This window comes from Homarus americanus, unplaced genomic scaffold (assembly GCF_018991925.1).
Source record: "Homarus americanus isolate GMGI-L3 unplaced genomic scaffold, GMGI_Hamer_2.0 scaffold24277, whole genome shotgun sequence".
Lineage (NCBI taxonomy): Eukaryota > Metazoa > Arthropoda > Malacostraca > Decapoda > Nephropidae > Homarus > Homarus americanus.
This window is the reverse complement of record NW_024750697.1, coordinates 431,916-504,004: the sequence shown is the minus strand read 5'-3', so window position 1 is coordinate 504,004 and position 72,089 is coordinate 431,916. Positions and strand designations below refer to the sequence as shown.

The 72,089-nt window shown below is 39.0% G+C and overlaps 2 protein-coding genes across 15 annotated transcripts in view; one reads left to right on the top strand and one right to left on the bottom strand.

Annotated features, from left to right (window-relative positions):
- LOC121854140 (sodium channel protein para-like) overlaps nt 1–17,173 on the top strand; it is a 168,912-nt gene extending 151,739 nt beyond the window's left edge. For all 14 annotated transcript variants that reach the window (XM_042348544.1, XM_042348543.1, XM_042348542.1 and 11 more), the window contains 3 exons: nt 1–61; nt 6,010–6,280; nt 9,668–17,173. The exon at nt 1–61 is cut by the window's left edge and continues 47 nt beyond it. In XM_042348544.1, the coding sequence (XP_042204478.1) occupies nt 1–61; nt 6,010–6,280; nt 9,668–10,755 (1,420 nt within the window). In that variant the 3' untranslated portion in view covers nt 10,756–17,173. The remainder of the gene's footprint in view (nt 62–6,009; nt 6,281–9,667) is intronic.
- Nucleotides 17,174–35,466: 18,293 nt separating this feature from the next.
- Nucleotides 35,467–71,472, bottom strand: LOC121854145 (glycylpeptide N-tetradecanoyltransferase 2-like). Its single transcript, XM_042348572.1, has 9 exons — nt 71,460–71,472; nt 71,053–71,183; nt 65,155–65,216; nt 61,001–61,147; nt 60,712–60,832; nt 59,699–60,047; nt 47,377–47,522; nt 45,121–45,258; nt 35,467–41,830 (listed from the first exon to the last, which is right to left on the bottom strand). Exons 1-9 carry the CDS (start codon nt 71,470–71,472, stop codon nt 41,810–41,812), a joined length of 1,128 nt encoding a protein of 375 aa, XP_042204506.1. The 3' UTR covers nt 35,467–41,809.
- Between the last annotated feature and the right edge of the window lie 617 nt (nt 71,473–72,089).

Here is a 72,089-nt window from a genome sequence, read left to right as displayed (position 1 = left end):
CTACAATGCCATGAAGAAAATGGGAAGCAAGAAACCGCTGAAGGCCATCCCACGGCCACAGGTAGAGTGTTTCAGGCCCTCATCACCCCCCCCCCCCTGTTCATTTACACTCATCTCTCACTTTTACATTATAGTTTGTGACATTCATCCGTTTTATTGTTCAGACGTATGAAGATAGTATTCTTTTTCATATTTATTTAGCTCTCTTGCTGGAGCTTTATACTTTAGACTTATACAAATATATTCCTAGAATAGACTTTAATAGTGATATACTGTACATATAATCCTAATATATACTGTAGAATCACTTTGGAATGGAACACACACACACACACACACACACACACACACACACACACACACACACACACACACACACACACACACACACACACACACACACACACACACACACACACACACACGATAATGAAACTCGGACGTGACCAAATATTTTGTTTATTTCATGACGACACTTTGGCAACAGTCTGTCCCCGTCACCAGACAAACTCTGAAACAATCAACTCATTAAGTAATAAGAACTCAGTTATGTACAACTATGTTCTTGAGCCATGTATAGTTTTGTTGTATCCCTGATGATGGTGATAGAGAGATGTTATGTCAAGTGCTGGTCTCATTATAAATAACTTTGAAACAATGAATTATTTAATCTACACAGTGAAAATATACTTATGAATTAACCGGCCCAGTGTAGAACGTACCTGTACCATATTCATATGAGGGGAATCCCACTACATGAAATATTTCCAAAGAATTGACAACATATTACCAGTTCTGTTTTAATACGTGTTTTCACAATATTATATTTGGATTTAGGTTCAGGAAGGTAAATTATAATTTAGATATTTTTATAGTAGTCCTAAACGCACAGTCTACGTAGTATATTATAATGTACTTCATAGACGGCATTTCTATTTCCACCATATAATTGTTTCCAATTCACTCCATGGCCCACTCACCGCACCTCCATCATCATCCCCAACTAATGAAAACATTTCAATGGTATTTTCAGGCTTCTTGTATGTTGCTCAGTGTGAATTACTGTGTGCCTCCTCCAGCCCGCCCAAGACAAGAGTTCGCATAAACGCTTACTCAACTTACTTCCTTTTTACAATATGCCCCGAAGCAAGTGGTGTTCCCCGTCCTCCCCTTCCTTCCATATGGAATGTACTCTCCCGGTGTCTTCCAAGTAATCCCAATTTCCTACCCTATTACCAAAGTGAAATATTACCATCACAATCTCCCAATTTGAAGTTTTCCTCCCCTTCCGATTTCCTTGGTCATCTCCTCGGCCCCTCCTAGCGTCACCACCACTACAACGGTCTCTCAACTCAATTTCCCCCGGAAAAAATCAGCCCGCCCCTCACCAGAGGTCGTGGTCGGTGCTGTATAAAGAAACGCTTTGTCCGCACCTCTTAACCTCGGCCCAAAACCTCGCAACCATGCTCTACCCAGCCTGCTTATACCATTACCAGTGTCAGGAATCTTTTAGCACGCCCTATAAACCACATATGTCTTTTATCAAGCTCCACAGTTCTTGAATATCTTACTATGTTCACTACATTACATGGATATTTCGTTATGCTACACACACACACTTCCATATTTCTTATAATTCTTACCTCACTATTTGGGTACAGTATTGTATGCACTCAACACAGTACTTGGTACAGTATTGTATGCACTCAACACAGTACTTGGTACAGTATTGTATGCACTCAACACAGTACTTGGTACAGTATTGTATGCACTCAACACAGTACTTGGTACAGTATTGTATACACTCCACACAGTACTTGGTACAATATTGTATACACTCAACACAGTACTTGGTACAGTATTGTATGCACTCAACACAGTACTTGGTACAGTATTGTATACACTCCACACAGTACTTGGTACAATATTGTATACACTCAACACAGTACTTGGTACAGTATTGTATGCACTCAACACAGTACTTGGTACAGTATTGTATGCACTCAACACAGTACTTGGTACAGTATTGTATACACTCCACACAGTACTTGGTACAATATTGTATACACTCAACACAGTACTTGGTACAATATTGTATACACTCAACACAGTACCTGGTACAGTATTGTATACACTCCACACAGTACCTGGTACAATATTGTATACACTCAACACAGTACCTGGTACAGTATTGTATACACTCCACACAGTACCTGGTACAATATTGTATACACTCAACACAGTACCTGGTACAGTATTGTATACACTCAACACAGTACTTGGTACAGTATTGTATGCACTCAACACAGTACTTGGTACAGTATTGTATGCACTCAACACAGTACTTGGTACAGTATTGTATACACTCCACACAGTACTTGGTACAATATTGTATACACTCAACACAGTACTTGGTACAGTATTGTATACACTGAACACAGTACTTGGTACAGTATTGTATACACTCCACACAGTACCTGGTACAATATTGTATACACTCCACACAGTACTTGGTACAATATTGTATACACTCAACACAGTACTTGGTACAATATTGTATACACTCAACACAGTACCTGGTACAGTATTGTATGCACTCAACACAGTACTTGGTACAGTATTGTATACACTCAACACAGTACCTGGTACAGTATTGTATACACTCCACACAGTACTTGGTACAATATTGTATACACTCAACACAGTACCTGGTACAGTATTGTATGCACTCAACACAGTACCTGGTACAGTATTGTATGCACTCAACACAGTACTTGGTACAGTATTGTATACACTCAACACAGTACTTGGTACAATATTGTATACACTCAACACAGTACCTGGTACAATATTGTATACACTCCACACAGTACCTGGTACAATATTGTATACACTCAACACAGTACCTGGTACAGTATTGTATACACTCCACACAGTACTTGGTACAATATTGTATACACTCAACACAGTACCTGGTACAGTATTGTATGCACTCAACACAGTACTTGGTACAGTATTGTATGCACTCAACACAGTACTTGGTACAGTATTGTATACACTCCACACAGTACTTGGTACAATATTGTATACACTCAACACAGTACCTGGTACAGTATTGTATGCACTCAACACAGTACTTGGTACAGTATTGTATGCACTCAACACAGTACTTGGTACAGTATTGTATGCACTCAACACAGTACTTGGTACAGTATTGTATACACTCCACACAGTACTTGGTACAATATTGTATACACTCAACACAGTACCTGGTACAGTATTGTATGCACTCAACACAGTACTTGGTACAGTATTGTATGCACTCAACACAGTACTTGGTACAGTATTGTATGCACTCAACACAGTACTTGGTACAGTATTGTATACACTCAACACAGTACTTGGTACAGTATTGTATACACTCCACACAGTACCTGGTACAATATTGTATACACTCAACACAGTACTTGGATCTCTTCATGGTAAAGACATTAGTTTTATCTTTTATCACAGTAAGCAAAATACTTGACTCTCTAACCTTGCTCACGTTATACAGATATAATTGCAAACTAGCAATTATTTCTTTGTCGGTTTCTGTCTTCTTTTTGTGTGTGTATTCAAACTGGTCTGTATATAATGTAGGGGCTGGCAAGTAGACCACTATAAAGATATACATGAATAGCATCATTATTAACTTAACCAAACGTGTCCTCTTTCAGCTATATAGTTTAATCGCGTTATAAATATCGAGCCAATTTTACCTAATATAAACAAATTCCATTAAGTTATAGTAGCAAACTTACAGCTCTCCCTAGTTGGTGAGGTTTCGGTTGTGTTTTGAATCTTAATGAGGCTATTCCCAGTTTAATTTTCTCGTGACACACACACAATATATATATATATATATATATATATATATATATATATATATATATATATATATATATATATATATATATATATATATATATATATTGCAAGAAGTGGAAGGTCTGCTGATAATGGCATGAGCTCAAGAAGTTCCCGTATTCACTACCAGTAGTCACCAGTAGTCTGCAGTTCACTCTGGTGCAAACATTAAGAATCATGCGGATATTTTTTCAGCTTCATTCGACTACACGGACAGGTTGCATGTATCTCTTTACCAGGCTGCAAGTCACACTGAACTCACATAAGGTGACTACTAAACAACCTTATCCCTAAGTATAATATTCAATTAAATCTAAGATTAACGATGTTTATAGCCTAATATACCTACTGTAGATGGTTGATACAAAGATCATATGAAGTTAAATTAAAAATATTAAATGTTTGATCAACGATCAAGAGTACACAGTCTAATTATGCATATTTCATTAGAAGTCTAAGGGAACATGCAACAGTGCATGAATTTTATAACAAATAGTTCAGAATATTTAACAAATATCATTGGAGCAGCAATATGGTAACACGTATTCCAGATTTGAACATAAGGTTCCTTATTATGTGTTCAATTGTCATTGTTTAATTTTGTTATAATAATTTATGTTAAACCGACTTATCATAATATGAGGCATGTACAGTGTTTGTTGGGTATGACACGCAGTACTTAGGATACTCTATAATACTTCACAAATAAAGTTAATCCCTGTCACAAGACTTATTGTATGATGCTAATCGAATGGTCACTTTCTCAATTATTTAACTGTACTAATTATTTCTCGTGGTAGAAATATTGCCAAGGTTTAACAAATCACCTGAATTAAAAAACCACAATAATCGATATTTGAAAGATTTTTGATACCGTTAACAAAATGGCAGGAGAGGATCGGGCCAGTGTAAGCGAGTGAGTTATCATTGGGTACAGAGGTTAGGAGGTGAGGACGCAAGGAGTGTGGTGTGTATTCGACCTTCATATTGGTGAGGCGGGTTCACACCTCGATACTTCCTTTCTGTTGAACTATCTAGTTGATCTCTGATCTCAATATTTACGGCTTCTCCTAATATGTCAAAGTATGAACCAAACCCCAACCCTTCCCAAACAAAGTCGCTGAGTTTAATCCCAAGGCTTGTCTGTATTGTAATTCATCGTTTCCCTATTTTTTTATTCATTTTCATTCCTATTGCTTCTTACCTCTCTCTCCCTCTCTCTCTTCCAAGTTTATTTGATTTCATTATTCCTCATCATCTGCTTTTCCTTGAATTACTGAAATTATAACTTTCACAACTTTTAAATCCTAATTCTTATTGGCTGAATATTTGAATCTTATTGTTTCATAAGTAGTGTGTGTGTGTGTATGTGTGTGTCCAGGGAGAGACATACATTGTATCTTTGCATTATTATTTCTCCTGACATACCGGACTCACACATGCCATAATAAGGCTCAAATATCAGTCGGTAAATAACAGTGACTAAGACAGTATTACTTAAGCAATGTAATATAACAGTGGTGAATATTATTATATTTAACACCTAACGAAAAAAAAAATCCTCCTATAAATCTTCTTCATTAACGTACTAGATATGCATGAAATAGCCGCCGGTCCAACCCGTAATTAATTCCCCTTTCATTTGCCTTATGTAAACCTTGGCATTCTGTATTATTATGAGGGCATAGTATTAATACCTGAATACATGTACTTCACTAGATGTGAGAGTTCCTCATTGCCCAGTGGGATATACAGTATATTTTCCCTTACATTATTCCCAAGCCTCAAACACAATATACATTATCCTTAACTTTTCAATAATCATCAAACTCTTTTTCTTTTTCCTTAACTGAACTAAAGAAATGCCGCTTTAACCCTGTTTCCTTGTATATTTTTTGTTTTATTATTCATCCATTATTTTGTTTGTGATCCTGCGAATCAATTCAGCAACTACTTTCCTTTTAATGCTTATTGTTATTCTCGGCAAAACGCATTATTATCTCCTCATGCCTGTGATTGAACTCAGTAGATTCACTTCTTCACGTGTGTCATTGAGCTCAGCAGTCATCCCCCCTCCCCGTTCTCTTGTCTCTTGTATAGTTCCGCCCACAAGCCGTGGTGTTCGAGATAGTGACTAACAAGAAGTTCGACATGATCATCATGATTTTCATCGGTATGAACATGCTCACCATGACAATGGATCACTATCGAATGTCAGAAGAGTGGAAAACAGTGTTGAACTACATGAATCTCATCTTTATCTGTATCTTCACGTCGGAGTGTGTGCTCAAGGTTTTCGCACTCAGATGGCACTACTTCAAGGAGCCTTGGAACCTCTTCGACTTTGTGGTGGTCATCATGTCTATTCTGGGTAAGATATGTCATACCCATCACACATGTCACTGTATAACTTGTTTTTTCTGTTTTCCAGTATTAACATTATCTGTGTCCTCCATATGGGTCTCGTTCAAGAACTGGTGGATGACCTCCGAGGATGGTGTAGGAATTAACCAGTTGGCTACTCCTCCCTGCTAACATCACGTCAAAAGAATATTAGTTCACTTCCATAACTGTACACTAATCATTCGTTGATGCCATATAGGTATTGTATGTAGAACACTTAGTGACTTTTCAAACTTTAGATGGACTTAAACAGAGATACAGTAGTCGTGTGTCACTCTGGAGCCATCAACTTCACTTGTGTATCTGCCTACTGAGATTTACTGAATAGACAAAGTTCTCCGTCAAATTTTCTTTACAATTACAATCAATTTGTTGATGTTGATGTTAATGTGTTGGTGCTATAATGTATTACCGCGCTTCAACAACTAGGGTCTTGAAGCACGTATTCTAGGTAAGTAAATACACTACAGTTCATCAACAACCGAATATTAAGAGAGATGATTCCTTCTGAATGTCGAGATGGAAAAACGGAGTTGAACAGTTGAAATTGCGGGAAAGTACTTGGAATATGCAAGCAGAAGCTGTGATCAATTTACTTTATTAAACCCCCTGTTTAGTGAACAAGACACGCGTATAGTCCTTCTCTTAGTTGCATTGCTATAATACCATCTACAACTCGAGGGTCATAGAAATAATGACTTTAGTGACTGGCTAGTTTGTTTATTGCTCCATCACAGTTATATATATATATATATATATATATATATATATATATATATATATATATATATATATATATATATATATATATATATATATATATATATATATATATATATATATATATTTATATTTATATAAACAAACCGTCAATTATTTTTCTATTGTAAGTTGACAACTCGCAATTTCTATTTTTTTCTACATCATTCAGAATTGTTCCCCTGCATAAAGTGTAGCACAGTATATATAGCAAAGATATTACTTAATGTTATAACAATCTTATTGCCCTTTTAAGTTTGACTAAGGTCAGGGATTGAGAAGATTTTATTTAGACAATATATATTATGTGGCGGCTAATTTCTTCAGGATGAATAACTGCACCAACGTATGGATAAACAGCTACATTTATATGGTAACGTTTCAACAAATCTCTTGTCATCATCAAACCTTACTTTTACTTTTACTTTTATCTCTTCGCCACTGATCGGCTCTTTAACCGCTTGGGCGATCGGCCACGTCTTTGTTAAGCACTGTTGGCAAGTACTGGGCATGCACCGGCTCCTGAATATATCGGAACCTGCTCCAGTGTTGGTCAAGTCTGGCCTTGATTGAGCTCACACGCGGTGCCGTCACAACACTCTCCGGCAGATTGATCCAAGAGTTCACAATTCTCACTCCAAAAAAAATTTCCCTCAGTTTTCTGGACTTGTGGCTTCTTCAACCTTGAGCTGTAACCCCTTGTGGGGCGGACGTTCGTAAACTCCAGATATGTACATTCGATTGAAGAGTGCCCCCTAAGATGTTTATAAACTTCGATTAGGTCTCCCCTAGCCCGTCTGTAGTATAAGTTAGGTAGTTGCAGGCATTCTAATCTCTCTGGATAAGTGAGGTTCCATAGAGCAGGCACCAGTCTGGTGGCCCTCCTTTGGACATTTTCAATCAATTGACAGTCTCTAGCATACCTCGGGGACCAGACGGGGTGATAATACATAAAACAAAACAAATACAATTAATAGAATAAGATAAATAAATCACTAATTACATTGAGAGAACAGTTATTAATTATTAACCTTTACTGTAATTTAACCATTCAGAGTAACACCACTAGAAGTATCGAAAGCTTAAATCCTACAAAGATAAGCACATATGTTACAACAACCAAGAACAAAACATACCCGTTAAAAACAAAGTAATGAAGGCATGAGTGCGTAGTACTGGCTGTACTCGGTGGGTGAGGAGCGACTCTGCTGTGACGTGTCATATCGTCGGGGCAAGTGAGGAGGTTGGTTGGTGATATGGAGAGAAGAGAGTTTCATCTTTTATCTTTAGTTTGATTCTCTAGACAATTCTTACAAGTGTCAATGGTAAATCCCAAAATGTTCAAGTCAAAAGTGATCCACCGATTTACGTGTGATTCGACTTTTACGGTACAGAATATGTTTTAAAAGTACAAATTCATTGAGTCGCTGAAGAATATTCTGATGATATTCGTTTGAGATTAATGGAACATGAGTGATTTTGCTATTTTTTTTTTTTTCCTGAAACAAAAAAGATCAAAGAGACCATAAAATTGAAACATAATTTATCAAACATCTTTTAGGAACAATTGCAACTTGCTATTCGAAAGTTGCCGTTGTTATGGTGGGACTGAGGACGCTTTAGGTGCTTTACTCATACGTCCAAAACAAGAGAGTCATCTTAACCAGTAGATGTTATTATATATATTTGAACCGGGAATATGTTTGAACGTTCCTTTACGCCGTTCCTCAATCCTTCCGTTAATGCACACAAACTTATTTGGACAAGAACTTCAGACTTATTATGGATATTTCACGATTTTTTTTTTTCGTAGAGTCTTTACAAGTCATCAGATTGAAATTATTATTGTGACAATCATCTTAAAAACTATTACCTAATTACCTTGCAACTTGATAAAAAGTTTTGTCATCCATTATTGAATGTGACTGAAGATTGAAATAGTAAGGATGATGCTAGTTGGTGGACACATGTGTTTAATGTAAGCCAGTGCATAGCTCCCCAAGCTCAGTGCCATTCAAACACAATTACTATTATGTCAGTTACATCATTGCACGTTCCTGTGGTTTGAATGATCTTATTTTGCTTCCTTTGTCATAAAGAAAACATTGTTCAAGTTATTGCTGGTGGTGCTGCATCACATAAGCTGTGGCTGGTGGTGCTGCATTACATAAGCTGTGGCTGGTGGTGCTGCATCACATAAGCTGTGGCTGGTGGTGCTGCATCACATAAGCTGTGGCTGGTGGTGCTGCATCACATAAGCTGTGGCTGGTGGTGCTGCATCACATAAGCTGTGGCTGGTGGTGCTGCATCACATAAACTGTGGCTGGTGGTGCTGCATCACATAAGCTGTGGCTGGTGGTGCTGCATTACATAAGCTGTGGCTGGTGGTGCTGCATCACATAAGTACTAATTTGTTTTGGTGTAATAGAAACAGCAACATGGAAAATATTGCGAGAGTCCATCATAATTTCCAAAATTGGAAATATAAGTGAAAACACAAACATACTCACCAGGTACTACGTTAGAGTATTATGCTAAGGTATACATAAAAAGCATCCCTGGTATTATTGGATGAGTAACGTGCTATCTTCCACAGGCTTGGTGCTGAAGGACATCATCGAAAAGTACTTCGTATCGCCAACATTGCTTCGTGTGGTTCGAGTGGCGAAGGTGGGCAGAGTCCTGCGTCTGGTGAAAGGCGCCAAAGGCATCAGAACACTCCTCTTCGCCCTTGCCATGTCCCTCCCTGCTCTCTTCAATATCTGCCTCTTGCTTTTCCTCGTTATGTTCATCTTTGCAATCTTCGGTATGTCTTTCTTCATGAATGTAAAACACACTGGCGGTCTGGACTCCGTGTACAACTTCGAGACATGCTTCAAGTCTTTCATCTTGCTGTTTCAAATGATGACGTCTGCCGGGTGGGATAGTGTGCTTTCTGGCATTGTTAATGAAAAAGAGTGTAAACCACCAGATCCCGAGATCGGCTACCCTGGCAACTGTGGCAGCCAGGCTATTGGCATCGCTTATCTTCTAGGCTATCTTGTCATCAGCTTCCTCATCGTCATCAACATGTACATCGCTGTCATCTTAGAAAATTACTCCCAAGCAACGGAAGACGTGGAAGAGGGTTTAACTGACGACGATTACGACATGTACTACGAGATATGGCAACAGTTTGACCCTAAAGGAACACAGTACATTGAATTCCACACGCTGTCTGACTTTCTGGATGTACTAGAGGCGCCTCTTCAGATTCACAAGCCAAATAAGTACAAAATTGTGTCAATGGACATTCCGATTTGTAAAGGAGACCTTGTGTATTGCGTGGATGTTCTGGATGCGCTCACCAAGGATTTCTTCGCGCGCAAGGGTAACCCAGTGGAGGAATCAGCAGACATAGGTGAAGTAGCTCCTGCTCCTGATAGGCCAGGGTATGAACCTGTGTCATCCACGCTATGGCGTCAACGAGAAGAGTATTGTGCGCGACTCATCCAGCAGGCGTGGCGCAAACACCGTCAGCACAAGGATCAGTCATCTCTTTCCGGTGCCGAGTCCCAGGAAGAACTGAAGCAAGCAGACACTGCCGTCTTGGTGGAGAGTGATGGTTACGTCACAAAAAACGGCCATAAGGTGGTGATTCACTCGCGATCACCATCAGTGACGTCACGGTCCACTGACGTGTGACTAACGAAGGCGAGTAAATGAAGTTGTTGCTGCTTTTTAACTACACGGGCCGGTTGTTAATTAACACATGGCTCTGTTAACTCCCACATGGCTCTGGTATCAAGTACCACAGGAGCCGGTCGTTAACAAGCAAATAACGTCGTCAGTGTGGGGCTGCTGTCGCTACCACCGGCTTTGGTTGGGCCACTCCTGCTCGGGAACACCGCACTCTTAATGCCTTGTTGTTTAAGTTTACAGTCCAACTGTCCTCAGCTTCCCGACCCACGAGTGCCGCGCCCTCTGTGCAGAGATTATTGGCCTAAGTGATTCACCATATGTTTATTTTTGTATTTCATTTTCTAAATGGTTACTGGGCCATTGCTTACCCGACTTGGTACTGACGCTCGGCTCAAGTGAGGCTGGGTGCGCCTGGTCCTCATAACTTTCACTTGTTAGTTGGCGTGGAGGTGATGTGGAGCCTGATGACACTGCTGCCCCCACCCGCCCATAGCCGCCCACCCGCCCATGGCCGCCCACACACGCCCACGCTCACAGTATTGTTAACACCCGGTGTATGAAGCACCGACAACACCTCTTCCCTTCCCAGAGGACGGCCTAGGCGAGACTGCGTGCCAAGCCATAAACAGACAACGGCTGCCGTAGACGCCTCAGTAATCGCACTGTGGCACAGGGTGCAGCAGGAGTAAGCGGGCTACGCTAAGGCAGCGACCATGGCAGCCCAGGCGGGCGGAGTGCAGTGTCGCAGGTAATATGGAGAGGAACCCTTGTTATGTGCATATCCCACCAACAACAATACGAGTTCTCAACAAGTATTAAAGGAAACTTCTAACTGCATAATTATTACCCTCACATAAACTGTGTGTGATACACAAATGCCTTTACCCGAGTGCAAGCTGTGCATAATGCAAGTAGCGAAGTGCACAATAAGGTAGAACTTGTATTGTTAGCCTTCGTGTTTGCGGACAGCGCGCCACCCGGCCCCTGTGCCGCTCCACCTTGTCTCCGCAGGCAACCCTTCCCAAAGATTAGCTAACACCTTACCTTTACTTCCTTTCATCCATTCCTCCTTCTCGTCGCTGTTCACCCTGTCAATCGATTCCCTCATTTCTTGATCTTGCTTGCCCTTTTTGTTTTACTGGTCACAAATCCTTTTTCCTTGCTATCTATCACATAATTATATACTTTCAGTTTTCTATGCTACACTCTTCTCTTATTCCCTCTCATCCTTCAAGCCTCGCCTCCGGCTGGGCCGGGGGGGCGCGCATCCCCCTGTTATTGCCGCAGAACTTTCCACTAACTCTTAACTGTAGGATGTATTCATTCGTTACACTCTTTTATAAGCTTTAATACTCTTACTTGATATGTGAAATTACAGTGAGCTAGGGAAAAGCCAGGCCGGAGCCGAGCATGTGTCTCTACCTTTTGCGTGGAACCACCATTCCATTCACACTGATGCTCCTGTCCAACCTAACCATGCATAGGCTGGCTCAGTATGCTTCACAGTGGCTGTTTGTTCTGTACTAAACATTAGCTACCTAATCGTTAGGTTCTTGTGTTTTTCTCCTGTGGCATTACAAAAATCCGTTGGTCATGTCGAGGTCCATACACTGTGGCATCCACTATATTACCCTGATGCCAACCCTTCCCTTTGGCGTTATCTGCCCGTTGAGGCACCGTCCTTGCCTCTTAGCATCACCTCCCTACCCCCAACTCCACTTCTGCGGCTGATTCTCAATAAAGTCTCTCCCTGGCCACCTGACCTGCCTTTGACACAAAATGTACTCGGAAATTACCACAAGGCGCCGTATCAGGCCTGCCAAAGTTCATTAGTGTAATTGCTCATTTCCCATTTATTCCTGAGACACATATTGGCCCGTCCTTCCCCACACTAATGGGATGTCTCACCACCACAACCAAGTGTCTCCTGGGATGTGGCCTTACTAACTACCATCCTACATTTCTATGCCTAAAAAATCAGTTACATCATTAGTTATTCGGTAACATATCTTTTACCAGTATAATAATCACTATAAATCGGTTTTATTTTCTCAGTTTATTTAATTTTATCTTTATATATTTTGATTTTGTGGAACGAAGGTCTAGATGGCGATGTAGGCAATGCTAGGAGTGTTCATCTCCCTCTTCCCCAAGCGGAGAGGACCTCCCAAGACGCCACCTCCATCACACACTAACCTCAAACTTCCATCCCAATCTTTTAGTAATTCTCGTCAACTAATAATTCCTTGTGTATTAATCCTCGGTATAAGTTATGTCATTTGCTGATATCATTGTAAACTTACTCACACACTATCGTCATTGATCTTACAAACACCAGTGATCTTTCTGTGCTTCGCTGTGAACAACAGCCACACTTTTTCCTTCCATCAGATTTTTCTTTCTCATCCTTTCAGCTACTTGACTATTGCAGCCCTTCCTTTACATCATCTCTGCCACACCCAACCTCCCATTCTTGTCACCTTCCTGTCCTTAATCATTCTTTGCCGCATGCTAACCATTAATGCTTCCTCTCTTCTTATCCTATTCAGCCAGCCTCGTCCCTCCCTTACAACCCTACTCTTCCGCTTCCAATAACTTACCCCAGTCCTCTTCATGACTTCGGTTTAGGCCCTGCCACCTCACCTCCCCACCCCTCCCTTCCCTTCCCTTACCCCCCTTCCCCCTCTCCTGCCTTCGCTTCCCCTCCCCCTCTCTTCCCCTCCCTTCCCCTCTCCACACTCCCTGGCTAATGCAGGTCTCCTTGTCTTGACTTAGCCAACCCCACCCCACTACCCCGCCCTCCCCTAGCGCCCCAATTTTCGGGGCGCAGGACACAGCTCAGCTCAACACTGGTCCCGTTGACTGGAGCTCTACCAAGCTTCAGGTCACAGTAAATATCGTTGCCGCGTTGTTTGCCCCTTGAGACTGGGTTGTCTGAGTCTTGATGGCCTTAACTATCTAGTGTAATCGGTATGGATCTTTTCTTGCACAATATTCTGTGTCAACACGCCATTATTTATGAAATAATTACTTATGAGTACATGACAGAAATAGATATTGAATGATTATTCTGTGCATAATGAATAATAAAAAAATATATTATATGTATGATCATAAGAAAAGGAAACTAAGATATAAGAAATGCCATTTGCATGAGAAACTAGTGAACACGAACAGGAGGTGAGGATATAGTGAATGATGCGGGGACGTTAGTGCGGCGGGGGAACTAGTACCCAGGAGCGCGGGTGAGCCTCAGTCCGAAACGTCCTCTTCCCCATTGGTGACGTCACACGACCCTGCCGCCGCCCGCCCGCCCGCCCGCCCGCCCGCCGTGCCGCGCCCACCGCCGCTGCCGACGGCCACCCGCCTCCTTCACAGAGCACCAAAGCAGCAGCTCAGCACCAGCCGGTTGTCGATCATGTGGTGGGTGTCAGGCTCCCTGTCGCTCAATGCCTACCTCTCTTGTGTTGAAAATCGTTATTATTCTGTATCTAGATCTCTCGCAGAGTTTATTTCATTGGTCCAAAACTCTGTTACACTTCATAACCATGTAGCATAGGAATATTGTTGAAAATTTTGCAATGGGACTTTTATCTGAGTGATCGGAAATTAAAATGGAATTCTCTCCTCCCATAGTAATACTCCAGGCTTGACTGTGCTGGCACGAGGGGGCACGGTGCCATCGGGGCAGCCAATCAGCGAGCGACTCTATTTCCCTCCAGGGCGACGCGCCGCCCCTTGTTCGTAGCTAGGTGATGGTAGGGCAGAGGAGGCCCACCGCCCGGGCTGCACAACTCACTTTTGTCCACCGCAACACCGCTCCGTCCCCACCGGCACCCTGCCCTCTCCACCATACAACAACGGCTTGTAACTGCAGACACTAACTTTTAAGAGACAGTGCTGTGAAACTCCTTCAGATTTGTACACTTCTTAGTTTGTAAGGTGGAGTGCCCCACCGGAGGCGACGCCAGTACCGCACCGCTCTCTACACTACAATGCTACGCTGCTGCCGGTGGAACACTCACTACCACCCGGTTTGACCTTCTCTTGGTTTGGATCATCCTCTTGTGATACCAATTCTGTAATATTCAAATTGTTATATTCTTAATAAGCAGATTTGTTTTGTATTCAGATGTCTGCGATGAAATGTATTGGTTTAATGCTACTCCCCTTTTTGTAAGTTTGAACCCACGGAAAGCAAGGGAAGGCGCGCCAGAGATGGAGGCAACAACCCCAACTGCACCAGTCTTCCCCGGGTGCCCTTGGGGTGTCACCATCTCTGCTTTGCACCTCAATCTGATCTAAGCACATGTTGCCTTTCTTCCATCCTTCCACTCAACGCTCTAAAAGTTTAATAATCGTAAAAATCACCTTCACTCCAGTTTCCCTTACTTCCCGTAAATACCAACAGACAACGACCAGGCGATATGTTGCAGCTTAATCTTGTGGTTTGCGGAGATGAATTGAAGTAGCTCTTCTCTAAACAAACAACAGACCTGTCTCCCTAATAAAAAAATAAAAAATTAAATTACACCAACAACACCGGCCAGTGTGGTAGATAACGGCTTCCCTGGTGTAAGGGTCCTGAATGACAAGGGATCGGTCTCATATAAGGGATAGTAATATATTAAGCATAATGTATGTAAGGGAAGTGTGTGTTAAGGATTACATCCGTGCAAGATTTACCCTCGATCATTTATGTGTGAGAGTTAAACATGGGTCTTCTAAGAGGGAGAGAAGCTGAATACACATCATGTTCGTGTGAAGAAAATGAATGCAGGGAAAATAAGTCACCATGGATCATGAACGAGGGAGCATAGGGTATCAACTTGATATAATAATGTGGATATATAGCCTACTATGGATTGTGTAGTAACAACAAAAGTAAGATTTATTTATTTTTTTAGAACCATCTATGTGGGTCACTAAGGTTTGCGGTGTTGTAATTGGCAGAGTAGTTAACAAATTTTCTGGTCATTACGTGGGAGTAAGGAATTAAATAATACGAGGGTGGTGTAAATAGGAGAGGAGAGAATCGTATGCTTATGTGTGGTAAGACTCAGAAGATTAAACAAGAGGCGAAACATGCATTTGTATGTAGTCATGTACTTGATAAAAGAAAATTTAAAAGTAAGAAATGTTTGGGATTACAACCTAAGGTGTGGGAGCAGAAAAGTTATAGGCGTAGGTGGTATTGTGAATAAGATCCATTGATGTAGGTGGATGATCCATAGATGTTGAAGGCAAAATAATATTCATAGGTTTAGGTCAGAAAATAAGAGAGATTTATGGGTGCAGGTGGTAAATTAAAAAAACAATTATGCAACCCAGAGAAGAAATAGCCATTTTGTTTTTTGTAGGTGTAAATTAGTCAAAATGTAATAGAAGAATCAGAGAAGAATTTTACAGAGGCAGAGATAAAACTATGTATGTCTATTCGAGAAACAAGTGGATATTTATAATTCATCAATAATATACAGGTCGCAGTAAAAGCAGTCGCACACAGCTGAAAAAATGATGAGAAAGTTGCGTGAATGAAACAACTGGAAAAGGCGGGGAAAGGTAGTTTCGATACACCGTAGGAGAGAATGGACTACAGACGTTTTGCGTAGATGTTTTGAGAAAGTAGCCTTAGATTTATTTGCCTAAAATATTACCTCACGAATATAGCAACTAAAAGACTTAGTATTAGCAAGCTGAAGACGCGACACATAGCTCCATGAAATATATATAATAGCCAGATAAAAACGAACCACGTAACTCTAAAAGTATTAGTTCGTTGATTGTTATGAATTAATTCCAGGAAAATTGTATTAGCTTGCTGGAACTGAACCACATAAAGCAAAAACAAACCACGTGAATCTGAACCGCCTAGTTCTAAGAGAAGAGATCACTAGTAGAGAGATATCGGCGAGATCCATTTAAGCAAAAAGTGAGAGATGGTATTCCAATTCGGTGTTGAGGAACGTCGCAACTGTCGGACCCGAGCTATCCCTTGAAGCTGGCTCTCCTTCCCTCGCCCACCCTTACCTTCACCCTCTCGGGCAGGTCTAGCAGGAGGGGAGGGGGAGACAGCTTACTCGACAGTTCATGATTGCTTTATATATATATATATATATATATATATATATATATATATATATATATATATATATATATATATATATATATATATATATATATATATATATGTTTATTTAATATTTTTTTGCGTGGTGGCCGTTTTAGTTTTGTTGATGAATTATGTATAATGAAGTGTCCAATGTGAAGCTGAAACCCGGGACATTGACTGGCTTGAGCGGCAGGCGCGATCGTCATCAGTCCTCCCCGTAGCTCCGCTTCATGATCGCTAGTGTAAGCCAGGATTTAAGCAAAGGGAAATTTGAATCCACAAGAAATCATTAAGAATAGTAAAGAAAAACACACACACACACACACACACACACACACACACACATATATATATATATATATATATATATATATATATATATATATATATATATATATGTGTGTGTGTGTGTGTATATATATATATATATATATATATATATATATATATATATATATATATATATATATATATATATATATATATATATATATATATATATATATATATATATATATATATATATATATATATATATATATATATATATATATAAGTCCCCACGCCAAGGATGCTTTGGTAGTGGCAGACACCAACCGACTCAAGGAGGCGGAGATAGCTAGCTGCTTGTACTAGTTCCTTGCACAACACTCACCCAACGCGTTATTCTGAAAATTTAAGCTCTGAAGGTTTTCCTCACCCAAAGACTTTTAAAAAGTTATCGTAGTTTGCTTAGAAAGAATGCAAAAGTTATATCATGTTGTTCTTAACATTACTCTCAACAATGGTACCAACGCTCATTTTCTGTGAGGGCTTGACTCGTGCTGTAGTCTGGTTACTTACATGCAAGGTTTACTCATGTGTACCTACTTACATGCAAGGTTTACTCATGTGTACCTACTTACATGCAAGGTTTAGTCATATGTACCTACTTACATGCAAGGTTTACTCATGTGTACCTACTTACATGCAAGGTTTACTCATGTGTACCTACTTACATGCAAGGTGTACTCATGTGTACCTACTTACATGCAAGGTTTACTCGTGTGTACCTACTTACATGCAAGGTTTACTCGTGTGTACCTACTTACATGCAAGGTTTACTCATGTGTACCTACTTACATGCAAGGTGTACTCATGTGTACCTACTTACATGCAAGGTTTACTCGTGTGTACCTACTTACATGCAAGGTTTACTCATGTGTACCTACTTACATGCCAGGTTTACTCATGTGTACCTACTTACATGCAAGGTTTACTCATGTGTACCTACTTACATGCAAGGTTTACTCATGTGTACCTACTTACATGCCAGGTTTGCTGTTGTGTACCTACTTGCATTCCGGGATTACTGATGTGTATGCACTTGCATATCAATTTAAGTGTATTTACTTACACAAGACGTTAAACTGGTGTGTAAGGACTTACACATAAACGGTTACTTATGTGTAGGTACTTACATACTGATATGTTCAGTAACTACATATCAGTGCACTAGTTTTTAGTAACATACATATTGTATATGTTATGTGTAGCTACTTTCATATCATGTCTTTGCATGATGTATACTAATGTCTAAATACATACCATGTATACTGATATGTGGTTACTCGCATGCCTCTGATGCTGATATGTAGTTACACTCATGTAAAGTATATTGATGTGTGGTTGCTTACCGGCTACGTATGCTGATATGTAGTTACACAGTTGAATTGATGTGCCATCACGTGCATTATCGAGTATGTTTCTGTGTGGCTATACTGAGGGGCAGTATCGTGATGGTAGAGTTACGCAGTATTGCTGGTTCATAAAAATGGTGCGTCCGGCATATTCTTGTGTCGTCAACAGCACATCACATCCATTGTTTCTGTTGGTACAAACACACCCGGTCAACTGTTGCAGTGTTACTAACACATCTATACTCAGCTTCAGCGGGGGTCTGCTGCTCCGCCTTTGACGTCCCTCTTATCTTTATACCTCACAATCCTCCTTACCGAACATCGTCTGTGATGCTTTCTTACCACCACACCTGGTGATTTGTGGTGCTGATGATACATTAAAAGTCATAACACCATACCAGCTGTCTTTGTGGTGATAACGGCTTTACCATGCGTCATATCAGCATACCAGCGTGTTTTAAAATCTTAAGTCACATCATAAATAATATTGGGGTTATCATACAAACACTGCACATATGACTCTAAATATTGAAATATGAAATAAATGATGGAATGTTACACTTTATGCTTGCCTATAGCCATCTGGAGGCTAATTTAACCATTTATTTGAGTTAAGAAATATAATCACAATTTGGTGGTCTCCAGGGTAACATGAAAAGGGAATTGTATATTGTGTTTGATCTTGGCAAGTTTCAAACTCTGTATCCTAGATATTGTATTTGTCATTTTTGTTATTGTACTTGTTATATTATATTTTATACATCTATAAATTGTTGTATTAATAATTGAGGTCATAAATGAACCCGGATGTGACTTAGAGCACGAAGAGTCAGCAGGTGTGAGTCAGGACGCATACACCCCCACCGGTTTCTGAGTATAGTGGTGTCTAGTTACTATCACAACAGGTATGCTAATATACTCTGTTATCCTATCAATGTATGATCTCCGCAAACACATGCCTGCCGTTGATAGCCAAATGGTATAACGCTGCTACTATCCTAATAATAATATACAAATGGCATTACTTTCATTCTACATTCAGCCTTTTTGCTTGCACTTTGTAAAATGTTTTGAATTTCACAGTTTGTACTATATTATCTGTAAATAATACGTCATCGAATAAATTTTTGATAATTTACCACGAAGAAATTACATTGTTTTTCACCCCTTCAGTTCTCTGTTTATTTGTACGTTTCCAGTAGCAACAGAAAAAGAGAATGAAATATATTTACCGTATATAAACTGTTACAGCTAAATTTGCCTTAGGGTTTTTTTTAGCATTATTGTTCTAGAATGAATTAGCAGTGTAGATCCGTTATACGATCTTGAAAGTTACAGAAATTAAAACAATAAGATATACTGTAAACTTAAAACAATATGATACAGTATACGGAAAACTTAAAACAATAAGATATACTGAAAACTTAAAACAAGATATACTGTAAACTTAAAACAATAAGATATACTGTAAACTTAAAACAATATGATACAGCATACGGAAAACTTAAAACAATAAGATATACTGTAAACTTAAAACAATATGATACAGCATACGGAAAACTTAAAACAATAAGATATACTGAAAACTTAAAACAAGATATACTGTAAACTTAAAACAATAAGATATACTGTAAACTTAAAACAATATGATACAGCATACGGAAAACTTAAAACAATAAGATATACTGTAAACTTAAAACAATATGATGCAGCATACGCAAAACTTAAAACAATAAGATATACTGTAAACTTAAAACAATATGATGCAGCATACGGAAAACTTAAAACAATAAGATATACTGTAAACTTAAAACAATATGATACAGCATACGGAAAACTTAAAACAATAAGATATACTGTAAACTTAAAACAAGATATACTGTAAACTTAGAACAATATGATACAGCATACGGAAAACTTAAAACAATAAGATATACTGAAAGCTTAAAACAAGATATACTGTAAACTTAAAACAATAAGATATACTGTAAACTTAAAACAATAAGATATACTGTAAACTTAGAACAATATGATACAGTATACGGAAAACTTAAAACAATAAGATATACTGTAAACTTAAAACAAGATATACTGTAAACTTAAAACAAGATATACTGTAAACTTAGAACAATATGATACAGCATACGGAAAACTTAAAACAATAAGATATACTGTAAACTTAAAACAATAAGATATACTGTAAACTTAAAACAATAGGATATACAGTACTGTAAACTTAAAACAAGGGGATATATTGTAAACTTAAAACGTTATCGGTGAGTCATAACCGAGTGTTACAAGCTTCCACAGAGCAGTGAAAACAAATCTAATAAACAACACAAAATGAAGTATATGGGTAAGTGATACTGTACATCGATACATAAACAATGATTAGAAACATAGATGCACATGAGCAAACACTCCCATAGGTTGTAGTGGAAGTCTCCCCTACAACTGCCTACAACTGCGTAGCCACAGCCACCACACGGCACCTCCACGCATTCAGACGTGCCGTCTCCTAGCAACCAAGCTAGAGCTGTCCCCAGATGGTACGGTTGCCTAGCAACGAAACTACTCACCGGCAACTTTCTGGGTTTTCCCAACATGATTCATAGAGGACTGGCGGCTGCTGCTGGGTATATAAGCTCTGTCTCTCCATTGAGATTCATTCTGACCATTCTTCTTGAACAAGCAACACCTCCTCCTCCGCAGCTGCCTGGTAGCCCTCGCTTACCCTCGCCTGCCTGGCGGTCCTCGCTCCCGCCAGCGAGCATGGCGACCCACCAGCTGTCCTTCTCTGAGCTTCCTCACCAACCAACTCTCATTCTGCCCATCTTCCTGAACAAGCAACACCTCCTCCAGCAAGCTCCACGCTGTTAACATTTATTTCAACCAGGAGGCCAGCAACAGGCAACATCTTCTCTAACGAAGCTCCTGCACATCTACCTCCTTCAACACGCTACTCACCGAACGTCTTCTACTGAGCAGCTCCCCACCACACGGCATCTCCAGCACCAGACTGTCTATCATATAACTTATATATTATACAAGAAAACCACATTAGAGTTTCCTTCCATCCTGAGTGCTAGACAACATTAATATCTCGACGCCCCTACAGGTCTATAAATATACACACACACACACACACATATAAACACGTAGAATGAGCCAAGTTACAATCTTTGACCAGACAAAAGTTGCAGCAAGCACAGAAATATTCCATCAAGTGCAGAAAACCCACACTACACAGTACGAGGCTTCCATAGGTACGTTGACCGCTACGAGAGTTACTATTCCCAGCTGATATACAAATACTAATTAATAACCAAGGAATTTAGCAGGACCTATAAATACTGTAAGTTACTTGACAAAAGTTAAGACAAATATCAGAGGGGAGAAATAATTGGATGATGAGGCAAGGAAAAATATAATACATGATGAAATACGTAAGAATGTGTCGGGGAGCTCATGCCGTCACATTGTTCACCAATGGTCACAACTAAACACGTCGCAGCTTTTACCATCCACATAACGTTGTTTACCAGGAATTAGCTCAGAGGGGATAAACACTATTCATGCCGCCATAATTTTCACAAGTCGCTAACGACTAACCTCTCTCAAGGCAATTTTTTAGGCAACTTGTGTCCTAGTTAGCTCCCGGACTAAGGCGGTGATGGCTGTGTGTGTTCTCTCCTCCTTCGGGTTGTGTGCTCCTTTGAAGGCGGAGCTGGAGAATGTTAGGTCGGGAGAGTATATTATGGAAAAAAGAAAAGGGATCAAGAGTGGTGGAATAGGAATTGTAATTAAGGTAATATCTGATACTATATATCGATCGTGCTTTTTGTAACAGGCTCAGCAAAAATAAGATGAATGTGTAATTTCCAGGCGTTGGATTGGTAGATGTGGGAAATAAGATGAGCAGTATCGTGTCTAGAAATAGATACAAACCCATTATCTGCCTCAGTGTAGGAGGCAATGATGTTGACCTGCGTAGGTATAAAGCCACTACAGAGGTTACTAGGAGGAAAGGAAGGAGCCTCGTCGTTGGTGAGGTCCTGCAGTGGATCTCTCCCCTAAAACTGCGTATCCACAGTATCCTAGCACCCAGCGAGCTGCTCAGGAGGTCGCCACTGTATATATATTATGTATGTTGTATGTATACCATGTATGTACTCTATATATACACATTATTTCTCTAGTCAGTAGCGTGTGGCAATGCCCCTGTTTCATGTCACCACACGCTCAGATAAATGTGCCTGGCGACATCTGGAAGCGGCTACGGTCATCGGTCCCCAGCATTTGCAATGCTTGGGGCTCTCTCCAAGTGATCTAGGACAGCCTCCCAAGGACCTCCGCGTCACGGCAGATGGTTCACAGATGGCCCCAGCCCTAGGTTCACTCTATGCACATGTCACCTTTGGCAACAGGTCGTGTCAAGCCTGGATTGACGTGCATAATGGTGTCCCGACTCCTTTGCTGTCCTACAGACATTGCCAAGAGTTGGCCATCATCTCCCAGGACTTCCCAACACCGATTCTCAAGGTAAAATACGCCAACAGGGTGCACGAAGGGAGCAGCAACTACCCTGCTGCCGCCCTACCCCTACCTCTGGCCAGTGACACCTCTCCTTCGGTAGTTGTCCCTGCTGCTTCACGTCCCCACGCCTTGGCTCGCCTCCACGACAGTCACCGTGGAGCCGAAGCCACCAAACTGTGTGCAAGACAGACTGTGTTCCGGCCTGGCATCGACCCCGATAATCTCCAATGCTGTCCAGGCGTGTAAGCCCCGCCAAGTACTACAACCCAGCCAGCAGCAGGAACCCTTCATGAGTGACGACAACCCCACCCGCCCCTTTGAGTCTGTGTCGGCCGACTTTTTCTGTGTGTCAGGAAAGTCCTTCCTGGTTATCGTCGACCGTCTCTCTGGTTGGCCGGTTGTCATCAAGTGCGGTAATGACACGACGTCTGCCGCCACCATCAGCAAGTTCCGCCACTACTTCCGTTACGTGGGCGTTTCTGCGCGCCTGCGAACCGACGGAGGGCCTCAGATCACAAGCCGGGACTTTGCTGCCTTCCTCGATCGATGGGGAGTCCGGCATGTGTTGTCACCGCCTCATTACCCGCAGTCCAACGGCCACGCTGAGGCTGCTGTTAAATCCCAGAAGCACCTCATCCTCAAAGTGGCCCCTTCTGGGAATATTGACTGCGAGGCCTTCGACCGGGGTCTCCTTGAGCTCCGTAACACACCCAATTACACCGGACGCTCCCCTGCCCAGGTCTTGTATGGACGCCCCCTCCGTTCTTGTGTCCCTGCTCACCCTCAATCCTTCTCCAAGGAGTGGCAGGCCAAGGCAGAGGATTGTGATCGCCGAGCCGCCAAACGTGTTCAAGACGTCATCGCCCGCCACAACGACCACGCCCGTCCTCTCCCCAGGTTGAGTGTCGGCACCCAAGTCCGTGTCCAGGACCCGACCTCCCTACGTTGGGACAAAGTGGGCGTAGTCATGGGTCTCGGTAGGTCACAGGTCTACCAGGTGCAGTTACCCAGTGGTCGTGTGTGGTGGAGGAACCGCCGTTTTCTCCGCCCCCGTAACACCTTCCGCTGACCCCGTCACCAGTATTGAGTCCCATATCCCCCCCCAGTGATTAAGCCCCTCGAGGCTCAGAACGGATCCACAGGAAAAGGTCCGCTCAAGACTTTGCTATGAGCATCTGGGGGGAGGAGGGGGGAAGGTGTATGTATATTATGTATGTTGTATGTATATCATGTATGTACTCTATATATACACATTATTTCTCTAGTCAGTAGCGTGTGGCAATGCCCCTGTTTCATGTCACCACACGCTCAGATAAATGTGCCTGGCGACATCTGGAAGCGGCTAATGTACCACTTACCACATGTCGCCTGAGAGGTCAGAGTGAGGTCAGTTGACCCATATAGGAGTGTAGGAACTACCTGCGCTTGTAAGGGCACCCTGTATATTTCCGTTAATAAGAACCTACAGAACTCTACAGGTGTTTATGTTCGCCCCTGTAGTTAGAACCAAGTACCCAGAACATCTCCAGCCACCTGCTACATCTACCCTAGCAACGGAGTCAAGCAACAGGCGAGTTCCCACGGGTTTACTTCCGGCTGCTGTGTATATAAGCTCTCAGTTTCTCCATTGAGATGAATTCTGCCCTACGTTCCTGAACACGCAACACCTCCTCCAAGCAAGCTCCTCACTGTCCAGCTCTCATTCAACCTGGAGGACAGCATCACGCAACATCTCCTCTAATGAAGCTCCTGCACAGATACCTCCTCAAGCACACTACTCACTGAAAGTGTCTCTTGAGCAAGCTTCTCACCACATGGTATCTCCAGCACCAGACTGTCTTGTTTATAATATATTTTATATAAGAAAACCACCACCTAGAGTTTCCATCCATCCCATCCTGAGTGCGAGACAACATAATATCACGAAACCCTACAGTCCTACCAAGAAGGTGAGTTGCGATGGATGGCTGTCGTATGTACAGAAGCAGTAGATATCTTACAAGAATTATCGAATCACCACTGGCTGTCCCACCAGTCTCCGGTAACTTCCCGACGATCGGTATCAGTGTACAGACAAACAACAGGCAGGTAGATTTCCACCAGGTCACAGAAACACTTGTGCACTGTAGTCTTCTTTAATAAACAGTAAATCTTCACAACACTGTTAACAGGGTCCGTCTTAACAACTGGGCTTCACACTTCGAATAAATATACACTCAGCAAACCACCAGTGTACAATTCCTTGGTCTTTTCACTTAACATAAGAACATAAGAACATAAGAAAATAAGGAGTCTGCAATAGGCCGGTTGGCCTGTGCATGGCAGCTCCTGTCGAGAGTTACTACCACTCTCTATCATCCATGAATCTATCTAGCCTCCTTTTAAAACTTTCAAGAGTTCCCGCACTTACTACAAAGTTGCTAAGCTTGTTCCACTCGTCCACCACCCTATTTGTGAACCAGTTTCTTCCTATCTCCCTCCTAAACCTGAACTTATCCAACTTGAATCCGTTGCTCCGAGTCCTATCCTGCTCGGATATTATAAGAACTTTATCTATATCCCCTTCATATTGCTCACAACAATTCCACAATACTCGCACAACAATTATCTCTAGTTGTCACTAGTCGGCTTGTACTTCACACTCTGGGCAGAAACGATCGACTCACCTCGAGGTGCTTGTACTCGTTTTGAGGATTACTGGCCACTTCGCCTTTAGGCTATTTCGGCCGAAACTGTCTCCCCCCAGTCGTTTTCTTTGGACTCCTTCTTTTTGTTCTTTTTGATTTTCAATTTCCATTCTTCTTCTTGATCTTGTTCTGGTATATTCTCGTAAACGTCTAGCATACAGCAAATTCATGTATATTTTGTAACCTGTCTTAGGACTATAACCATGCAAGAAATGCTTGCATTCAGGGAGGCGCAACCTAAGTCTAGCTGTTATTACGAGGTTCCTTTTTTAAGCGGTATTCTCTGATAAAACAGCTATAATGAGGTTTATCACAGCTTGGAAGGCATATTGTTATGCAATATGTTAATATACACGTTATGTCAAGGTTTATTCCGTTACAGGAGCTCTGAAGGTCCTGTGGGGTATGAGATTGTTTGGTTCACACTCAGGATGGGTTGGAGAAAGGAAACTCACAATGTGCTCTCTATATACATGTTGTATTGGATGTACAATGCAGCTTGGTGCTGGGAAGGCAGCATGGTTGCAAGCGTGATGTAGAGAGAGCTGGTTGGTGAGGACGCTCAGAGAAGGACAGCTTGTGGGTCGCCATGCTCGCCGGCGGGAGAGAGGACCGCCAGGCAGGGGGAGGAGGAGCGAGGGCCGCCAGGCAGCAGCGGAGGAGGAGGTGTTGCTGGCTGCGGCTGTAAGTAGAATGAGGCAGGTCACCACGAGGTCAGGTCTTAAATAGCTGGGGTAGGCGTGGCTTAGTAGTTGACCCCCGCTCCGTGATGTAAGGCAGCGCTGGTTGACCCAGACCACGAGGCATACACTGGGGAATTGGTGGGGTCGACTACTCAGCGACAAACAGCGTTTGTAGGGGAGAATTCCATTACAGTCCTCTAAGTTACTGCCTCTAGATGCATTGTAACGTCACAATATGACGGATATTTTGTTCTGAGTATCGCTACAGAGAGGGCTTACAACCTCGAGGACTGGCTTACAGCATCAGCTGGGAGATAAAACATTGTAAATCCTTTTGAGTATCTGGCCCGCATTTTTACAAAGTCTTCTTGGCCGCATGTTCACGCAAATGACGTCATGCATGACGTCATACTGTGGGGTTATGAGATATTGGTTCGCACTCAGGATGGGATGGAGAAAGGAAACTCACACTGTGCTCTCTGTATACATATTATATTGGATGTACAATGTGGCTTGGTGGCTGGTGCTGGGAGGAGGCAGCGCAGTTACAAGCATGAGTAGGGAGAGCTGGTTGGTGAGGGTGCTCAGAGTAGGTGTTGCTTGCTGTGGCTGTAGCTAGAAGGGCAGGTCGTGGCCGGGTGAGGTCTTATATAGCGGGGGTAGGCGTGGCTTGATTGTAGACCTCCGCTTTGTTCGGGGGCGCTGGTTACCTGACCTTGCCCACGAGGTGCAGGCTGGTGAATTCGGGGGGGTCGGCTAGTCAGCGACACACGGCATTTGTAGGGGAGGAATCCACTACAATACTCCCCTTCCCTCTGGGCGGTGCAGGAGACTTGTTGTCGGCAGGGTTGTATCCCACATGTGAGACATAACGGGCGAGGGTGTGGATGAGCCGGCCGCTACAGGAGACGACTCTGTCTAAAGACACTAGATCTGTGGGAGTAGAGGGGGGAGTAGGTTTGTGGATAAGAGAAGGTTTTACAGGCGAGGAATGTGGTGCTTCTCTCACAGCGGGTACGCAGTCCTCAGTGGCGCCGGGTGGGGTGTCTGGGTCCGTGTCAGGAGCAGGGGCCACGTCCATGACAGCAGGAGGGTGCAAGACAGGCGCAGTGGGTACCTGAGGAAGAAAAGAGGGTGCCCAGAAATGTTGTGGGCGAGGTGGTGCTGCAAGGGGTAATTGTGGGCAGACTGGAGGAGTAGGTGCGGGATGAATGTGTTCAGGGCGGTGGGATGGCTGGCGTGGGGCAGTAGCCTTGAATGCAGAAACCGCCTGTCGTAGTGTTTGTAGTAGGTCGTGACGGGCAGCAGGAGTGAAGTGGTCAAGGTCAGAAGTAAGGCGTGTGATGTGCTGCTTGATAGTGGCGGAGGTTATGGCGCCTACCCGTCTCTGTCGATGTCGCTTCGCTGTGTGGTTGCAGGGGGCCTCACAACATCTAGCATTAGCACCAAAACGTTGATGGTACCAACAAGGGGTAGATACACTGTGCTGGGGGCTGGGGGCGGCGTCTGAGGCAGGACGGGTGTGTTGGGGTCGGTAGGACATGGTGCGTGAGTTAGGAACAGGCCCAGCAGCAGGCATGGAGGAGCAGAACTGTTCAATGGTGTCCATCCTGCGGTTCAAAGTTTGCAACAGGTCCCTGATGTCTTGTGAGGTATTGCTCGGCTGAAGGGTGTTGACCCGGTTTACAAGTTCGGAGGTAAGTACTGGTGTAGTCGTTGGGTTGTCCGCGGCCGCCAGGCACGCAGCCACTCACTCATTGAATATTCTGTCTGCCGCGGTTGCGTAGAGTTCAGGTGTCGTCGAGTAATCTACTGCGGACAGGATGATACGTACTTGTGTGGGGAGTTTTTGTGCGTGAAGCTGGCTCAGGATAGGGTCGGGAAATCTGTCTGTGTGCCGGGAGTTCAGCCTACACATCTCCTCCCAGAGAAATCCCGGAGTTGAGTTTCCAAGGGAGATAGAAGATAGGTTCTGCAGGAGACTGGGGCGGGTCTGTTGGCCAGTAGCCTGCCCTCTGCCTCGGAACCAGCCTCCATTCCCCTACGCCAACCCATCTCTTCTACTAACGTAAGTGTTAACCCCAACCTTGTTTTTTTCTAACCTAACCTTCAGTTTATTATTCTCTTATTGATTGTTCCCTTCTATATTATGTGTGGGTGAATACCATCATAAAGTTAAGATGTTATTTTTAGTAAAACGTACGTATTGTGTCGAGAAAAAGCGGAGTTAGGGGGTTGGCCCGGTCTCTATTTCAATTAGTCCCATATGTTATGTTGTTCACTTTACACGGGCCGCCGTGGGTTCAATTAACAGCGTAATGTGAGGGTTCACTGTAACATCATCACTACATATAACATCATCCATCATCACTGCATATAACACCATCCACCATCAATACATATAACATCATCATCCATCATCACTACATATAACACCATCCATCATCACTACATATAATACCATAAATCATCACTACAGATCGGTAAAGTAGTTTCCGAGATTCTCGTGCGGACACACACACACAGACATACTTCTTTGTTTTATATACATAGATTACACAAGCCTGCAATACAAGACACGTGTTATTATTGGAACCTCACGTGACTGTCAAAAACAGCTGATCACTACGCCACCGCTGACCTCGGGGGTCAGGGTCCTCAAAACGGTGAGGTATGAACAGAGATACTGACAGAATGTATGCTAGGACTTTGTTAAACCCGAGTTAAGTACTGCAAATGTGATACATATATGTTCCCCGCTCGGTCCAGATGTCCAGTGTATAACCAAATAAGCTTATGCAATGTACATTAATGGAGTGACAATAAACGGGAGATTGTTTATGTATTATGTAATGAGGACATTCGTGTGTGTTCTTCGTTCCTGCCGCTCTCCTCACTCTTGTCCCATAGCTTCCTGTCTATGCATATCATATTTCTAACATTATTCAATGAATTTTTATGTACTACAAATCTCACCTGCAAGTAATCTTGCTTCAGTACTTCATACATGGCTTGACAAGTTGCAGGTAAACGGGCAAAGCCCGCCGGGTACTGCTCGATCGTGTGGACGGGGCTTTACAAGATAGTGCAGATGGGTCAACAGCTGGAGTTAGAAACTGATAATGAAGATGTTGAGCAGTTGGTGGAAAGTGTAGCAGAAGAGCAGTAATGAGGATCTTATTGAACTGGATGCACAGAAAATAGCAGAGGAAGAAGAGAGACAAAAAGTTGAAGAACCACCCCCCAAAAAAGTTTTCGTGAAACAAATGGCAGAGGCATTTGCTCCTATTAATAAGGGGATGCAAATGTTTGAAGAAACGGATCAAAATGTTGAGCGTTTTGCAAAAGTTGACAGGCTGATCCAAGAAGCACTTGCTTGCTACAGGGAGACTTACAATGAAAAGAAAAGGCAAACTGTGCAGTCTGAATTGTACACATTTTTTAAGAAGTCCCCCACTGCTGCCTCTTCACTCCCTAAAGATGATCCAATACCTTCAACAAGCAAATGTGTTAGCCTGTCTGAAGAAAGCAAACTTGATGACCCACTGAGCCCTGTCTGCTCCTCTGCTTCATCCAATTAATGTAGTCTACATGTATAATTAAAAATTATTGAGGTCCTGTGTGCATTCAGCTGACTACATTAAAGTTAAGTGCACAGTAACACTTTATTCATTTTTCATTATTGATTACTTTTACTGTATTGTATTTCATTTTAGAATTTCTATGTATTATTTTTCTCTTTTTTGACTTAGACAAATTCGACTTACGACCTGGTTGTCGGGATGGAACCCCGTCGTAAGTCGAGGAAAAAAGTTTAGAAGTGTACAAATCATCATGTGTCACAGAAAGACTTCTGGTTGAAGCTAGTTTGATTAGGGAATTAAATTCCATAAACCTTAGTGATGGTCAGTACAAAACTGATAATATGTTACATAAATTTATTTGTCAGTGGCCCAAGGTTAGAAATGCTTTGAAAACCTTGGAGCCAGATGTTGGATAAATATTTAGAGGGTCCCATGTTTTTGACCTGACTTAACTTGACTAGTCACGTCTTAAGCTCCTCTACGTGTGTGTTGGTGTGCGGATTAGTGGATGTCATGATTATGACCTGACCTCAAAGTTTCATAAGGTCACCATGCATATTTAAGCCTCTCTCTGTCCATGTAATTCAGTTGCCTCTGAAGATGTCCTGAATAAAGAGGAAAGCTAAGGTGCTCCATCGTTTCCCTTTTCCCTGTGTGATTTTATCAATAGTGTGTGTATATATATATATATATATATATATATATATATATATATATATATATATATATATATATATATATATATATATATATATATATATATATATATATATATATATATATATATATATATATATATATATATATATATATATATATATATATATATATATATATTATACAGTATAATATACATATTGCCACATTTTCTTATTTGCAGTACTATATAGTCTGTATGTATAAATGTCTTTATTAGTTACATAGTGATGGGACACAGACTGTATAAACTTTATGCAGTAACAATTATTGCAATATTGTCCATATGTACAGAAAATTCTATATTTTGGTGAATGGCATCTGCCCTATTTTTATAAAGGTCACAATCATTTACTGGGTTCTCATGATCATGACTATAACCAAAGTCTATTGCATCTATAAAACTCATCACACTTACAGTATTTACTTTACTTTAAGTCTTCCTGTAAAAAAAAAAGGTTCATACTTTGAAAAGATACATATCATAAAGATTTAAATACTTAAAACAACTTCAGTGGTGAAATTAGATTTAGCTTAGAAAGGTATATTTCCCCACCCCCCCTTTTTTTTCATCCTTAAACTGCACCAGTTATCTCCAAGAATCTGTACAGCTACACAAGTCAATATTTCAAATTATTATACCAGTGGAAAAAAATGAAATTTAAATCTTTATACTGTTCTCTATTGTAATGATCATGATAAAAAATATATGCTGATGATTACTTCAGCCTTCCATAAGTTTGAACACACACAAAACCCTCAAGCTATGTTGTTCTCATTTCTTTTGACTTCATCTAAAATGTGAATTACTCTTAAAACTAAATACAGTAGCATTGCTTTTTCTATGTATTTCTTGACATTCAGTTAACCCTTCTCCAAATCTGAACATGTTATCAGCCTTGCATAAAAATCCACAAAAAATTACAACCTATAAGTGAATTAAAAAAATCAGCTACAAAATGAAAATTCTAATTTTGTTTACTAACAATGATAAACTTAAAATTCCTAACAAAATTGGACACAAAATGGATGTTTTTTGGTCAACTCACTATCAGAGAGCTGCTTTATATTTTTAACAGGCAGTCATGTCCTTATTATATCAAATAAATTAACATCTTAAGAACATTGAAAGCAAAAAACTTTAATTATACATACAGTATCTAGAAGAACTCACAGGCATTTTTTCACATTAAACTACAATATGAAAACATAACAAATTATATTCCAGCTTAGTAAACATCACAATTACTTTGTCATCACATCTCAATGGAAATATATTTTTGCAAAATGCTTCGAGTTAGCTGCGCATGTCAGTTCTCGGTTCATTTTGCATAAATACAGCACTTATACTAGAATCTTCAAAAAGTAAACACTATACAAACTTCCATCTCATATTATCATGCTAGTGCTAAAATAAAGTAAATCAAAAGATCAATTGTCTGTCTCATTTTCGTCCAGATCACAATACAGTACACTTGAGTATCAGGAATTCGAAATGTTTGGGACCAAGATGTTTTCAGAAAGTAGATAATTTTTTTAAACTTCATATCTGCTCCAGGAACCCATATACAGCTTCTCCCCGACTTACGACGGGGTTAGGGACCCAAATCCAGGTCGTAAGTCGAAATAGTCTTAAGTCGAAAATACTTTAAACAATACATAGAAAATCTAAAATGGGTGTGTCTTTTTCTTCTCAGCGCCACAAAACTCTCACTTTTAAGCTTGCCAGCCATTTTAAAGTGAATTACAAACGAAAATTTTGTCAGTACACAGCTCAATCACTGACGTTGGGACTCGAAAATACGTAATTTGACAAAATTTTGATATGACTGAGGCGGTTGTATGTCCAGGTGGTCGTAAGTCAGGGAGGAGCTGTACAGTATACTACTGTATAAATCTAATAAAATTCATCAATTTTTATTATGACAGTGTGGTCTGTGATTGGTCACTGGTGTAGGCCGTACAAACACTAAAAAATTATTCGGCTCCCGTGTCATATTGTATCACGCCGTAAGGGTGCCGAATTATTTTTATTGGGTGTACTGTACATGTATGTATCGTGCATGTATACATGTGTATGTGTACAAGTATCATGTACACCCACTAAAGAATTAATCAGCACCCTTACGGCGTGATACAATATGACATGGGAACCGAATAATTTTTTAGTGGGTGTACGCATGAACGCCATTACAAATGATAATACATATACCAGTATTTGCAATAGCACAAAGAAACATATTAACAAAGTTATGAGCAAAATAATTGCACTGAAACTTTATGTATTGTGACATTGTGTGGGATGCCATTATCAATGACAATATAACTAAAATAAGAAGAAAAAAAATTATTAGAACTTTGCGAGCTCCGTAACATGGCACACTTCCATTGTCTGCTGTAGTAAACATTATGACTGCCAGATGAATAATGTCTTCTACCTTTTTTATCACTGGTTTCATTATTTCTCTATTTTCATATTCATTAAGCTCAATTTTGGTATATACAGTAATATCTCGGTTTGCCGGAATCCCTCTTAACAAACTATTCGGCAGCCGGAACTGAAATTTTCTCAATAAATCGTTCCCAAAGCCGGAATTTTCCGGAAAGTTCCGGCTTTGGGAACGATTTTCCAAGGGGAACACTTTCTGGAAAATTCTGAGAAATTTTTCTGGGGAATTTTTATTCCAAATTTGAGAGATGAAATAATGCATCATTCTGGAAAATTCCAAGAAAATTATGGGGATGGGGGATTTCTTACGGGTTCGAGATTTGATGTAATGCGCAATTCCTGGGGCTTCTGAGAAAATTTTCCCATTACCTGGAAAATTCCGGGGATGGAGGATTTTTTTTCAAGCTTTGAGAGAATCATCTCGTTACTTGGAAATCTCTCATTCCTAGAAGTGCTCTGCACCCAATGTTCCAGCTTAGAGATATCTGCAGGTGAAAATAGTGTAGCAAATTTATAAAAATGTACAGTACTGTGTAGAATTTCTTCTCTAAATACTCACCGTGTTGGTCTATTATTACATTCGTCCCGCTAGTGGTAGCACTCTTAAAACACTGTAACCCATCACTATTGGTCCAGCAAACAGAAAAATGATCCAAATTTTCCTTATTTACTCTGAAGCTGCCCAGAATATGGAAAACAAAATGCCATAGTATTATTCTCTTCTTATTCTTTATTTGTATTATATAAGCCAGAAGTTCCCAATTAGGGGTAAATTACTTTTAAGGGGATAATTTTTGTGGGTAATGACAGCCTATGAGATATAGCTATATGTTTCCTGCTTCTTGTTTCCATACATAACCACTGAAAATGGGTAGAAAAGCTGCATTTCCAAAGTTGGAGGAACATTTGAAAGACACTGATTCTGTGAGCTAGAGTGATGTGTAGAATACAATCGCTTCGCACTTAAGGAGCCTGAGTCTGAGGATGGAGCAGTATTTCCCTGACATTGATCCAGTCAGTTATGTATGAGTGCAGAGTCCATTCAGATATCCCACTGAACATCTGCCTGAAAAACTTAATGGAATTGCAGAGGAAATCCTTGAAATGAAATTTGACTGAAAGAATTTGTAGTGTTTGTGGACAATTGATAACAGGGAATTTACGTTGACTAGTTCAAGCGCAACAAAAATTCTCCCACCATTTGGGTCAACACATTTGTGTGAGGTAGGATTTTCGGCCCTCTTGATCATCCATAGTAGAGATAAAAACAGATTGAACCTTGAAAATGATACCAAATGTGTCTAGGGTAGACCAAGTTATCCCCTTGTATTCAAGAAATGGTCACCAACCTAAAGTGCCATTTCGCTCACTAGTGAAAGTTCTTGTCAGTTCAATGACTTGTATTTCATATTCAGTATTGTAATTACTGTACAGTGGTCCCTCGGTTAACGAGCACAATCCGTTCTAGAAGGTTGCTCGTTAACCGAAAACATTGTTTCAATGGGTTTTTGGGTAATTGGTTCCAGCTCACCGAAAATTGCCTAAATTCAACAAAAATGGTAGAAAAATACACTTACTTTGAGGTGTGTATGTAGAAGGCTCCTGGATGATGATGATGATGATGATGATGATGATGATGATGATGATGGGAATTAGAATGGGGGTGGAGGAGAAGGGAGAAGAGAAGGCATTGGGGTGGAAGAGAAGTCACCCCATGGCACCATTTCACCCATAAAATTTTAGTTCTCTTGGTGTAATTGAAGATTATTTTCTTTAAATCAACACTGCACTGCATTATATATTGTCAATATGTAAAATAAATTTCAAAATGACCAATAATTTGCTTGCAAACACAGAAAAAAGTATTTAGTTGAAGAGAGTCTCAAGCAAGATGTTACTTCCACTGAAAAGACAGAGACTGGCGCCTGTTTGGTGTGTTGCCAGGCTGGATGGCGCGCATGAAACTAGTTTCCTTACCTTCAATTATGTTCAATAATTGTTAAAATTACTAAAAAATTGAATATTAAACTTTTAAAATTATTGAATAGTATAAAATTCTTGATATTTACTAAAATAGTAAGGAATTTAAGCCCTAAAACCGATTACTGTATTGGCGGACTAATACTACAGCTGGTGGACCGCCAAATGCAAGTGAAAATATGTTGAGGTCGGCTCGTAAAAAAAACTCGTTAACCGAAGTTAAGAATCTTATGGAAGGTAACTTGTTAACCGAGGCGCTCATTAACCAAGGGATCACTGTATAAAACCCAGCTAACAATAATGGAGAGTTGAAATTAAATAGTAAGGTTTATTTCCAAAAATACAAATCTTGATAAGGAAGAAAGCAACCTAGACCAAAAACAGTATGGAAATAAACAGTTGACAAACCTATGTCGGGGTAATGAGTATTGTTGTCACACTTGTTTTGGGGTAATGGCTAAAACTAGTTGGGAACCACTGGTATAAGCTAGTTGACTTGAGCTGAAGTGCTGAATGGTGAAAAGATGGAGGTTGGGGTCAGCTGTTGCAACGTCTGCAGCTATGAGCATGGTTTAGTAAAATGTACCAACTTCGGTAGTTAACTCTTTTTAGGTGAATGGCACATAAGCTGAATTGATACAACACTATCAATTTATCATATCTCGTGGTTTCATTGCTGGCTTAGTTATTTCAGAAGTTTCATCCTCACTAAATTCATTTTTGGTGCTAGATAAGTACTGTTGCAGGAAAGGTAATTTTTAGAATGTTCTCTAAATATACACCAAGTGCTATTGTCCAGTGAGCAGTATCAAATATAAACACTGTTGGTCATGCTGTAACCCACACTGCCAGTCTACCAAACATTAAATTTTAACCAAAATTTTCCTTATTCCTTGCAAGTGCATATGGAAACCAAAATGCTATACTGTATCATCATTCTATCATCTTATTCTTTATTCATATACTGTATGATAATCAACTTAAGAGGTGAACTGTTGAATGATGAACTGGTAGGATGAAGCATGTGAAGGGAGGAGTTGGCTAGAGCCTCTGAGAGCTAAGGTGATTCTTGCTGTTTGAAAAACTTGGAAAATAGTTTATCCACACTGGCTACTTTGGCTTCACTGAGGTATTTTCTTTTGCACATGGTCTTATCTGGTTTGCTTTCAGCTTAAACTTAAGAGTAATTTGCCCCATTTCCTCTTTAAGCCATAAATTATGGCTCCTTCACTATAGTGGTCATATAGTTTTATTATCTATTTTATTTGGAGACTTTCCACTTGTTCCATGACATGAAACACTAAGTTTTCTTTCTGCATTACTGCACTCAGTGCCATCACTTCTGCTTTTGTTTTGAGACATTTTAAAAGCAGTACTCCGAGTTAAAATGCACAATGTTTTCTTGATGATGAAAGACTAATGTAGGCAGTACAAGTGCATCATCAGCTGATGAGATTTGGAGGGAATTTCGAATCTGAAAATCCATTGGAAGATTGGATATTTCCAAAAATTGATTTTCGGATTCCTGATACTCATATGAACTACGGTACAGTACATTATTCTACAAAGATATTTTACATTTTAGTTACTACCGGTATTCAAGGAGCTGGAAATAGTTTGTGATCTTTAATACTTATTGGCTGGAAGAAATACTAATAGGCATGTGTAAAGCATGAAGAATTTAGTTACAGTATAGTATTTAGCATGATGAATGCAGAACAGTTTTCAGTCACCATATAATTCCCTTCCACATTGTAAGCATAAGCTTATGTTAAAATATTCAGAATTATTTATAGATGTGTAGGCACACTAACAAACTTATATTTACTGCCTAAATTCAAGCAAATGATATCACAGAAAAAGAGTGCTGTCAGTAACACTTAAAGAGGCTTACCCTAGGACTGTAATTCATTAATCACTTTGGGTTTATGCAGTTTTAACAATACTGTATAATGTAATCAGTAATCCTTACACATAGTTCCATGCCCTACTTTAAATGAAAACTAAATTTTTTCATTTTGTCAATTAAAATATACACCTCTCAAAGCAAGAAGAAAAATCAATGATTTTACAAGAAGGCCATGCAGTGTTTCCTAATGTAACACAATTCTGTTCATATTCAGTACAAGGCGAGGTTGATGGCTTCAGTCACAGACTGTTTATATACAACTGCAATAACAAATAAATCAGCTAATTTTACTGAATCTAATGGGGTTTTTCTCAAACCCTCCTTCAGTCACTACTAGTTTATTTATATTTTGAATTCAATAACAGGCTTATGTGCAGATCCTCCTTTCAGAAAAATTAAACCTCAATAGTAAAAATACTATGAACACTGTAATCATATACTATAGGTACTTACCCTATTTTACAGCATATAAGACGCACTTTTTTGTCTGAAAAATGGCTAAAAAATCAGCCTGTGTCCTATATGAAAAGCTGCAGTCTCCTGTAAGCTAATGAATCCCCCAGTTGCTGTCTCCAGTAGGCTAAGCTCTACCTAACCCAACACAACAATTAAAAACATGTTATTGTTTACTTAAAACACATTATTATTTTTTTTATTAATTAAAAAATTTAAATAATTATTGTACATATAAAAGCTCATTTTATAACTACTGTACAGGGGGTCTCCGACTTATGAACGCCAGCTGATACAAACGAGGTTAAACTTGAAATTTACAGCTTTATATTTACCTGAGGACTTATTTCTTTTACTGTCGTTTAATGAATTTTGTCATTCTATTTCTTGTTTTGTCTTAAATTAAGTGATTTTAGATTGATATAAGGACTTAGGCTATGATATAGTGGGATTTTAAACACTGTTCTGTAAGCACAATACTATGCACATAGTTTGTGTTTCAACTTACGTACAAGTCCGACTTAAGAAAGTTCTCAGGAATGGAACCTGTTCATAACCCAGGGACCCCCTGTATTCAGTACCTGAGATGATTAATGTCCGTACGGCAGACACCCAACTCTTCAGAGGTAGCTAAGCAGTAACCATTTTTGAACTCCTACAAACATTACAATCTATTAATGCTATACCTGCAACAATTATTTTTCAAACTGCAAATTCCTGATACAAATGAAGATTTACAGATAATTTTCTTTTCCCATTTGCATCTGTTAACATTGCTGGTGGCATTGTAGCCAAGTTAGACTCGTCACTTAACCATCAGGCTACTGGGCCAGGCTGAGGTGTTGTGGTTGTTGTTCAACTCTTATTTTCGGGTAGATATACATAACTTTCTTCATTTATTTTTACTCAGTTACATGCACACACCATCCTATATACTGTACACAATGTGAAAAAAAAAGTAAAAGAAATAATTGTCCTCAGGGCAAACATAAATGGAATATACATTTCTTTGCACTTGAGTTCGTTGGCTCAGTGAGGGAACAGGAGAAGAGTGTAGTGGGTGGGGAGCTTTGCTACAGAATTGGCGTCCCAGCTGGTCTCTGTTACTATGATGAAGCAGGGAGTGTATGCAAATGGCGACTGTGTTAAACTTTCATTTGGCTTTTATTTACTGATTTGGCAATACAGTAGTTTTTGTTGTAACTTATTTATTGGTATTATTGTTTATTCCTCACATTTCTTGGTACTGTATATATTGTTTTAAGAAAATACGGCAACAGGCTGAAATTACACACAAAAGTTTTTCCTAAATGCTCCCTGCTAAAATGGGGGGTGCGTCTTATATGCTATAAAATACGGTAAGTAGAATTTCAAGTAAAATTTCTGGTCATATTTGAGGGAGGTAATTTTTATTATTACCCTCCCCCTCCCACCCCCAAAAGTGGTAACATTTAATATAACACTATTTCATTTCAAATTTAATAGTTTCATGTACATCTTCTAGCACAGCTCCTAGCTAGGTAGTTTTTGTTACTATGTTAGCCTTATTGAGGGGTGTTCCTCCATCAAGCTTTATCCCCATGACAACTGGAAATTGATCTTTTCATTATCAATCCATCTCACCACATCATCCTCACAAGAGCAAAGTTATGATGCAAACTTTGCCCTCGAGAGTTAGATGGTTTAATTAGAATGCACGCCTACCTAGTCAGTACATACTTTCTGATGGCCATAGGCTACCATCTTGACTCTAAGACCAATCTACCATTCTGTCTCAATTTCCAGCAGACTAACCATAAGCCAGGAGAGGATGAAAGGTATCTGAATTGCTTGGCTGTGAACTCTGTTAGAAAAGAGAATTTTAGGATATATTTCCCATTTTTAACAAGACACCTTCTACCAGGGAACTCTTTCTCATTAAGGAAAGCTTTCTAGAACAGTGGGAGGTATGACAAATGCTCCACTGATTATGCAGCCATGAGTAATATTTCTTTGGTGTTATCTTGGAAACTCTACTAAAAGAAGCCTCAAGTTATGAAGCCTCTAAAACCATGGGTGTTACACTGTTCCTTGGAGATGGGTCGGGTGAAGTTTTCTCCAAGATCCCATAAACCAGCAATATACAGTGTTGAAACATATGACAAACACTATCCATCCTGATCTCCACCAATGAACTACCATAATAGTTTTGCAGCTAAAAATTTCAGCTGAAACCTCCTCAACCCTAAAACAAACCTATACTAGTTGAACTAGAGAAAAACAATGCTCTACATTTCCCCACACAAATTCTTTTAAACTCGGTAAAGACAGAAATCTGGAAATACTTAAGGCAAAGTTGAAGCAGGTAAGGGAAACCAATTTTTTTGGAGCCAAGAAGGAGCTACCAAAATTGATATTCCATGGAACAGTTAAATCTTCCTTATGACCTGAAGTACGACTCCCAGTGTATGGAGATAGTGTCTACTTCATGGGCACCACCTCTAGGGGAAGGTGGGGTAAAAACTGAGTTGTTATGACTGGCTTTACAAATAAATCCGCCAAAGGATGAACCCCACGATAATGAGTTCAAACAAAGGATTTGTCATCTTAAATCCCTTATGATAGTAACACCTTATCCCTAGACAAAACAGCTGTTCAAACATTTAATATTTCAGTAACAAGTACTGTGTCACACTAATGAAACAAGAAAGCTTATACTCCAAAAAAAGATGTTTTGAGAATTTTTTCAAGAGAAAAAGATAAAGAATTTTAGAAGATCTCAGTTTTACTAGCAGTCACAGATAAGTGGTCAATACAGAGGAAAATATATTTTCCATGAAAGGACTTCCCTCTGAGACAGGAAAAAAGAAGAACCAGAAATACTTTCACATTAATTTAGAGGCATTGAAAATATGTGGAACCTTCCTCTTCCAGTCAGATTACCTACTTCATTACAGTACTGTACTGTAGCCTAGTCTGGTAATCCAAAACCAAATGGCAAGAAAGGGTTCTCATTTTCCACGAAGATCTTTTTAAATCATCTGAGAAATCAAAGGAGCACCTTAACCCCTCACCTTCCTCACACAGCTCCACCTTTGACTACATCTTCTCTAAAGCAAGAGATAAATAAACAAAAAACAGAACATCAAGTCTAAGCAGGTAAAGGAAGAAATGAGTTACAAGACGTCAAATATCCTTTGGTGTTCCTGGAGATTACCCAACCATTTACTAACCAGATGAAAACTTTTTGTAAAATCACTGACTGAATGAGTTTGTGCTCTCAACTTTGTATGGTTGATGAATGTTTCTCACTTGGCCCAATGGTAAAATACTTAAGTGAATCTCAAAACTTCAGGTGAAGAGAAAAATCATGTCTTGGTAGGAAGATCAATGTCCAACATGAACACCAAGGCTCTACTGGCTAAAAATATCTAAAAACATTAGTCCTGATCACCACTAAGACCCAATGGGACTAGTCCATATTAGTTCACAAATTAAAATTCCCTGGTATATGTGAGGTAGGGAATTTTATATGTATTACTACTTAAACCCTTAAAGGGATTGTCTCACTTTCTCTGTATATCACAGGTGGGTAATAGCTGTCCTGAAACCAGTAATCAACAATTGCTCTAATACAAGAAGAGTGTCATACTGTCTACTAACGTCACCCAGGCAACAGAGAGACCAGTGTTAATGCTAACTAGTCCTAGCACGTCAGCTCAGACAGAGAGAGGGTCACACTAATTTGTTAACAATGTTACAAAATTAAATAAGTGACAAAAAGTCAGTCTCACCTTTATGATAATGCCTTAAACTGTGGTACTGACCCAAACAACTATTCCTGAAGTGCCATGTTGGAGCAGATACTTTGCTTTAGTCAGCAGCCAAGCAGAGACCACTCTTGATGGTTGGCAACTGAGTTTTAAGGCCAAATGGCAGATTGGCTTGCAGAATGTGTGTACCGATAAGGTAGGCATGTACACAGCTAGATGTTGTACCCCATAAGGGCAACCTGTGCACTTTATCTTTCTCTTCTGAGAGTGATGGATGTGAAGGAAAACATGACTGTTGAATTGCACCACCAAAAGAGGCAACTCAGTAATGAGAGCTACCTGGAAGAGAGCATATAGCTAGAGAGGTACTGTATACAGAAACTAGTGTATTCACAGTGGCAATAATAAACTTGGAGGAAACTTCCATGCAAAAGTGAAGTGTAGTACTCTTTTATGCAGCACTCAATGCAATTTTACAGTGCTCTTCTGCAGTTTACCATACTGAGTTAATAGTGCTATAAATATAAGCCACTTGCATTACTGTAGCACCAAGCCAACCTGAAAAATAAAAAAAAATTATTGTCATTTACTATGCATTATTTTGCTAATAATAAAAAATAATACCACCGAAGATTCTTCTTCAAAAACTAAGTTTTAGGCTGCCTTTGTAAGAATTAAAAGTTATGAAAATAAATGTACAAAGTCTAATTATTTTTCATAAAACAGTTTTCACACTCACGACAAAGTTGTGGGGAAGTATAGTATACATTTACAGGTATTTCCTCTGATCGGGGGAAACACTCACTTTCAACTGTCATGGAGTTGTGATAATTTGTGAAATACAAATTTGTTTTCTTAAATTCACGGGTACCCCAATTACTACTACATTATATCTCTTTTTTAATTTGGATGTAAGAAATTAATAATTTTAGGCTGGACAATGACTACTACAGTGTTTATCTACATAGGAAAATATGGAAGTTGTGGAAATATCATTTCAATGCCCTAATGTTATTTAGAAATAAAAAAATATAACACTATAAAATTCAAAACAAATGAAGAGTAGGAATGAAGTCTGTGTGAGGGAGATATTTCAGATTCATTCCAGATACAAATTAATTACAGTAATCACGTGTTTTTCATCATTCGCGTTTTTTTTTTTTTTACTAATACAGTAAATGTTATACACAGTCTCTCCTCAACTTACGACAACCCAGACATACGACGGCCATGGTCGTATAAAATATTTTTCACATTACGTATTTTCGAGTCCTGACATTAGTGATCGTGCTGTATACCGACAATTTTTTTTTTTTTAATTTCCTTTAAAATGGCTGGCAAGCTTAAAAGTGAGAGTTCTCGTGGTGCTGAGAAGAAAAAGAGACACCCATTTAAGAGTTTTTATGTATTATTTTCGCCTTTTCAACTTATGACCTGGTAGTTGGGACGGAACCTCGCCGTAAGTCGAGGAGAGACTGTATACAAAATATCCTTTAAAAACAAAAATTTAAATTTTGCGCCATTTTCGATATTCCCGTGAGGTGCGACAAACAGACGCCACTCTTTCCCGCCTCAAACACCCGCCGCTCCGAGAAGCAGCCTACCGTACTGTGAACACTACTGTGATTACCTCTTCTGTTTGTCCTCCCACGTGCATTCCACATGGCTCCGGGACGTAAGCCAGCCTCATCAAAGGCAAATATTACTAGCAAAGACTCTAAAGTGACCAAAAGATCAAGAATAGTGATGACCTTAACGGAAAAAATAGTTTTATTGGACAAGCTCCGAGGTGGTATGAGCTATGGCTCAAGATGTGGTGAAGACTGACAATTTATTTGTCTTTTGTCAGAATACAAGTCTTCAAGTGGAGGAATGTGGGAGTGAGAGGACTGGCTGGCTGGCTGGCGTGACTGCGTGAGGGCGGACAGATGCCAGGACAGCAGGGAGAGGCTGGCAATGCGGGTGTTGCCGACCTCAGCGAAAGATAAAGTTTTTTAATTACTTGTAGATAAACATTTTTTCAATCTAACTGTGTTTATTTTTTTCCATTATTGTACTACGATATGATTAGTTTCAAATAATGATGTTAGTAAATGCCGGTAAAGTGCATCAGTGATCAGTGTGACCACTGGCCCGTGAGTGGAAAGCATGGCGTGGTTAAGTGCATGACCTACCTGAGCTGTTTGGTGGCCACAGGTACAGTGATTCCTAAAAGAGTATTTCCGGTTTTGGCTTTTCACAGGGGTTTCAGGAACTTAATTCCCGCGAAAAACACGGAATTACTGTATTCATAAAAAAAAAATTAAGCCGAAATCCGAATTGACGAGTGTGCGGTGTAATGTATATTACTTTTGTCTTTATTAAAGACATCTTCAGTTTATGAGACCCACTAATTCCCCACACCAACAATGGTTGACCTGACAATGTATCAGAAGATTAGTAATATGAGACCACTAATCAATCAACCCACCTTAACCACAAATGAGAGAGATTTATATACAATGGGTGACCTGATATTACACGAGAAAAAGGGGAAATTTACTTTTTTCCAAGACAATGTTTCTTATCTCTAATTGTTTTATTTTTTTTATTTTTTTACAGAATTTCTCATATCTCTTATTCTTGTTTTTATGGAGGATATAGATAGGAGGTGGAAGGAGGAGGAGAGAGTGGTAGAGGCAGGGCATGGTGGGGGAGGGAGGGTTGGTATGGTCACTTTTCCCCCACATGAGTCTCATCCCTCACTTGTGATAGGTAGCCCTGACCCCTAACTGGGGATGGAGGGAACCCTCCTCCCCTCTGGTATGGCTCACCACAGGCTCCCCCATCACGACAAGGTGGTGCCTGCTAGGGGGGAGCTGTGTACGGAGTTGTAAGAAAAAAATATAAATAATATTTCAGGTTCTAGTAGAGTAAATTGTTTTTACAAATATTGGTGTACCATAAATAGCATAGACAGTAAGTAAAAGTTGGTCTAAATTATTATACAATACCATGGACGACATTACGTGTTAATTCAAGAATACCCGGAAAAATATAATTTTCGTTCCTTCAAACAAAGCACTCGTGCTTCCTTGACACACACAAACCCAGCCAACACTGCATGATAACCAGGCCACCCACTAATTCTAGTCCACCAACCCCATGCACCTCCTCCACACATGGCGCGACATATATATTTTCCTACCAGGCACTAATAAGGAAATAAATACTTTTCCTTTATTGCCATAATATATCATTATGCTTGATTTTCTACTACGTACTTTGTTAAAAAAAAAAGAAAGAAAAAAGGAAGACTTGGAAAAAATGAATAAAAAATTGCACATAATTTCAGTTGCCCGCTCGTTAGGGGTTAAACTCCGGAAAATTTGTACTCCTAAGTAAAACCTCAATTCCTAAGGCCAAGTCTATTGGACCATCAAGTGCCTCATCTTTTCCCTAAGTATTTACGAGGAATGAGGATATGGAGTACTCAACCAGAGGAAGTGAATGACTCCAAGGAAATCACTTAAACATTCACTGCAGCTTCATTCTACAAAACCATCCAATCATATGAAACTGAGCAAGAAAGAAAAGGAAGCAAAAGTCTGGCCATCAATAAACATGTTAAGGGCATTTTTATTCAAAGTATAAACTCAAAACTCTTTTTCTCTCTACAAAAGTGTTTTTTTTTTTCCAGAATTCACTTAAATAACAAGTACAGTACAACCAATATATGAATGATGTCCTCAATATCCACACATAAACATATTCTTCATGACAACAAATAGACTGTCAGATTTAAATTTTCAGGCAAAAGTAATGCAGAGACCTTCTAGCCAAGAATGAGTCAATTGCTCTTCACTCACCTTCTGAGGCACCATCTTAGGACACCGCCAGTTGTAGAGGTAATACTGTAGGTTGCCATCACCTTGGCCAAACTTCAACTCTTCAAGGAATTCTGAATTCTCCATTAAGTCCAATGCATTGAACACATCATAGTCAGACTGAAAAAAGAAAATCAATCACAAGGACGATCCACACTACATTTAAATTCTTATATACCCTACACATTTTTTATTTATCTGCCAAATTCATTTTATAAATCACAAATATAAAATACTCTGAAATGTATCAACACTAAAGATACTGTACATATACCATTTTCCCTGGTATATTAGGTGCACCTCAGTGGTGGCTTCTTTGTCAGTGTTAATGAATATGACCCAGCCTTATATCTTAAATTACCTTACATTAACAGTTCCCATTTTGTTTTTCTTTCTTAAGGAATATATCTTTGAAATGGACATTTTATCCATTTTGGAAGGGGTTTTCCGAGGCTATGATTACTAAAATTCATGAGTTAAAAGAAACAATGAATATGTGTAGGCATTGTTTATCCATAGATGGCATTTGTTTTGTACTTGTCTGCACCTCACACAGTTGTTTCGACACTGCCACATGTCAATAAATAAAAGTTCATGTGAAGAATTTGTTTTTTACATACACCCACCATGTAAGATAAAAAAGAACTAGCTATAGAAATATGGAGGTGGGAAGTGAGGGTGTGTGAGTACAGTGGGATAGACGTCCTTGACAGGCCAGCAAGCACATGGCAGGCAGACCCATCTGGGTGATATATCATCCCATGGGACCTTTAAATTGACTTAAGAATTTGTTCACAAATTTTTCCCTTGTTTTGTGGGTGATTTAGGACACATCTACAATGGGTTTTGAAAAATTGATCTTTTGTAACCAGGGGGTGAGCATGAGGGGTCTGGTACCACGACCAGCGATGGGTTAATATACTGACTTCCACTGAGGGACAATACAGCTTGAAGGAATCTGATATTATTGTTGCAAGCTTCAGCCACCATGACACACACTCTCCACTGTGTCCTCTGTATTGTAAAGAATATGTCAGGATTATTTAACAGTGATCTAACCTATTATGTCAAATAATGTAAAACTTGACTGGGTAAATTGCTTTGTGAATTTATTAAACACAACAATGACATCCTCTTCTAGTCCTTATTGAGAATTAGAAGTATTAGAGTTCGATTGTTGAACTGCTTGGGTGCTTGTTTGTGTGTTGAGGACGATGACCAGAGAGCAACCAATGGGGCCATTGCTTGAAATTTTTTTTTGGCTTGATCTTAAAAAATTTACTCCAAACTTGAAAGCTTGAAAGACTTTTTTGAAAACCTCCCACATACTGAAAAATTCTATAATTTTTAATATTAATATTCTGTTTTGATATTAAAGAATCATAGTTAATTTAAATATGATAATGTTCTTTTAGCACTTAGTTTGCTAAGTAATTTGGCACCCTGGGTCAGGTACTGAATTGAATTAAAACAGTTTATTTAGCCAGAAAAACACAGATACAGAGTGGATAACAATATTAACATGGCTGAGCCAGTTGAGAACCTAAGCTCTCCTGTAGGCACCTGATATATACTATACATTTATCTCAAGGAAGTATTATGTAACATGTAGTAACCTCTGGAATAGTACAATTGTATTAGCCTCTGTCACATTAATATTATATAATCATGAGCTAATGACATATATTCATTATATACATTCTACCACCCAGATTATTGAGCATACAGCTACATAAGCATTTGTTCTTACACACCTCCTAGGGTGGACAGCCCATTGCAGGTAGTAGGCAGCTACCAAACAGAGAGGTACTACTGCCTGGGGAAGATATTGAAAGCATAATGTATTGTCTAACGGTAGACCCTGCTGCGATATGGCATCACGAAAATTGTGACCAAGTCCCAGGTTGCTGATCTGACTTTCTGCCTCATTTAAACACAATTGCAGGGTCTCAATTGTTTCTCTTACTTTGACAACACAACATACATACAGTATATTGTTTCTCACTCTTTGATTTTTTTTTTCATTTTTGTATATTCTTTATGGTTCTTTATTATCATTATTATTACATTTTTGCCCCCTAGGCCCCGATGTGGGAGTGATCATGTCCTTGTGGCAAACCAATGTTATCTAAAAAGAAAGAAAAAAAATGACTTACCATATACAATAACATTTATAAACTGCAGTAAAATACTGGAATATCAGTAAATTTCTGTGGAAAGGTTCAGAATTTTACTTACATTCTTTGCCGTGACCAAAGCATCCTTCATCAAGACCTTCCAGGGTGTGGCAGAGGAAACATTGTAAAAAGAGTAAGCAGCTTTCAATGACTTGTATGTTGGATGATGCATAACTGTTGAGGGCAGTGTATAGTAGCTTACAAAATCTGAAATGTAATGAAAGAATTAAAGCCAGATTAATCTGCAGGGAGGTACTGGTGCATGAATTACTGGTAATAAAAACATTTAGAATAACAGCATCATAGTCAGGTACCGAATAAAATCTAAGATGTTTAAATATTTCTGGAAGAAGGGCCAATAGTGTTTATTACAGTACATGTACTTACTAGTGAGCATAGTGTCTAGATATCTTGAATTGCCAAAAGGCAACTTTTGTGTCTGGAAATAAAAAAGCACAGTACACAGTTTTAATGGAGTGAAGCTTTGAGAGTAATAATTGACTGAAATCAACATGCACTAAACTGCAGTTACTTTGATTGTAAATGCTAATGAATTATTTGGGAGTTTGCTAGATATCCGAGTCCCTAGAGAGAAGAGGAGTGGCCCATGTATGTTGGTGCCAATCGAAATTCAGGAGATAGGCCAGAAAATAATTTTTTTGAGCAATTAATTAGGCGACATTTTTATCTCCAAGTTCTGAGTTGTTTCCAGAAAGCAGTAATGGTTGACTTAAAGGAATAACTTTCCATTCTTATTTTTCCATATGGATGGAGATGGTTTATCATACACAGTGTATTATTAATTTGGATTTCATAATACCGTACAGTACATTTGTTATGGTGAAAATGTCAGTTGTCTGCTGATTGAACTAAAATTTTTAAGAGATAATCTATGTACAGTACTGTACTGTATATTGAATTCACGTAAAGCATCAAGTGATAGTGCTAGATGTAGTGTTGTGAAGAGGAAGCACATTATGTTTACCAATACCATTATTGGTCATACTTGATATGGTTGTGTACATCATAACTTTTATGGCCATTTTCCATTCTTGATCCACCTCTGGCTCCCCTCCCCTCCACATTTAGGCTTATGCATCTCTTGACTCAATTGGTCTCATCCATTCTCTTCACTTGCCCAAACCATCTCAACCTGCCTCTATTCAAGACTTTGAATGGTTAAATAATATTGCAGTGTGAAAAGGTCTGTTTTATCCAGAATAAAATATCAGTGAACCTTTTGACTTTACTGGTGGAAGGTTGCATACACTTGACTTTTTCACGATAGACAGGCCACTTTTGGATAATACCAGACAATTTTATTCAGAACGGAGATGATCCTGTACCTAAGTGGTTCATAGCTTCCACTACTGTACCTCATTACAAGTGGTGAAAAACTGTTAAAGTTATGATAGGTTCAGACCAGAAGCTTTGGCACATATTTCTATAATTCATCAATATTTACACATTTAGCTTACAGATTTTTATACCCAACTGTACAAAGGGTTGCCAACAATCAGAGCAACTTACTGCCAAGATTATATTCAATAAAAGTCTATGGCATCGTTTTTTTCTAGATGTGATATTGATGTTGTTGACTGATTAAATCCCTTCTTAAGACAGTGGCAGAAATTCATCCTAGTGAAGAACCAGTAGGGGCAGTCCTCACTACTGTACTGTATTGTACTGTACATGTATTGTTGCATACAGGAATACCTAGATATTAGCAACACTGCTTATCCACAATTGATATTTTAACACCTCTATTCAATATTCACAAAGTATAACCCACTTAATTGTAAATAAAAATTAAGATACCCTACAGTAATACAGGTACAATCAGTTCTGCTATAACGCGATAGTTGTGTTCTTGTAAAACATCGTGTTATAGAAATTCGCGTAATAGAAATAACAGCGCTTATGGAGAAAATAGGGTTAGGTGCAGATTACTACTCGAAATCGAAAAAAATTTAGTAGTTAGCCTAACACAAAGGATAGCACAGTCTAAATAAATGTTACATTCATATCTAATTATGAAATCATACAGTAAATGTAACACTTTACCTTGAAAAAATATGAATGTAACTTGATGGGGGAGAAGGATCATTTTGACGTAGATAACATCGAGCTTCTCTTCAAGGGTTATAGCCTTTCTTTTACGATCATCACCGGGAATGCGATCACCAGAACGCTTCTTGGAGATATTCTTCTTTACCCTATTCACAGTTAATACCACAAAATTGGAGAAATATTAAGCAAAAATCGCGTTACAGCAAACAAGTGTTCGCGTTATACAAATATCGTTCCTCTATTCATAAATCGCGTAAGAGCCAATTTGCGTTGTCAAAACACACGTTATAGCAGAACTCACGGTACCCAGAAAATTCCTGAGATGAGGGCGGGGGGGAGGGGGGGGTATAATGATAATGATGATGATAATGATGATGATAATGATAATGATAATGATAATAATAATAACAATAATAATAATAATAAGGTAATAATAATAAATCATAATAATAAAGAACCATAAAGAAATAAAAAAAAAAGATCAAGAGTGAGAAACCATATATTCTGTGCTGTGCCTGTATGTATGTTGTGTTGTCAATGGTAAGAGAAACAATATTGTATATAGTTTTGACTCATTGTCTGGGCAACAGTTTTTATTATAAATTATGTATTTGTGAGTTACGCTGAAAAAGAAAAAAAATGACTGACAATTGTGCTGTTTATAAGGAAAATTAAAGTATTTAATAATAAATGAAAATTTTTATTTTGGAGAATCAGAGATCCCCCCAATCATATTCCTGTTGCCACTTTTGGCTTAAGATTTCATCCAGATTGAGGTCAAATCTTTGGGGCGTTTCTTCTGGTGTGACCTTGGCCAAGTTAGGTGTATTTTGGCCGGGTTTGACCTTGGCCATGTTGGGTGTGTGTTGGTCGGGTGAGATCAGGCCAGGTTCGCTATGAATTGAGACAGGTCGTATAAGTACTGGTTGGGTTCGACCTCATCCTGGCCGGGTTCGACCTTGGCCACGTTGGGTGTGTGTTGGTCGGGTGAGATCATGGCCAGGTTCGCTATGAATTGAGACAGGTCGTATAAGTCCTGCTTGAGTTCGACCTCGACCAGGTCGGGTTCGACCTCGAATATGTCGGGTTCGACCTCGATCTGGACAGGTGAGATCTGGTCAAGTTTCACATGGTGGTGGAATGTTTTGCAGGGTCCTGGTGGTTCAGGAACATCATTACACATTCCGCTGTCAGTCCATCTTAAGCATTTATAATAATACAGTCGCTTATTTTCTGGTCCAACCCTCGTGATGAGCTCCAGACCTCGGGTGGCCATCAACCGTCCGATCTGGAACTTGTGTATCTCCTGAAGCCCATTTTGTTGACAGTACGTGTTATATTCTTGAAATAGGTCGTGTCGACCTACTATGTCGTTACTGTCGTATGAAGGAGAGAGAAACTTCTCGAAAAATGACGAAAAGTCTTCCTTTTTTTCAGTTGACGTTTTAACTCGTTTTGGCTGCTCGACGTTTTCCATGTCTGATTTGCGTTTTCTGTTGACAGAAGTATTTTGGTTTGAGGGAATATCCACCGACTTGCTTTTTACAGCTTGCAACGAGCACGTTGCAAGGACTTCCACACAAGGCTGAAAGACGACGCCTGGGAAGGCATACTTCTGGCCGACGCCGTTGCAGCCCCCCACACGCACATTGCATTTCGCACCTAACTTGGACATTAACCGTCCAATATTAACAACTGAAGCCGGGGAGATGCCTTGGCCATCACAGTACTTCTTATACTCGCGGACTAAATCTTCCCGTAAGATCAATTGTGTCGAAATACCGGTGAAAATTACTTTTTCTTCAAGGAATTTAAGGAATTCCTTCTTGCCGTTGAATCGTTGTTCAGGTTGCGTATTTGCCATTTTATTCAAAGTTTTCATCAGTGATGTCTTAAATTACTGTACAGTAGTAAACAAGAATTAGTGAGATGTCAAAAAATATAGTAAGAGGCTCTGTTAAAGTAATGTTAGTGTTGTATTGTAGGGATGTTAGTATTTTGTAGTGATGATGTTAGTGTTGGCTTAAAGTGATGTTATTGTTGTGTTGTAGTGATGATGTTAGTGATGTGTTGTAGTGATGTTAGTGTTGTGTTGTAGTGATGTTAGTGTTGTGTTGTAGTGATGTTAGTATTTTGTAGTGATGATGTTAGTGTTGGCTTAAAGTGATGTTATTATTGTGTTGTAGTGATGATGTTAGTGTTGGCTTAAAGTGATGTTAGTGTTGTGTTGTAGTGATGATGTTAGTGATGTGTTGTAGTGATGTTAGTGTTTTGTAGTGATGATGTTAGTGTTGGCTTAAAGTGATGTTATTGTTGTGTTGTAGTGATGATGTTAATGTTGGCTTAAAGTGATGTTATTGTTGTGTTGTAGTGATGATGTTAGTGTTGGCTAAAAGTGATGTTAGTGTTGGCTTTAGGTGATGTTAGTGTTGTGTTGTAGTGATGATGTTAGTGATGTGTTGTAGTGATGTTAGTGTTGGCTTAAAGTGATGTTATTGTTGTGTTGTAGTGATGATGTTGGTATTTGGCAAAGTGATGATGTTAGTGTTGTGTTGTGGTGATGATGTTAGTGTTGGTAAAGTGATGTTAATGTTGTGTTGTAGTGATGATGTTAATGTTGTGTTGTGCTTAAAGTGATGTTAGTGTTGTGTTGTAGTGATGATGTTAGTGTTGGCTTAAAGTGATGTTAATGTTGTGTTGTAGTGGTGATGTTAGTGTTGTGTTGTAGTGATGATGTTAGTGTTGTGTTGTAGTGATGATGTTAGTGTTGTGTTGTAGTGATGATGTTAGTGTTGTGTTGTAGTGGTGATGTTAGTGTTGTGTTGTAGTGATGATGTTAGTGTTGTGTTGTAGTGATGATGTTAGTGTTGTGTTGTAGTGATGATGTTAGTATTGTGTTGTAGTGATGTTAGTGTTGTGTTGTAGCGATGATGTTAGTGTTGTGTTGTAGTGGTGATGTTAGTGTTGTGTTGTAGTGATGATGTTAGTGTTGTGTTGTAGTGATGATGTTAATGTTGTGTTGTAGTGATGATGTTAGTGATGTGTTGTAGTGATGATGTTAGTGTTGTGTTGTAGTGATGATGTTAGTGATGTGTTGTAGTGATGATGTTAGTGTTGTGTTGTAGTGATGATGTTAGTGTTGTGTTGTAGTGATGATGTTAGTGTTGGCTTAAAGTGATGTTAATGTTGTGTTGTAGTGATGATGTTAGTGTTGGCTTAAGTGATGTTAGTGTTGTGTTGTAGTGAAGATGTTAGTGTTGGCTTAAAGTGATGTTAGTGTTGTGTTGTAGGGATGAACAAACAAACAAACAAACAAACAAACAAACAAACAAACAAACAAAAAAACAAACAAACAAACACACACACACACACACACACACACACACACACACACCACCCCCCCCCACCCTCTGCCCCAAGCCAAACTTTTTTACGGTTCTCTAAATATAACACAACAAATCTCTTCCCACAGAAACCCATTAGAATGTACAGTAATCTGACCCTATCCCTCACTCACTCCCTCTTCTCTCTCTCTTACCCCATTCCCTCCCTCCCTCCCTCCCTCTCCCTCACTCACTCTTCTCTCTCTCTTCCCCCATTCCGTCCCTCCTCTCACTCACTCTCCCTCACTCACTCACTCTTCTCTCTCTCTCTCTCTCTTCCCCCATTCCCTCACTCTCTCTTCTCCTTACTCTTTGTTTACCCTCCCTCCCTCCCTCCCCCTGGCCTTACTTACTCTCAATGCTCTACAAGTACACATTCACTAACACACAAACAACAATTTCTTGTTTTTTATTAGTGAGCTGCAGATTTTTTTAAATTTCATTATTATTATTTTTTTTGTGTGGTTTATTCTTTTATATTATTGTTGTAACTGTTATTTTATTATTTTACTAACATTGTTATTATTTATTATTATTATTGTTGTTGTTGGTGTTGGTGTTTTGATATTTGAGTTGTGTTCTTGTAAAACATCGTGTTATAGAAATTCGCGTAATAGAAATAACAGGGCTTATGGAGAAAATAGGGTTAGGTGCAGATTACTACTCGAAATCGAAAAAAATTTAGTAGTTAGCCTAACACAAAGGATAGCACAGTCTAAATAAATGTTACATTCATATCTAATAATGAAATCATACAGTAAATGTAACACTTTACCTTGAAAAAATATGAATATAACTTGATGAGGGAGAAGGATGATTTTGAAGTAGATAACATCGAGCTTCTCTTCAAGGGTTATAGCCTTTCTTTTACGATCATCAACGGGAATGCGATCACTAGAACGCTTCTTGGAGATATTCTTCTTTACCACAAAATTGGAGAAATAGTAAGCAAAAATCACGTTACAGCAAACACGTGTTTTCGTTATACAAATATCGTTTCTCTATTCATAAATCGCGTAAGAGCCAATTTGCGTTGTCAAAACACACGTTATAGCAGAACTCACGGTACCCAGAAAATTCCTGAGATGAGGGCGGGGGGGAGGGGGGGTATAATGATAATGATGATGATGATAATGATGATAATGATAATGATAATGATAATAATAATAATAATAATAATAATAAGGTAATAATAATAAATCATAATAATAAAGAACCATAAAGAAATAAAAAAAAAAGATCAAGAGTGAGAAACCATATATTCTGTGCTGTGCCTGTATGTATGTTGTGTTGTCAATGGTAAGAGAAACAATATTGTATATAGTTTTGACTCATTGTCTGGGCAACAGTTTTTATTATAAATTATGTATTTGTGAGTTACGCTGAAAAAGAAAAAAAATGACTGACAATTGTGCTGTTTATAAGGAAAATTAAAGTATTTAATAATAAATGAAAATTTTTATTTTGGAGAATCAGAGATCCCCCCAATCATATTCCTGTTGCCACTTTTGGCTTAAGATTTCATCCAGATTGAGGTCAAATCTTTGGGGCGTTTCTTCTGGTGTGACCTTGGCCAAGTTAGGTGTATTTTGGCCGGGTTTGACCTTGGCCATGTTGGGTGTGTGTTGGTCGGGTGAGATCAGGCCAGGTTCGCTATGAATTGAGACAGGTCGTATAAGTACTGGTTGGGTTCGACCTCATCCTGGCCGGGTTCGACCTTGGCCACGTTGGGTGTGTGTTGGTCGGGTGAGATCATGGCCAGGTTCGCTATGAATTGAGACAGGTCGTATAAGTCCTGCTTGAGTTCGACCTCGACCAGGTCGGGTTCGACCTCGAATATGTCGGGTTCGACCTCGATCTGGACAGGTGAGATCTGGTCGAGTTTCACATGGTGGTGGAATGTTTTGCAGGGTCCTGATGGTTCAGGAACATCATTACACATTCCGCTGTCAGTCCATCTTAAGCATTTATAATAATACAGTCGCTTATTTTCTGGTCCAACCCTCGTGATGAGCTCCAGACCTCGGGTGGCCATCAACCGTCCGATCTGGAACTTGTGTATCTCCTGAAGCCCATTTTGTTGACAGTACGTGTTATATTCTTGAAATAGGTCGTGTCGACCTACTATGTCGTTACTGTCGTATGAAGGAGAGAGAAACTTCTCGAAAAATGACGAAAAGTCTTCCTTTTTTTCAGTTGACGTTTTAACTCGTTTTGGCTGCTTGACGTTTTCCATGTCTGATTTGCGTTTTCTGTTGACAGAAGTATTTTGGTTTGAGGGAATATCCACCGACTTGCTTTTTACAGCTTGCAACGAGCACGTTGCAAGGACTTCCACACAAGGCTGAAAGACGACGCCTGGGAAGGCGTACTTCTGGCCGACGCCGTTGCAGCCCCCCACACGCACATTGCATTTCGCACCTAACTTGGACATTAACCGTCCAATACTAACAACTGAAGCCGGGGAGCTGCCTTGGCTATCACAGTACTTCTTATACTCGCGGACTAAATCTTCCCGTAAGATCAATTGTGTCGAAATACCAGTGAAAATTACTTTTTCTTTAAGGAATTTAAGGAATTCCTCCTTCCCGTTGAATCGATATTCACATCGTGTCTTTGCCATTTTATTCAAAGTTTTCCTGGGTGATGTCTTAAATTATTGTACAGTTATGAACAAGAATTAGTGAGATGTCAAAAAATATAGTAAGAGGCTGTGTTAAAGTAATGTTAGTGTTGTATTGTAGGGATGTTAGTATTTTGTAGTGATGATTGATGATGTTAGTGTTGGCTTAAAGTGTTGCTATTGTTGTGTTGTAGTGATGATGTTAGTGTTGGCTTAAAGTGATGCTATTGTTGTGTTGTAGTGATGATGTTAGTGTTGGCTTAGAGTGATGTTAGTGTTGTGTTGTAGTGAAGATGTTAGTGTTGGCTTAAAGTGATGCTATTGTTGTGTTGTAGTGATGATGTTAGTGATGTGTTGTAGTGATGTTAGTGTTGGCTTAGTGATGTTAGTGTTTTGTAGTGATGATGTTAGTGTGTGTTGTAGTGATGATGTTAGTGTTGTGTTGTAGTGATGATGTTAGTGTTGTGTAGTGATGATGTTAGTGTTTTGTAGTGATGATGTTAGTGTTGTGTTGTAGTGATGATGTTAGTGTTGTAGTGATGATGTTAGTGTTGTGTTGTAGTGATGTTAGTGTTTTGTAGTGATGATGTTAATGATGTGTTGTAGTGATGATGTTAGTGTTTTGTAGTGATGATGTTAGTGATGTAATGTAGTGATGATGTTAGTGTTTTGTAGTGATGATGTTAGTGTTGGCTTAAAGTGATGTTAGTGTGGTGTTGTAGTGAGGTTAGTGTTTTGTAGTGATGATGTTAGTGATGTGTTGTAGTGATGATGTTAGTGTTTTGTAGCGATGATGTTAGTGTTGTGTTGTAGTGATGTTAGTGTTTTGTAGTGATGTTAGTGTTGTGTTGTAGTGATGATGTTAGTGTTTTGTAGTGATGATGTTAGTGTTGTGTTGTAGTGATGATGTTAGTGTTTTGTAGTGATGATGTTAATGTTGTGTTGTAGTGATGATGTTAGTGTTTTGCAGTGATGATGTTAGTGTTGTGTTGTAGTGATGATGTTAGTAAGTTGTGTTGCAGTGATGATGTGTTAGTGTTGTGTTGTAGTGATGTTAATGTTGTGTTGTAGTGATGATGTTAGTGTTGTGTTGTAGTGAGATGATGCTAGTGTTGTGTTGCAGTGATGATGTTAGTGTTGTGTTGTAGTGATGATGTTAGTGTTGTACAGGAAAGTGGATGATGTTAGTATTGTGTTGTAGTGATGTTAGTGTTGTGTTGTAGTGATGTTAGTGTTTTGTAGTGATGATGTTAGTGTTGTGTTGTAGTGATGATGTTAATGTTGTGTTGTAGTGATGTTAGTGTTTTGTCGTGATGTTAGTGTGTAGTGATGATGTTAGTGTTGTGTTGTAGTGATGTTAGTGTTTTGTAGTGATGATGTTAGTGTTGTGTTGTATTGATGTTGTTAGTGTTGTGTTGTAGTGATGATCTTAGTGTTGTGTTGTAGTGAAGATGTTAGTGTTGTGTTGTAGTGATGATGTTAGTGTTGTGTTGTAGTGATGATGTTAGTGTTGTGTTGTAGTGATGATGTTAGTGTTGTGTTGTAGTGATGATGTTAGTGTTGTGTTGTAGTGATGATGTTAGTGTTGTGTTGTAGTGATGATGTTAGTGTTGTGTTGTAGTGATGATGTTAGTGTTGTGTTGTAGTGATGATGTTAGTGTTGGCTTAAAGTGATGTTAATGTTGTAGTGATGAAAGCACGCACGCACGCACACACACGTAGCTGGCAAGATTATCACCCACAATATCTCCAATTCTGTTATTCACAATGACATTAAGGAATGCATCCCTTGAGATAACTGGGGTATTCCTGTATACAGCATCCCCTTGGTTTATGTCATAGTTGCATTCTTGATAATGGCCATGTACTGATAAGTGAAAAATGCATAAATCAAAGGATATAATAAGAGGAAGTAAATGGTGAATGCTGCCTCAACCCTCAAGTTTATTGAGAGTTTTTTACTTCTACTCTTATTGAAGATTATTTGTTGTTAATAATAATGTTTAACCTACAGTATATCTTAAATAGAAGTAATAGACTGCAAATTTCAGCTTGTCAGGGGTTAACCTACATTATAATGGTGATGAAGAAAACTGAAATCTTTCTCTTAAAAATCAATTTACAGTGTAGCAGACTTGTTCCCATGTAAAGTCTTGAGTATGTTTCAGGAGTCATCATGGATAAGTAATGTCTTAATCACATGGTGGTTTAGCAACATTTCATAGGCGTACCGAAGGTGGGGAGGCACAGGGTGATTGCCCCCACCTTGAGCTAATAAATTATTCCAAATAAACCGTTTCTAACAATAAGAAAAGAAAAGAAAAAATAAATAAATAAAAATAACAGCAACACTAACAAGGTCAACAACAACAAAGATATAAAAGAAAATTATTAATTATCAAGTATTTAAACAATACCACGGTATGTTTAGTCCAAAGTTGCCCCCCCCCCCCAACATTTCTGGGTATGCCACTGCAACATTTTCAGTAGCCATCCAAATGAATGTTTAACCCCCTCACATACTGTACATGATATTTATGTGAATAACAAACTGGTTACTGGTTTTGTCCAATTTGATCAGTGACTCTGAAATGTAACACAGCAATTAAAATACTGTAACACTGTTTGGATTATTATAATGACAGTAATTATCACTGATGAACACTCACAACAGTGATTGTTTACAAAAAGATTTGGCCACAAGCCATGTAGACACACGATCAATGTGTGTGCCGAGTGAGGTAGAATGGAGCTGATAAATACTAGTTTTCTTTATAATATAACTTATTGTACACCTTAAAAGGAATATTTACACTACATACAACAAGTTCAACAGACATTAGTACTTCTGCTACTGGTGGCATCTGGCAAAACAAGGATCTAGACACAAGGCAACACCACACCCCTCACACTGATGCCAAGTTTCATGGTGCTTTCTTGGCTGCAACAAACATGGCATTATTTCTGGGCAAATTTCTTTCCACGGGCAGGCATGGTACTACATGGTGTGGTGGCAGGCAACTACGACCTCCCTCTCTCACCTCCAGTTTCCCTGTCCTCACTTCTGCATCTCCTTCCATATAGTGTCACACATGAAGGGCCTGCCACAGCCCAATCAGCAGGAGAGCCAGCAGAGGAGGATGTAGGTGGAATGGTGTGTGAACCGCGATGCATAAGTCTCCTGCACCGCAAAGTTTCACTCACTATGATGTCTTCATCCTCCTCACTAGAGCTTTTCACATACTCTGGATCAGACACCTCCTCACTCCCAGGATGAGTGAATAACATGGGAGGGTACGTTTTCATGAAAGTCCTGTGTTATTTATTACAGTGAACCCTCAAAGATTCACACCCGGCAAATCCAGATTTCATTAGATCAGGACAAAGTTTGGTGGGTTCCAGGGATTACGTAGCTTCCTTAGGAGGCATTCCCAAAACAGAGTAAAGATCATCTTAGAGGAGGGTAAGAGAGAAGAAGAGAAATGACACAAGAACCATTGAAAATAAAATATAAAACATGAATTGAGGTGTGACAAACCAACCAATGGTGACCAAATCAGATTCTTGTTTCAACAGGAAGCCCGACTCTGTTTCTACCCTGTATTGAGTAGAGAAAGAGTTGGGCTTCCTGTTGGTTGATTGGTCACTATCAATGGGAGTGCCTCAACTGATATGCACCTGTAACTCATGTTGTATCAGGCCATCACCAGGGTCATATACTGATGAAAAATAATTACTTACTCATTGAATAAACTTGATGATATAAGACTCACAAAGCACTATTCACCTCACAAATAGAAAGCATTCATATATGAAAGATTGTGAGATGAAAATCTACACTGCCAATTAAAGGAAAAATTAAAACAAAGAAATACTTATCCTTGCAGAATCCATTGGGAAGCATAGCAGAGTGTAGAGAGCGTGTGTTGGTAGAAAATAATGGCCAGGCAAATGTGATGAATGAAGTCTAAGTGTATAACCAAGGGCTTTGAGTCTAGAGAAACAAACCAGCTCCAAGGTTTGTCCCAATGAACATACTGGCTCTAAAAGCAATCACTGGATCAAGTTTGGAATATGCTTCATAAACCCTGGTTCCACTGGGCAAGTAGCTGTTTATGTAGCAAATTGTAGTGAACTAGCGAGACAATATTCCTGACTGAGAATCCAAGGCAAGGCAGACTCAGCCAGAGGGTGTTCTGGATGGGTTAAGCTTGCAAGTCATTAGTCAAAGCAAGCAAAAAAGACCTTACAGGAATGAGGATATGTGATGTATATTGCACTTCACTATAAAAAAAAAAAAATCTTACCCGTAACTTTGCCCAAATTTTCAACTACATAACTGTCTATGATCTTGTCCTGCGGAAGGAACCAGTGAATAAATTCTTCTTTACTAAATACAGGTGCTAGATCAAATTTGCTTAGATATTCTTCTAATAACTTATGACACGCATCAATGTTGTCCATCTTTAATCTTCGAAACCCTGGGGTCACAGTGTCTGTTGGCAACCGGTACAGTTTCAGTGTTCGCTGCATTGTCATGTTCTTGCCAAGGTGAGAAAACTTAACTTCAATTAGTTTCTTTGGGTTGAGTGACCGATGCCAGTAGCGACAAGATGCCACAGGTTTAGGCAACAAAACACCAGCAGTGTACGCAGCCTGGAGGGAAAGAAATCAAGTTGTAAGGCGATGTCTAACAAATACAGTATAAAGAGTAAAAAATTTACCTTTAACACAGGAAAAGTCTATTTTATTTCAGAAGATGCAAGTCAACACACACAACTCTTAGGAAACTATTTTCAGTAACTATATAAAAACAGGATATACATACATACTATAAAAGGTCTGTCTCCAAAAGATTTAACAAACACTAATTCTTTCTTTTATAGTATTCCTTATATATATATATATATATATATATATATATATATATATATATATATATATATATATATATATATATATATATATATATATATATATATATATATATATATATATATATATATATATATATATATATATATATATATATATATATATATATATATATATAGATAGATAGATAGATAGACAGACAGACAGACAGACAGACAGACAGACAGACAGACAGACAGCACTACTGTGACCGCACTTCAGGTAGTACGTAGCCTTATTTTATCCAAAAGTTTAAGATTCAATGGTATTCCACCTAGTTCTATGGCAGCAGCTATCAAGACACATTATCATGATACACCAGGTGCTTGCTGCACTGTACTTCTGCTACCTGCATTACTGGAAATAAAACATTAGTTTACATGGACATGAAAAAAAAAAATCTTACCTGAAAGATGCCAGTAAGATTGACTCTTCTGGTAATTTCCTTAATTAATACGGGTGCCAAGCGCTTTGATCGCAGCTTCTTATGAACACACAGGAAATTTATTTCAACCATTTCCTGTTGGCTGCAATACATATTTAAAGTATAAGCATCTAGTCATGGATAAACCAGTAATACATTAAAGGTAACTTTAACATTGTTCATTATACAAAAATAATATTTTAATATTCCATACACAGTAAAAAAAAAACAGAAATACTACACCGAAGAGAAAAATAAAATATACACCTACTGTTTGTATATCCTGATTCTAGCTGGAATAGCAGATATAAATCCAACTAATCTGTTACTCTTGGAGACACGAACACCAACATGCCACTGAGGCTTCCAGCCAGGAGGCATAAGGGCCCACCGTAAGAACTCTCTGCTGTAGTCAAATCTGTAGGAACACATCAAATTAATTCAATAATTATGTTATAAAGTGAAACGGCCAACTAAACATTGTATCAAGAGGGAGGGGTACAGGGAAATCTTTGGAAGTGAGAAACATTGACTCTGGATACAAGAAGAAAATTCGATTTATCAGTCTTGACATTATTGAGAACAATTCATAATATAAATAGGCTGCTAAGAATGAGAAATTGTGAAGTAGATGTAGAAATAATGTATGAGTCAAGCAGAGAGCAGATCAGGTTTCTGCTCTGTGGTGTGGACATAATGAAAAATGAGAAAGTGAAAGATACTTAAAAAGACAAAATAAGTAAGAGATGAAAGCTGAGAAGCTGGAAGTATGGAGCAGCAGGTTGCAGTAAGAGTGTTGGGGGGGGGGGGGCAAAAATGTGTGATGAATAAGCACTGACATGGTTACATTGAATGTCATTGGTTACCATCTTCTGCATCATCACGGTCTTTTGAAAAAAATATATATACATATTTTTTGCTAACTATTAAATGTGGAATTTGCTCTATTTGGAGTTGAAATAATTCCTTTGAAATATAGTTCAAATATTAAAAAAAAAAACATGACTATAGGAAATGAAGTCACAATCACGGTCACCAACTCTATTGAGTTGACAGGAGAGGCATAGTCTGGCATATTTTGGCCATTCTAAAAATTTTGGTCTAAAGTTTTTCTTTATTAATTTTAGTGGTTTAGGGGGATGTACTTTGAGCAACAGGCTGATGACACCATGTCACTTATGAAGCATTACACCCTTTTCACCCTCCACCTCAAAATGTCAAAAAATACTCATTTTTTTATTTCCTCTAAAAACTTGGAATTTTCTGCATCTGTTTTTGTTAATATTGATTGTGTTCTCAACTGAACCCACTGTTGATGATTCAAAATTTCTTTGCTTCCAGAACCAAAGAGAGAATAGCCAGTATGAAGGAGAACCAGAACCTACACCAACAGAAGCCATGCTTGATGAAAATGTTGTCTTTTTTAGAAAATCAACTGTGGGGGCAAGACAGATAACCTGACTGGTGCTGGACCCACTAAGATTTGAGATATTATCAGATGTAGCAAGATACTGTATAGTATATGGTGAGGACATGAACCAAGCACTTGAGAAAAAGCTCAGTGAAGATCCCTGATTAATTAAGTGTCACAGAAACTGTGTTAGTACAGTACTGTACTTACACTTCCAATACACAGATTCAACGCCACAAATGGAAAACCCAGATGTAGCCAAATCATCTGTTCCCTCAAAGACAACAAGATGCTCAAGTCTTACTTTAAATTTTCATTTTCAAGAAGTGTTTATTTTGTGGTGACAAATACGACCTTGTTGAAGACCCAAAGCAACCCTCCAATGTGAGGGATGCTTTGAGTCATCAAATTGAGAGTAAAGGGGGTAAGCAGGGTGTCTACTGGCCAGACAAAACAAAATTCCCTGGTTTTTCCAGGTTTAAAATTCCAGGTACAGTTGCCAGCAAAAGTCCTCCCACAACTTGTTACACAGAGCTGTGGGAAAACTTTTGCTGGCAACTGTACATTAATTTGGTATTTATTACAACAGAATAACAAAATTAGAGGTTTTCAATAAAATGTATAATGTATACTGTTGGAAAATTTAAAGCCAATTGACAGAAAAAAAATTATACAGCTATGAATTAAAGTATTGAAATATGTACCTGTGATGTAATCTTAGTCTAGATACTAGTTACAGAAATCTGTCAGAATCCCATTATTCTCTTTAATTTTCTAAATTTCTTTTACCACTTTACATACATAAATTCCTCACATATTGGTAAATACATAATTCATTACATAATATTTTGGGGGCGTAAGACAGTACAATATACTTCTACATATTTTCAAAAAGATCTTGACACCCGACCCCCTCCATAATTTTTTCCTCAGATTTCTATGATTCACGTGGGTCGATCTGGACGCTCCAAAAAATCCAGAAATCCGGCAAAAAATTAAAACATCACACTCCTGATCCACCTACATGACCAAGTTTTACAGCCAAAATTAAATTCCCTGCTTTTTCCAAGTATTCCAGACCAGTAGACACCCTGATAAGAATCCTCTTAAACGGGTTATCTTAGACTTGTATGGAGGGAGGATGAGAGGGCCAAGAATGTGAGATGTCTGGTGGAGGGAGTTTTAAGCCTGCAGCAGATGCCAGGTATCACAGTGACTGCAGGTCATAGTTCCTATTACTTAGATCAATGACATTTGCAGCTGCCAAGGAAAAAACAGATGAATAAGTAGATCATACCCTTCAGTCTGTTATCGCTTTAATAAAGGAGGACTTATCAAATATTTGGAATTCAGTTGAGTTGCATAAGGTACAGACCATGGGAGTAACATATTCTCAAGGCAGCTGCATTAGTGAGGCAGTTAAGTGAATACTTTGGGGATGACTCACTCATGTTGTATTCGAGAGGAGCAGCAAATATTACAGCCTTTTGAAGTAGGCAGCAAAATGCCTGAGAATGGTTGATGACAAGGAGGATGACAGACATGATGACAAATGAAATCATGATTATAGTACAAAGAATATTACAAGAGAAGCAAGGTCAACTGAAGCTAACAGAATACATCAGCTACGCATCAATATCAAGTTACCTTCCCAGAAAATAATTTTTAAAGGTGACAGAAAACAATAAATGACTCATTAACCCAATATTTTCAGATATTGTACAAGACAGAGAAAAAATCAGAGGGATCACTAATAACATTGATGTATTTGTACTCTGGCTGCATTTTACTACTGTACTACCATAAGGCTAAACTGTAGATTCTTGTGACAATAGAATCTCCAACCAATGAATGGGTGGTGTGGACATAGGAAAGACGGTTGCGAAACATGCACAGATAGTTGATGACATTCTACCGGCACAAGCACTATCTGGGTGTAATACCGTAGCCTTTTGCTCTGAGGTAGGAAAAGAAATGGTTTAAAGGTGTTGAGGTGTGGGCACTCTCTGTCATGTCCGGGGTAAACTGACTCTACTCTACAGGAGATGATAACCCAAGCTATTGCTTTCATGTCTGTTTGTTGAGGACAAGTCGAGTGTCGTACAATGCCCGAGACGCGAGTAAAACTTTGGTCAGCAAAAATGGGCAGAGGAAGTTCACCAACAAATCCATCTTCCCTTCCACCAAAAAGCAATGCATTTGTTGAAAATGTCAAGAGAGCTCATCACCAGGCTGTTGTGAGGCAGTCTCCACAAGAAGCCAGTCCCTCATAACTTCATCCAGAAGAATATGGGAGGAGAAAGAACAATATGAGCCAGTGTCTCTGCCAGGTACCGTAAAACTTGCCCAAGAAGAAATCCTGTACCTACTCAGGTGTGGCTGTCAGAGTGCCACTCCCTGTAGCACACATGAATGTAACTACAACAGTGCAAACTTAGAATGCACAATGTTTTGTGACTGTTAAAACATTGGCTGCTGTAGTTTGGATTAAATTACGTAGTTAATAAATAAAAACCAACATTGAATGTGAGATATGTCAGAATGGGCATTGTTAAGAGAACAGTATGTCCTCAAGGGTAAAGATGTACCTCTTTACTGTATTTTCCACTCTTACTGTATGATGCAGTTAAGTCAGTTACTGTACTAATTATATAGCTAAATACCATAATGTCTTTTGAGTTGGGTACTGTACAATACTGATGTGTCATGTAGAGAACAATATTACCCTTTGTTTTGTGTTTGTTCAGAACACATCCTTTGCATATGTCCATTAATTTCTTTGTTTACTTATTCATTCTTCAGCCCCGGTCAAACTCTGCCTACTTTCAAAACTTCTTCATACCAAACCACTGTACATGTACCAATTAATGACATCTTTCCAGCCCAAAACAGGTCAATATGATGAATCTTCCTTGTCACATGAAGATTAAGAAATGATAAGTATTAATTAACTACAGTACTGTACATCTAGAAACTTACCTTGAACACTCCTCTGTAATGATCATTAAACTTACCTAAACATGTTATCGTCATCCTCCACATAATTTTCATTTAACAGACTGTACAGGTTTTGTAGCTGAAACAAATAAAAAAAAAATGTACAGATTGAATTTATCAAGTCCCAATTTAGGAATGGGGAAGGATATGAGACACACCCCGGATATTATGAAACTATATAATAATAACGTCAATGTGACTGGTACAGTAGAAGGTCGATATAACACGAGATACATTCCAAGAGAAGTCGCTTTAAACCGAATTCGCACTGAATCGAAGTGTTGTTTCAATGGAATAATTTAGTCTGGAACTTGAGAGAAACACAAAATGCTAAAAAGACTGAGAGTCTACCCAGATGCACCTCAGCCCATCTCCTAGAATAAACAAAACATTGTTTTTTGTAGTACCTGTATTATGTTAAAACAAACACTCATAAATCAACTCAGCTAAAATTATGGGATGTGAAATGGTCTGTTTACTGGCTGGGAAGATGGGGGAGGGGATACGTTTGACAGTTGATGCCAAGGTCTAGTGCTTATTTATTTATCTGTCCTTAATAGTGACTAAGTTTTCTCTTATAAAATGTCACTGAACTGACATGTTCTAATTAATTATATTACAAAGGGCTAAAATTTTTATCTCTTGTGCAAAATATATGACGTTTATATTCAAATTATTCGCTGTCTTGCAAGGATTCTAGCAATGCAAATTATATTCTCCTAACTTTAGTCTGTGATATTATATTCTCCTAACTTTAGTCTGTGAAATTATATAGGATAAAAACTTAAAAGCCTGAAACCACCAAAACCTGGCCGGGAAGATGGGAGGAAGGGGAGGTGACATGCTTGATAGTTGCGTCAAGGTCTAGTGAAGTATATATTGGTTTATTTTTGTCCTTTAGATTGAGTTTTTGTTTTTGTTTATAAAATGTCACAGAAGTGACCGGGGAGAACCTAATTTACACTGCTGGAATTCTTATAAGATAGTGATTAATTTGAATATAATCATGCTATAGTTTGCACTAGACAAAAATTTTACTAATCATTTAGTACATTATTTTGAGTACACGTACAGTACAGCTTTGCCCTTAGGACAGTGTAGCGTGCCCAGAGAAACATTAGGCGCAAATTTTAAAATATGACGCACCAGATTGACTCATGCAAAATAGGAAAGACTCGCTTTAAATTAAAACATTGTCCTTAATTGTGGGTGTTGCTTTTAGTCAAAAATCTTAAATTGAATAGCTTGAAATCGACAAACTACTGTACTGTGCTGTACTGGTTGACATTCCAACTGATTCACAGAACAAGCTGGACAGTCAGCAAACTTACTGGGCATCTGGAAAAATAAATTACGTATGTAAGTTCTGCTTCAATCCTTCACAGACTTGAGTATGAATAATCCTTGTAAGAAATCTAACATTTTGCCTGTGTTTTACTCAATAAGTTCTCTGGGAGATGAGATGTCCATAAAATCCTTTATATGTAAATACAGTATTTAGGAAAAATAATATAAACATTTAAAAAAAAAGAAAAATTGGTTGGTACAAGTTACTGTACACACTTCATCAGTTTTAGGAATGCTGGCTGGCTGGCTGGCCATAGGAACGCACCCCCGCCTCTGCCAACCCTTAGCAACGGGGCTCCCTCACACTGCTCCCCCTTCCCCTCCCCTGCTCTGCTCAGTGCGCTAACTCTAGCACACAAAGAAATGTTTATTCCCTTTATGTTTTGGATCTAATGACATATATTTTTTGCACATTATGTATGAAATATTTTGTATGTTTGAAAAAAAAAAGTATATCTACCCCAAATTTCCAGTTCAAGAATAACTATATCAGCTTACAGCTCAGCATGGTAGCAAGTGGGTGAGGGAGATGAGACTATACTGACAAGTCTAACTTGGCAACAATGCCACCAACAATGTTAACAGATGCAAATGAAGAGAAAATTATCTTTATACAGTACTAGAGTATACTATGTAATAAAAAGTAATAATAATGTGCCTAAGTAAACAATAACATATTTTTAATTCTGGAGTTGGGTTAGGTACAGCTTAGCCTACTGGGGGATTCATTAGCCTCAGGAAGATCACAACTTCACATATATGACCCGGGGTGATTTTCGAGCCATTTTTCAGAAAAAAGAGCATCTAATATGGCTATGGTATTTTCTCTAATAACACCTGGGACTTCGTCATTAGCCCTGTGACATCACGGCATAAACGCAGTGCAACAGCCACATATTCACTCTCAGCTGGGTGGCTGCCTGGCTGAACTGTGTTGCTCACTCTCAGCATAACATTACCCAAAGAAATGGAAGGAGCTATTTTGTCTACATAAAATGTATGCTATTGTCTTGCTATGTATCATTTTATTATTTATTATAGCAGTTTTTGTTCATTTTTGGCATAGGCAAAATACAGAATAAGGAAGGATTGGAACATACTTACTCCTTGTTGATCCTCTTGTGCACACGGCACAATAAGTTTTTAAGTTTCCATGATAAGTCATATGGGACCACTCACGTGAGTTCTGCGGCCAACTTATTCCAGCATGAATTATACTGTACATGACTGGCTTCATTATTGTTTTGGCTATAAGCAGAAAAAAATAAGATGAGAATAAGACTACATTCTTTCACTCTGGAATAAGACTACTAGGTACATTCTTTCACTCTGAATGAAGAAAACAAAATATTTGTGATCATAACATCATATCTCAGATTTTCTGACTAACCTACCAGGGTATGATATAGTTATAGAAGCAGGATTTTATGAGCTTTCCAGCAGTGACTTTGGAATTTTTATGACTAATTATGGGGAGAATGGGAGAGGAAATAAAGAGACTCATGCAACCTATCAGCACAGCTGATGGGAGGAAACTGATGGACAACAAAACTTCACCCACATTTTGCTACTTTCTGGAGCATCACTCGCAAGATCATGCAGTCTCTATGATGCACGAAAAAATTTTCCTTGGCAAATTTTTTAAAGCTTAATGACGCAATGCGCGTCACTGACGCAAATGGAGCTAGCGAATGATTTGACGTGATTTGCATCATGATGCACGAAGGTTAAATCTACTTCAGACAAACGAGTTTCCAAGAACAAAGTGGATTTTTTTAACATAACCATCCACTTCGTAGCCAGAGGTATTAATATATTGATTATAGCAGAATCATGACATACTGAAAGCTTATTTGTAGACTTAACTGCACAAATATCTTAAACAAGAAGGTCTACATATTACATAGTTAAAAGTTGTAAAGGGTAAGTAAGGTTCACACTAGTTGACAGGTTTGGACTTTACTTAGGAGAGGGCCGTATGACAGAATTACAACTAAGAAAATTAATTACATGTTAAGTTGCTTAACCATGTAATTATACCCCCAACGGCTGCTGCACTTAGAAACGTTTATCAATTTTAGGTTTTTAACCTAACGATTTTTTTTTTTTTCCAATCTGTATGTAGGATTGTATGGGCATGTAACTGAATAAAAAAATTATGAAGAAAGTTATATTTCTCTACCCAAAAATACAGCTCTAATCTTCTTAGCCTTCTTCTTGGTGGTACAGATAGTTGGCTCACTCACAGAAAAATCACGTCCGACAAAGGCGGAGGACTAACCTCACTCTGGTCGTTAAAGAATGTCTGACTTATTCTCTGGGGTAAACGTAGCTCTACTCTTTACTGGAGTGTCCCTCCAGAAAACATTTAGGTGGAGTCATGGTGATGCAAGCAGGCAAAAAAACTGAAATTAATCTAAGCAAAGTTTTTGGTTGTAGCCGGACCGAGTTCTAGCTTTACACTGAGCCCACGTGACGTGGAGAAGCTGCCCACGGACTGTAATGGACATGACTGCTGGCTCATTGGGATGCTACCCACAGACTGTAATGGACTTGACTGCTGGGTCACTGGGATTGCTACCAGTGGACTTGACTGCTGGGTCACTGGGATTGCTACCAGTGGACTTGACTGCTGGATCACTGGGATTGCTACCAGTGGACTTGACTGCTGGGTCACTGGGATTGCTACCAGTGGACTTGACTGCTGGGTCACTGGGATTGCTACCAGTGGACTTGACTGCTGGGTCACTGGGATTGCTACCAGTGGACTTGACTGCTGGGTCACTGGGGTTGCTACCAGTGAACTTGACTGCTGGGTCACTTCATTCAAGCTAATCTTAGGCCAATGTTAAGCGATGCCACAGGTAGTAATAAAAAAAATAAAAAACATGTTCGAGTAAATCCGATTTGAATAAACCCACATCAAGCGAGGGTCAGTGTACAGACAAAAACAAGACAACAGGTTACCAGCAAGAAGAAACTTGTATATACTCTCAGCCAACACTAAAATAATGTGTTTATGATTGTAAGAATTCAAAGACATGGTGTGGTGAGGCACTAGCAGGTGATATGGTAGTCTATGGCTCATTATCCTTGCTGTTTTGGGCCACCCCTTTAGGGTTGTCATTATGATTAGGAGCAGCAGCTTCTTAACCCCTTCACTACAGGGAAGCCACTTTTTATGTTTTATTTGGCTAATACCAGATGATTTTATTCAGCCACTCTACTGCCTTGACAGAAGGACTTTTATCATTATAGATTCAATGTGAGGTTGTACAGGCAGTCCCCGACTTACGACGGGGTTAGGGACCCAAATCCAGGTCCCAAGTCGAATTGGTCGTAATTCAAAGATGCAAAAAATGATACATAGAAAATCTAAAATGCGTGTCTCTTTTTCTTCTCAGCACCACAAAACTCTTACGTTTAAGCTTGCCAGCCATTTTAAAGGGAATTACAAACGAAAATTCTGTCAGTACACAGCGCAATCACTAACGTCGGGACTCGAAAATACGTAATTTGAAAAAATTTTGGTACGACTCCAGCGGTCGTATGTCCAGGTGGACGTAAGTCGAGGAGTACCTGTACATGAATTACCCACACAGTTCATAATCATACAAATAATATTTACTAAATATGAAGTTGTATAAGATCAATTATAAAAAGCAACATGTACCATAGCTAAAACAACTGTCTGTGCAGGTGGGGGCGATATGCTCCGAAATTTTACGTGTGACTAGTGACAGCCCTGATATACCAAAATTTATCGTCCATGGTCTCATATAGTTTCACACAAAGAATGCACAGATAGTTGTTTTAGGTACTGTACATCTATTTAGGCAGATGTACAGTATATTCTTTAAACTCAAAACCGCATAAACATTCTCTAGGCCTAAACACAAATTGTATCTAAGAAAATTAACACGGAAAAAAAAAAAGTACCGTAATACTATGATGTCATGTACCATCCCATATATATATATACAGTATAAATAGCAATGTTAATAATGTACCACATGATAGATTACAGTCAGGTGGACATCATTAAAACAAAAAATAAAGATGTGTATTTTAATTAGTCTTGCTGAAAATGTCTTGATTAATGCCACTTATTGTATATTTTATTAAAAATTATGATGAGAGTTTGACATTATAGACCCTCATGGTAATAAGCACCCGACAGTTTCGTCCATTATCTTTTGTACGATTGTCTTAAAGTTTACCACTGTTATTTACCCACACTGTCTCGCCCCACAGGAAACTGTATACTCCAGGGCCTATGTGCACACTGTATACCTACCATATCTATATTCATGCTCAACTGCACTGGTAGTTTATAAGCATACATATCCAATTGTAGACCTGTATGACAACTTTACTGAATAAATATTATTATTATTATTATAAAACACATTTGACAGTGAACATGTGGTTTATTATTGAACTCTGTTAAATTCCTGTTGCCCAAATCTACAAGTTAAAATAATGTAATACTCAAGTAAATATATTTCAAAAGTTATATTTCTCAAACTTTAATGTTACAGAATATTAAGGAAAAGATGAACACTAACCACTTCTTCATTGGTGAGGTCTAGAGTCTCCCATTTAAAGCCATCCGGAAGGTTATATGGTTCTTGCTTGATATCAGACATAGATTTTTCTTCTTCAATGGCCTCATTAACATCTTCCCCTATGTCTTCACCTAAAAAAATAAAATAAATGGTATTCATCATAAAGGACAATCTTTATTACAGTATTAAGTCAAAATCACCAAAAAATAATTGGTTTCCTTATTGTACTTATATCAAATTTTCACAAACCAATCCAACTCATTTAGTGGCCACATTAAACCTTATACAGTATATTATAATAATAATAATAATAATAATAATAATAATAGTGAATTTACAGAAACTGCCAAGTACTCCTCAGTATCTTCTTGTTCTTCTATTACAGTAGAGTTGGGGTCTCATTTTACGCAGGTCTCGCATGAGTGGTTATCACTGATGCGATTGGTTGAAATGTGACCATAGTTATAGCTTATGCGGAAAGCTATGAGTAGCACGGGCAGCAGTACAGCGTTAATTTTGTGATCTTTTACTTATTTAGGGATTTTAGTTATAGGATATTAAAAGTGCATACTGTAAGTAATACAGTATAATTTAATACCCCGGTAAACGCTCAGATACGTTCTTGGGTAATAGAGAGCTGTACAAAACAACGCTCTAAGGCAGGGGTGTCAAACTCATGGCCCACGGGATGACGGTAAAATTTATCAGCCCGTAAAATTTTATAGAAATTGATATGATGGAGAAAATGCAGATATGATTGAGTCGGTAAATTCCAAAATGATCTTTACATAATTGTGGCAATAATTAATTTATATTGAGCTCTTAAGTTTCAAAATACAAATGGAATTCTAGAATAAATTGTAGCCGCAAATAATGCATATACAGGTGCTCCTCTACTTACGAACGAGTTACGTTCCTGAGGCTTGTTTGTAAGTCCAACTTTACTCTTGTAGATACCAAACATATTGTAAAAAATGAAAAGATTATGGATATTTAGTACAGCTATACCCTTTAATACAGCCTTATTCTGGCTCACT

Excerpts from the sequence above, each read along its gene's own strand:
- LOC121854145 (XM_042348572.1), bottom strand. Across the intron at positions 60,833-61,000 it reads AGAATCAGGATATACAAACA|CCAACAGGAAATGGTTGAAA; the intron begins GTAGGTGTATAT and ends TATGTATTGCAG. Across the intron at positions 41,831-45,120 it reads CTAAGATGGTGCCTCAGAAG|GTTGGCTTGGTGCTACAGTA; the intron begins GTGAGTGAAGAG and ends TTTATTTTTCAG.